Source organism: Thermobia domestica, chromosome 9 (assembly GCF_964235325.1).
Source record: "Thermobia domestica chromosome 9, izTheDome1.hap1.1, whole genome shotgun sequence".
Classification (NCBI taxonomy): domain Eukaryota; kingdom Metazoa; phylum Arthropoda; class Insecta; order Zygentoma; family Lepismatidae; genus Thermobia; species Thermobia domestica.
Window position 1 is genome coordinate 74,734,538 of NC_137462.1, and position 53,786 is coordinate 74,788,323.

Below are 53,786 nucleotides of genomic sequence, written 5' to 3' on the forward strand. Positions count from 1 at the left end.
AGGGTTGACTTCTGACCCGACAGCGATATCTTTCCACGTTTATGAGATATTCGGCATTAAATCAGCGCGTCTGCTGAAGTATTTACAATGGTTCTGCTTTCCACCCATAATAATTAGACACATTTCTGCTTACTTTCATGTATATTATCACCTCCTTCAGTTTGTTGGTGTGATGTGTAGGACACACAGCTGCGGTAGGACGAGTGAATACGCTGGCCGACTGTGTTAACTGACTGAATTCTATGGGAAAATTTCGCGGGTGTATTTGAAGCAGTACTTATATCCAGCTGATTAGCCATTACGTGCTCAGATGCGAATTCGATATAATGACACATTACTATACGTCTACAGTGCTTTCGATGGTGGTTATACATTCAGAACTTGTGAGGCGTCCAAAAATAATCTATGAATGGTAATTTCTTAAGAAGGTTTCGTTGTGTTATGAATTTCACAAAGGAGATAGCAGGACAACTTCCGCCTTTCAGAAACGATCTGTGGAATTATATATTTTGAGAATTAATGAGTTCAACAAAATTCAATTCACATCATGTGAAGAACGAATATATATATATATATATATATATATATATATATATAATATACATATACGAAATAATTATGATACGGTATCTTGTATCTCGCACCTAAGAAGACATAAAATAGTATTAAAATTAAATTCATTATTCCCCAATCAGATTTCACCTTGTTTGCAGTGAATTTTAAGTATACTTTAGTTTTCAATATTCAACTTTGTAACCTTTGTTGTACTTCTATATCTCCACAAACAATTCGGCCAAAATAATCACTCGTAACAACTGTTTTTTTTTTCTTTTATTGTATAATCTAAATTAAATAATCTCTAGAAACAGATTACTGTTTTCCTAGCTTCGTACACAGTACTCACTTCCTACCTCTTTCTGTCTCATTTGTATATGTTCCTTGTTATTTTAAGGCAAACTGTTCTACTTATATTTACTTTATCTTCCTTTGTACACTGTTTATCCCAATAATATTTCATTTTTATATTACCTGCCTGTCCTGCTACATTCTTATCTATTCAGTCCAAAATTGCTCACTATTTAAATACTTTTTTATTTATTTATTTATTTTTTTTTAATACTAATACTCTACCTTCTGAGCTGTTCGATATTCTAATCAATTTAAGCAGTTTTCTCGAAGGAAGGTGGGTATTTTCAAATTGTTAGTGAAAATAGATATGAGTCTGAATAAGACCGACATAACGAAATATAAATCTGCAATATGACAAACAAACAATTATTCACAGTAAACCGGTATTTATGAGAAATAATGAAACAAATTTATCTTATAGAGTGGCAACAGAAATTGTTCTCTTTTTTAAATATATATATGCTTTCCCAGAATAATACTGACATTTTACTACCAAAATCTAAGATCAGATGAGCACAATCTTTTTCGAAAATGTATGCAATAGTATTGGAAATTAGTTTGACCTTTAGGTTAGGGTCAATGTACCATCAAGCATCAAACATATCCCTATTTTTTAAGTAATTTAAACTATTAAAAAAGAAAAATAACTTCAAAAAGTATATGAGTGTTTGTCCATCTAGTTGATTTTAAACGGATAGAAATGAATGTTTTTCTTATGCCAACTGTAGTAAATGTGACTGTTACAACTGTAGTAAATGAGACATCTAACAATACACTCAACCTTCTATCTACCGGTGTTTCGAACTGATGTATCAAAAAACTACACTCTTAATTCCTCGTTACACACGCCAGTTGAAAATTAAGGTCTAAAAAAAAAATATCAATTTTCCTATTTTTCCTACTGAACATTACATTACGAAACGAACTTATTCAACACAAAAAGAAATGTGTAATTAACAATTTCTTTTAATTAACTAGTAACTTGGACTAGGAAAAAATTACTACTACAGAGCTGAAGCTACAATTTTCAACATGCGTCAACAATTTGCATCTGTAAAAATCTATAAAAATGTTTTAAAGAACTTTCTTTTAGCATTTATTATTTTTTCTCTTTTTTATAAATTTAACTACGAAACAGCGCATTGCATGGGCATGTGTTAAATATAACTTGTTATGCGTTCATTTGAAATAACATAGGTACAAACGCACTTAATTGTCTGAACAATTCATACAAATATATTAAATTCGTTATATTTATTTGGGGCAAGATTTTCTTTTGATCAAAACTAAACATATCAATTTGTGGGAAACCAAAGGAAGGTGATCTGTCTACCTTCAAACCTTTGGGCTTTTCAAGTGGTGTTACTGAATCACTAAATCGGTAAAGAATGCACACATGTAGTTGAAGCACAGCCGGAAAACAACGGTAAATTCTTATACAGACTACAGGAACTTACAAAAAAAAAGTTCGTTCGAAAACATCATCTCATAAAAATTTGATATGGGAAAAATTCATCTATAGTTTCATTTTATCATTTACAAAGCATATTTCAAGTAATCTCTACAACTAGCAATGATTAACAATAGATAAACTACTTGCATCCAGCTATAGTTTTTGTTTTCTTTTATCTACACACCAGGCTAATTATTTTGGAAGCAATATAAATAACTACAGGACAGAGTATATAAAATTCTTATATTCCCCATTTATATTTATTTATTATCATGTTTTTCTTTAACTTAGCACCGTCAACATTGGTAGGCCACTCGGACTTCTTACTTATGTATTACATTCGTTACCCATGAAACGAACACTTCAAAACGGAGATACACACACACACAATCTTCAACCAACTTGTCATTCTATTTAAAACCTAAGGAAGCAAAGGCCTGAAAAGTAAAAAGCATTGTTATTACGAATAAGGAAACAATATTAGAATTTAATGAATATGACATGACCATAATATATCTATATATATCTGGGCAAAAAACACTGAAATTATCCACCATGCAAATCTTGTCAGGGGGAGATTGTCTGGTACACTCTGTGATACCACGAGGTTAATAGTGTTGCCAACCCAACATAAAGTTGCACTTCTTGTTGTAGTTGTACTTATACAGATATCGTAAATGTCAATGTCCCGCACGTTAAGCAGTGACCTGGGACTTCATTCTTACAAACAACGCAAAGGACATCTTCTGACAAAGGAACTGAAGCGCAAGTGACTCCTAAAAGCAAAGCACTTGCTTAAGCATTACGCAGCATATGGGCACTGTCGAATCCTTTTCCTGAGGGAGACTTTCAATGCCAAAAAAATGACAGGATATATGCCACATCCTCTACAGAAGCTCCAAGGAGCCAGAGGGAGTCATCATCCCGCCACAGTCATGGTGTGGTGGACTGTGAGCTACGAGGGCTCAACGGAGCTCCATTTCTGTGAAAAGGGGGTCAAAACGTCAGCCAAAGTGTGCTAGGAGACAGTGTTTGAGAGAGGTCAAGAATCTCATCAACACCCTCTTCCATGGACAAAAGTGGAGCTTCCAGCAAAACTCAGCCCCATCAAGCAAGGCACGGACAACCCAGCAGTGGCTGGAGGCAAATGTTCCGGACTTCATTTTCACTTCCGATTGACCTTCCGGAAGTCCGGATTTAAACCCTTTGGACTACAAATTGTGATCCTAACTTTAGGAGAAAGGCTTGCAAGAAAGGACATCCTAATACTGAAAGCTCAAAGAGGTTTCTTCGGAAGGCAGCCGCAGATTTTCCACTTGATGTGTTGTCTAATCTAAATCCACTTGATGTGTTGTGTTCTTGATGAGTGGCCACAAAGGCTTAAGAACTGTGTACACCCTAATGATGGCATTTTGAATAATTATTTGTGATTTTGGTTCATAATGCATCCATGTAACTCATGTTATGAGGATATTAAAATATATCTAACTATTTTGGGTTAATGTATTGAAAACTTTGGGACAGTATTTATGGCAAGTCTCGGTAATCATGATATGACGGATTTTGAATGAATACGAACAGTTACAACGGACTGAAAATTTGACTATTTTTGTAAACCTTTATTTAAACTAAAGCCTTTATTTCTATGAACTGCCTATATAAGTACCTCATCTAATTACAAAGACAGCTATGACGTGAAAATCACAATGTCCTTTACGGCAATTTGATATTTATATCTCAAACTATTCTGGAGAAATGGTAAAAACTGTTAGTCTGCAACACTGCTTACAATTATATAATTCCGGAAACTTATTGTAATTACACCTACAAAAAAGTTTTAGAAGGAAAGTAAATCAAAAATTGTATTAAAGATTTCCCACAAATACATCATTTTAAGCAATATATCAAATTTCACAATTTTTTCGTATCTCCCGAATGGTTTGAGATATCAAATTGCTGTAAGCGGCGTTATGATTGTTGCGTCTATTAGAAACCATGTATATGCAATTCGATGTCACACTTGTCTAAGCACTTCTTTGAAATAAAGTCATTTGGAAAAGACCAAATTTCCAATTGCTCGTTTCTACTTGTTAAAAACATGTCGTATGATGAGTGATGACCGTAGTATTCGACTTAAGGTACTTCGCACGTGCACTGCCCGCCCGGTTCACTTGCATTATTACTGTTGCAGAACCCTTATTCAAATTAGGTTGTTTTTCGATGTGTGTGGTACTATAGTGTCCTTAGTTTGCAACACTGTATGGTAAATATGGTATTGTCTCATATGCGAATTTAAAACATGTAATAATCTGATGTAGTCCTATTTGAAAACATAACTATGTTGGGCTAGCAAGACTGTTAACCTTGTCGTATCACAGAATATGCCAAACAGTGTCCCCTGCCGATATTTGTACGGTAAAAATTTCAGCGTCTTTTAACTATTATTTTAAAAGTTACAAGAGCGTATCAATATACATGCCCCCATCCTGTATATATAGGCTGCAGAAAAGTAACACCAAACTGCAGGAGGTGATCCCTTATATGAAACGAAAGAAAAAGTTCTAGTAAACATGCTTCAAAAAACGCATTCTTTAAAGAGTTAAACCGCCGAAAATTAGAAAAATTGAAGTTTTAAACCGCCCAGACTAGGAAACTATTAGACCTGTGGCAAGCGGTTCAAGGAATTACACAGAAATTAGTATGCGCTCTAAATATCCATGTTTTACAATCCTCCGGTACAAGCGAAACGAACAGGAAGTTGAGGAATGAGATGCACTTTTAATTACTGACTAAGTATTCCTTTCGCCGGTACCGGAGGATTCTGAAATATAGATACTTTGACAGAGTGCATTAGTAGTGACTGTGTAATTCCTTGAACCGCGATTATTCGTATTTTCGGCGATTTATAACTCTGAAAGGAGGCATTTTTCGACTCGTGTTTACTAGATTTTTTTAATTTCATACTAAGTGGTGTTACTTTTCTGTAAACTGTATATACAGGGTAAACCATGTCCTGATACGCCCTTGTAACTTCTAACTAATCGATACAAAACCCCGGAATTTCGTACCGTACAAATATCAGTAAGGAGACATTATTTGACACATTCTGAAATACAATCAAATTAACAATGCCGCCAAATCAAAGTTGAATTTTTCAAATGGTGCTACGTCAGGTTAATATGTCAAATTATTAACGTATAAAACAAACGCTTACAATTAAGGATGGACAAAACCGGTTTCTACAAAAACTGAAATCTGAAACACCGACATTTTGGTTTTCTCCAAAACAGGTTTGGTTTCTCCACTGAAACCGCATTATGTTTTCTCCAAAACAGGTTTGGTTTCTCCACTGAAACCGCATTATGTTTTCTCCAAAAACGGTTCGGTTTTCCACAGTAACCAGTTTCGGTTTTCTTCAAAACCGGTTCGGTTTTCACCGAAACTGGTTTCGGTGAAAACTTTTGAAAACAAAACTATTCCTGTGGAAATGGAATCGGTTCCAGAGAAGAACGAAACTCTATTCTGGTCAGAAATAGAAATTTTGAAATAAATCGGAACCGGTTAGAAGGAAACTGAAACCGGATCCGGTGAAAACCGAACAGGTATTGGAGAAAACCAATAGCTGGTTTCGGTGAAAACCGAAACCTGTTTTTGAAAATTTTCAAAAACCGGTTCCAATTTTCCTAAAACCGAAAAACCGGTTTGTGTGCCCACCGCTACTTACAATACCACACTTATTAAGCAGTGTTGCACAATAAGGACTCAATAATATTAAAAACCGAAAAACAACCAAATTGTGGACAGTTCTACAATAGTAATGCAAGTGACACGGAAGGAATAAATTTGATATATTGCTTAAAATGGCGTACTTGTAGAAACTTTTTAAAACTATTAGTTTACTACTACAGGGTGCTCAATATACAATACAACCCGGAGTTTGGGATAGTAGAAATTTTGAACCTGAAGTGATACACAAATAATGGTTATACCAAAATGAAGTCTTGTTCACACATATATTTTTAAACTGGGAAGCAACGATTGAAGTACACTAGGAACCACATAGTGTTGCCAGATATAACCGAAGGTGTAAATAAATTTTTTTTTGCAAAACATGTAAATTGACTCATAACTCATACGTATGGATGATTTGTCGTTAATTTTCAGTTTGTTTAGTTGGAGTAGCTTGGAAACTATAAAGCAGAAAAAATAATTTTTCATTTCCACCGATAACTAATCGGATGAGGCCTCTGTAAGGGGGAACTAGGGAAATCGTAGTTTTCATAAATTAACACTGAATTGGCAATCCTGCTGATGTTTCAATGCATCAAAAGGTGTGTTAAGGATGTCTACATTATGCAATTTCTGAAAACAATGAAAAACAAATTTTGAAATTATAATGATAAAATTTTTACTTACATGCACCCGGCAACACTGGTATTCATTTCTATGGGACTATTTAAAGCAAGAGGTATACAAGAACAATTCTCGAACTATTCAAGACCTGGAAACGAACATTCGCAATGCCATTGAGAACATTAACACTTATCTTCGTAAAGTTACTGCCAACCTGGTGAAACGTGTAAACCAGTGTTTGAATCAAAAAAGGGGCACTCGCAGCATCCGGTGTAAAGCTGGTAACTCATTTCTGATAGTAGCAGTGTTGCCGGGTGCATGTAAGTAAACGTTTTATCATGATAATTTCAAAGTTTGGTTTTCATTGTTTTCAGGAATTGCATAATGTAGACAGATCCTTAACACACCTTTTGATGCATTGAAACATCAGCAAAGTTGCCAGTTCAGAGTGTTAATTTATGAAAACTACGATTTCCCTAGTTCCCCCTTACAGAGGCCTCATCCGATTAGTTATCGGTGGAAATGAAAAATTCTTTTTTCTGCTCCATAGTTTCCAAGCTACTCCAACTAACAAACTGAAAATTAACGACAGAACATTCATACGTATGAGTTATGAGTCAATTTACATGTTTTGTAAAAAAATTGATTTACTCCTTCGGTTACATCTGGCAACACTGTATGGTTCCTAGTGTACTTCAATCGTTGCTTCCTAGTTTAAAAATATATGCATGAACAAGGCTTCACTTTGGTATAACCATTATTCGCGTATCACTTCAGGTTCAAAAGTTCTAGTATCCCAAACTCCGGGTTGCATTGTATATTGGACACCCTGTATAACATTACAACAATACTTTTTGGTCGGTGTAATTACAACAAACTATCGAAACTACATAATTTTAACTAGTAATGCAAACTTTACCAATATTCACCATATTTCCAGAACGGTTTAAGATATCAAATTGCTGTAACCAGTATTATGACCTTCACATCTACTGAAAGCCCTCTACCATTGGATGAGATACTTAGCAGTTTTTCGAAATAATAATAAAAGAAAAAGTTTTAAGTCAACTTTTCAATCCCTTGTATCTTTCTTCCTATTTATTTGAAATCCGTCATATCATGATAATATATTTGACATTAAAGTATGTACATTACCTCGTCCGCCTTACTTGCAATTATCGCTATAGATGTCACTAAAATTTGGATATTATGATACTGTAGCGTCTTTACTTTGCAACACTGCATGACAAGCGAGGTATTACTGTATATGTTTTCGTTTAAGATATAGACTTGAAATATGTAGTAACTTTACGTACTGCCATTTAAAAAAATAAGGCTTTATATTGGGTTGGTAATTACCGAGTATGTCATACAATGTACCCCTGGTGATATTTGCATGGTACAAAATTTCAGTGTTTTTTGTCTATTAGTTTAGAAGTTACAAGGGTGTATTAAGATAAATGGTCCATTCTGTACATGATTATGCATTGTCATGAAGACCGCTTGAAGAGAAATCTTATCAATAAACTCAAACACAATTACATTTTTAATACTACAAATTATTACACAGTACACTTAATTTAAAACCAGCTCCAAGGTATACGTACATATGATATATCGGGACAGGTATTAAATGGAACGCTCTGATGATTGTTTATACAAAACGTCCAATTTTCGCTAACAGCTGTATGCATTGTCAAAACTCATATACGGAAAGATATTTGGTAGGGATAGGTATATAGAAATGAAATGTTTACACTGAAAAATAAAAAATGTATTCGCGTTATTTCGTATTACAGAAATAAAAAGTTTATATATATATATATATATATATATATATATATATATATATATATATATATATATATATATATATATATATATATATATAGCGAGAGAGAGAGAGAGAGATCACGCAATCATTTTAACTGCCATCATCATTATGCAGATGCGTACGCGGTCCCCTAAGAGATAAAACCTAGTTTATGAATTGTAGACTAAGGAAATGATGGTGAAAGCAAATTACTGAGTGCTGGAATAAAAGAGTTTGGGAAAATGCGGGAATGCTGAGAACTTTCTTTGCAATGCGACAAGGGTTCAAAAGGCAAACATATAATCCAAGAAATACTACCACTGAACCACCACTGGATTTCAACAGAAGTTAGTATCACTATATTGCTTGAACAATATATATATATATATATATATATATATATATATATATATATATATATATATATATATATATATATATATTCTGCTACCTATTTTCCGGGAAATGTATGAACAAATAGTACATGAAACATTATAAATATTGTAACTGGTTTTCCATACTGAGAAGTTTACTCTATAAAAATCCCAAAGCAGAACAACAGGCGACAGTGCGACAATGTCGCAGAAAGAAAATGCGGACTGCTGAAAAATTGGCTAACCTCTGGACGAAAATTACTGCTTCAGAAAGATTGATTAAGAGGCCTCATCCCGGCGAAATTAAAATACCGCTAATTTTACAGTAATTATGTAATATCTTCAAATAGATAAAAGATAATCGATATGTGGAACAAGAGCGCCCTAGACAATATCATTTAAGATGAGATACCGTTATCATGACTCACTTATCTGCTTTCGATTTCGAGCCATTTTGAAAATGGCATTTATTTTCGCGTTTCTAAACGGCTGAAAACGGAAAGCCACTAGGTGACTTGTGATGACGGTACCTCACGCAAAATAATATTGTCTAGGGCGCTCTTGTTCCACATTTTTTATTATATTTTATATATTTGAAGATATCACATAATTACTGTAAAATTAGCGGTATTTTAATTTCGTCGGGCTGAGGCCTCTTAAGAACAATTCAACGTCTGACACTCATGATAATGTACCAATAAACTTAAGAGGCGCGAAAGGGAAGAGTAGGCGATATGGCACAGTGTTATAATACATTCAGTTAAGCCGAGACTCTAGCAAACAGCTGTTCGGTGGCGGAATACTCGCTGAGCTGTTTCGAATTGCATGGTAACGCTGCCGTTGTGGTTATACCATGATTTGCTGCCGTGGTTATACCGTGAGTTATACCGTATATACTTACAAAATGGCTACAATGGATTTGAAGAAACTAGCGCAACTGATATGTTGGCTTGCATTCAGATAAATGGACCTTCTGCTAGTTACAATGGAAACAGGAAGGTTTTGAACTGTCTTTATGTCAGAAATCTGGTACTCAATATTACAACCATTTTAAATCTGTTTCTGGAGGCAAATTAATGTCTAAAGAGGTGACATGTAAAGTTGAAAAAAGGGTACAATGAGACTTAAATGATTTACTGGCATGTTTTAAGATGTAAAAAGAATAAACACCCCTCAATACTTTTTGAGTAAATTTATGAGGATTTCTTGATTGGCTACGTATTCAGTTATTATATAGCCCTACAGACGTCCCATACATATTTATCCATAAATAAAAAGCCTGTAAGGTAAAAAAACACCTTACTTTTATGCGCTTGAAAATTTTAGGTTATAATTTTATTACGCTATTACTAAAATGGATGCAGAAAGTTTTCGAATTTTTCGTAAGCCGTCGCAGAAAGTTTAAAAATTGTTCTGCTTTGGGGTATAAAGATATGTATACGGTTGAAAATTATACAAATTTGAAATTTTTCCCTGATAGCTATCACTAAAAATGAATCGAAAACATGGTAAACTTTCTCTTACCTGAATATTTTTTTGACTATCAGAACAATACTCAAATTACAATACCACGGTATACTTCCTTTTTTAGAAGTAATACTTGCAGAAACAAATTCATCGCCAAGAACTATTTAGATAACCAATAAATGGATAATATGTACTCACTATACTTGTGGAAGACCCATGTCCATCATCTCCTCTTGCGTGGAGTCATTGGTGTTCATAGAAACATCCCTATTATTTTGTTCAAACCCGAATGCTGGCGACACGTGATGACGAGGGCTAAACGGATTCCTAAGATAGGCCCCCTTCCTTGGTGACCTTGCCTTCACAACTCTAGGTTTATACATTTCCTCTAGTACTGACGGTGCTACATAAGTGAAACCCTGAAATTATATACGTAACATTAACATTAGAACTTTTTAGATGTGGCTGCGTGAAACTATATCGGCATATAAACTTAGCACATTAAAACAGTGAAATACCTAATTATAGGTCTATCACAACACAGGTGAAACAATTCTATTACAATAGATATATAACGTACGTCCATTTTCTTCACAATGATGCACAGCACAAGTAATCAACTTTTCTGATTTAGTTTAATCAATCAACTTTTCTAATTTAGTCTCCAGAGAGCATAAATAAAAGTTTATTAAAAATCTTATATATATATATATATATATATATATATATATATATATATATATATAAGACAATTTCTTCTCAACAGCGATTGATGATCAACCACCATGAATGATCAACGTTACACCCTACTACGCCAATGTGTAAAGATCACGTTCTTCTACAAATCCGGGGATAACTCAGCACCATCCATTCACGGTTCACTGTAGCCAGTCTATAGGGATAACACAATGAATCGAAGTAACATGCGTCAATGGTTTCTGAGGTTTGGGTATGGTAATTGTGGCATCCAGAACCAGCCGTCATTTAAACCGTCAACAGAACGGCCCCTAAATCGAGTTTTCGTGTTTTCTACGGAATAAGCACATCATACTGAGTTAAGTGATAGTTTGGGTTTTGCTACACTGTATGAAGTTTTCCAGATATAAGGCGTAAAAGAAAAATTTTGATTGAAATACATTGGATCTTTTGATTCAAAAAAAGACAGATGCATACCAGAGAGACGTATTATCATGAGAAATCAATAAGAACACAAGTACGGCGGAACGATCTTTATTAATGCTAATCCAACGATTCGATACAACAAAATTTGTGCTCCCTGAGTTTCACGGCCCTTGACATGAGAAATGATGCAAATCAGGAAGAATGTGTATGATAATCTTCTACACAGTTTCTCTGGGGCCTGTCCAGAAGGCTTTCATGTGTACTGAAACATGGTTGTTTCATTTCGATCCTGACAGTCAAAGGTAGTCGATTCAATTGAGTTATTTCATATCATCTCGACCAAAGAAACAGCGACTTGTCAGATCACACCGCAAATTGATGGCGACATACTTTTGAGATAACATAGGACTGATTTTCATAGACTTGCTCGAACATAGAACGACAATTACCAAAGGACAATATTGTTCAGCCTTGGACAAGCTGCAGCACACACACACACTAGTTGACAAAAACCAAAGACACATACATACATCTCTGCTTAAAATAATATTCATACAGATTGAATATATGTCTGATTTCAATTAATTCGTACGCTTTAATTCTTTAATCACATTTACATTATTCGTTTCCTCATTAAATAACGATTTCTTATACATATAATGAAAGCGGTACTCAATATCTACGTACCTGAAAAACCAAATTGGCACTCTCGCTCAGAGTAGATTCATCAGGTGAATCCACTGGGGTCTGTTTGGTAAATTTCGTGTCAAACTGGGATACGTCATCCTCACTTGACTGTAACACATAATAAATAATAACAGAAATAACACAATAACAACATAAATAATAATAATAATAATGAATACAAAGGACTTGCATTTAGAAAGTGTTACATAACCAATACATTCATATGTATATAACTAGGGCTTAAGAAATCTGGATGTTCAACGTCGCAGAATACAAAATAACCATCATAAAATTCTGCCCTGTCATAATCCAATTCAGTCTGCACTGTTGTTATCTCTCTCTCATACAGATTATATCTTATATTATATTCCATTCGGCCTACCCAAAGGAATTTCTCTTACCGGTTTTCCAAGAAGTATCTAATGTGTATATTATATATATATATATATATATATATATATATATATATATATATATATATATATATATATATATATATACCATGCAGATCTTAAATTTTGTCTATCTTAGACTTCTCGATCTCATTACTAGCAACATATCGTAACCTTCACATGCTGTAACCTCTTCCATTATTACTTTGTTCTCAATAGACCAACTATTTGCACTCGTTCATATAACAACAGAAGCAATTATATTTCTACAGATTTTCACTTTCAGTTCGACAACAGTCGCGTCTATAGAAGATTTTTAATGAAGTATACTCATTTATCGTAATTCAGTAAATCAAGTCCGAATTCATGTTTTCATTTTCTTATCGTGAAGATATGATGACTAATTCCAGCCACGGAACACAGCAGTATAACATCGTATTTTCAAACATTGACTCTGAATTAGATTCTTAACTCTAAAGTAAAAATTAACTGATTATACTTTTATATCCTTTTTGAGTACCACGGCTATATGAGACGGCATTTATGAATATTTGTATACGAACCAGTACTTCACATTGGGAAATGAACCACAGATTACGCGTAACAGGATTCTTGATTACAAAGTAGAAAGATACTCTTTCGTCCTTTTTTTGCTATTTGCTTCCAAACTTCTGGAAATCGTTAATATGACTGAGTTAATACGAGTCTTCTGTAACATTTCATGTTACTTCATTGTATTCGAATTGCGGTCACTAAAATTGAGATTACACTAATATTTAATGTATGCGAGACTATTACAACCAACTACTAAATTGGAAATGTTTGTCTATATTTGTTATCTGTGCTGCTTCGCACTTAATTCATTACAGTATTAAAATAAAGAATGTAAGAGACACATCTTCATATTTTTTACACTTACTTGTTTGTTATACACACATTTCGAATTAGGGAACAAAGAGATGAGTACCGAAAACATTACAATATTACTGACAATGAGTATAACAGAAAAAAAAAAAAAAAAAATCCTTAACGAATATGATTATACACCGCATGTTCACCTATTATATGTTTTGATACATACGACTGGAAGATTTCAAAGCATTAACAATATATCTAAAATCTATGACTGCTGAATTCCTACGTAAAAAAGACGGTATAGATTTTTTGTTATTACACACACACACGACCATAGACATTGACAACTGCAACTGCCACGTCAATGTTCTCTCAGCTTTTCAGGCCCATTCCAATATTTGGCTAGATTGTATCCTATTCCCAGATGCGAAGTGGCGAATAAATTAAAATGCGTGAATGTAGATGAAACAACATACCACAAATTTCCACTAAGGCTTTTAGAACGTGTTGAGATAAGAGTTGTAACTACACCAGAAAAGTGTTAATTGTTCAGAAATGTATTTCTCAAAAATTTCATCTCATCAAACTATCAAATATTACTAGAAGCTAAAAATGTTCTTACGCTGTGATCAGGGTGCGCTAGGAATATGAAATTTTACATGACAGTAGGTTGATATTTCAGTAATGAATTATGCAAATTTACTTCATTACTTACACCGTTAGACTGACGTTGGAGCCCAAAAGCAAAAGATGTCATCATGGTGGATAAAACTGAGTATCAATCTGTGATCATATCCCAGCACCTTCAAGAATAAGAGATGTCAGTTATATATGGTGAGGGAAATTAATCATATGATAATGCCAAACGATAGATGATGTGGAAGCAAAGGTTCACACAATGTCTAAAGAGAAGGATGTCAATCCACAATAATATGACCAAGTGTACTGGCAAAAGCAGAAAATATAGTATTTGAAGACAGACGCGTAACAATGATAATTTCTTAGCAAAAGGTTAAATATTGCCAGAGCTCTGTGTACTGCATATGGCATGACATCTTGCATATAAGCAGAGTGGGTTCCCAAGTTGTTGACACATCTCTCAAAGATGAGAATGATTTTTTAATTAAGTCCATGGATGAAACTTGGGTACCGATACATCTAGACAAGACAGAAAGACAAGAAGAAAGAAAAAAAAAAAAAGAAAAAAAAGAGGAAGCCACGAAAACACCTCATCACCTATATCTTAAAAAGACTCAAGTGCAAGGTCATGCTGACTGTTTCCTGCGACCACAAAGGAGTGACATAGACTAATTTCACATAAAAAGGATCTACAATGGAAGCATAGTTTAGGAACTTGCTGGAAAACTTAATGATGATATGAACGAGGGAATGGAAAAAAAAAGTTGAGTTTCGCTACTAAAAGATTTATTTTATTACATGGTAATGGATCTGCACACTATAGTGCAGAAACAAGTTACTTGCTCGCTGTTATTGTATGAATCTTCGTGCCCATCCACCGGATCTACTCGACCTGGCACATTCCGATTTTCTTTACCAAACTTGAAAAAAATTATGGGACAGACTTTCCTAGGATGATAAGATCATTACTAAGTAGAAATCCGACTTGTCTCCAAAATTGCGACTTCCATGACAAACAATGTTTCATAGATTTGGAAAGTATGTGACCACAGAAGTTGGCTATCTAGAGAACTAAGAGGTAACAGAGCTTCAAAATCCTAGCACATCCGGATCAAAGTCAAGGTAAAGCTTCTTCGACATTCCTCGTAACGAACGGACACACAACCAGAGTTCCAAATAATTATTGCTTGTGTCAATACTCAATTCCACACATTTTCTTCCACGGCACTCTTACTTTATTTTCTTGGTGATACTCTTCTCGTGTAATTTATTTTCATTTATAATTTAATTATTATTTTATAATTAATATCTAACTCTGCTGTGTACGTTTAAGTGTAACTCAAAATTTTGTTATGTATTTGACGTGTTTAATACTAATAAATTCCCATAACTTCTCATGTACACTCATGTCCAAAATTATTGTCGTATGTCTATAAATATGTTGTTGTAGGAATATAATTTGGTGACGAATTCGACCGGAATTTCTTATAAGGTTAGTATATGTACAATCGGCAAAGATATGTATGTGGAAAATTTCATCAGAAGAGCAGTATATAAGAACAATAAAGCGAAAATAAAATTTTCTTGTCCATTTAGCAACATTTTGTTTTACTTACTCTAATTTTTGTATTTATAGCTCTTTTCCTATGAAATTTACCAAATATCCATTTCCCAATTATACACATAGTATCAGTATTAAAAGTACTATGCAAAATCATTATCAAATTATATTCTTACAAGAAGACAGTTATAGATATACGACAATAATTTTGGACATGAGTGTCTCCCCTGTTTGTTTTAAATGTTATATATTTAAATTTTCAATCATACTGAATTTACTATTGTCAAACTGTTTGCTGTGATTAAAACTTCCCACAATTTTGCAACTTACCAAAGCTGGTTTAAATGGAGGTTCTAATTTTCTAGCTAAAACATCTGCCCAGCTTATATGCTTGAAGAACGGATGCGTTTTAATGGATTCCGCATCCGACGGCCCTGCACCTAGTCTTTGGTTTACTTGTCGCTGAAAGAGAGAAAAGACTTATATTTAGATGCACTAAAGGAAGTGTGCAGCACATTTTCCTGAAACTTAACACAAGAACTACCGTGCAATACAATACAACATTTAAAAAGATTAAGTTTTCGCACGGTTCTTATAAAATAATTCAAAACGTAACGTTAACTAACCAAAGAATTACTATTTGAACCACTGAATACATTTTATAAGGTATCTTTAAGTTAATATACATCAATGGAATACTTTGGGAAATTCTCCACATTCTGCCAGGTCTACGAAAACAGTCACAGCTATCACCAAACTTGGCTGGGGGACCCTAGACTACCCCCGTACAGCGTGATCTGTCGCCTTGCGACTTATAGCTTTCTGGTTCCCTCAAGGAGCACTTCGGAGGATAAAAATTCGACATCGACGACGGAGTCAGAACATGTGTGCTGAAATGGCTGAAAAAAAATCGTCCCAAAGAACTCTATGCAGTAGGGATAAGGGCACTCCAACACCGATGGAACAAGTGATCTTGGAGAAAAAAAAAAAACTGATTCCCATGTTTTCTTCAATATGTAACAGAAAAAAAGAAATTTCGGTTATAACTTGAACGTCCTTTGTACATAAACTGTGGACTACAACTGATCGCACTTTTCTGACAATCTGTAACACTGCAGACCTTTGAAACAAAACTGAAATTACTTTTTCCATATTCTTTCATAGTTACGCTTTCTTTAGCAGTAGTTAGCAGTTACACTTTTTTTTTTTTTTTTTTTTTTTTTTTTTTTTTTTAATCTAAGAAAGTATTGATGATAATCAATACATATTAGTATGTGATTTCGTGAAAATTACTCCTTTCCACTTCAGGATGCAGTCCAAAGATATTACTGGCATAATCTCCTATATCTATCACATAACCTTTTGTCATATACTACAAAATTTCAAACACATGTCAGCTGGATCATGTTTCTTTTGTTGTCATCTTCGAATGTCTCAAGCATGACTGTCAGTTGTAATCTCTTCCAGAGCCAATTAATGTAGTTTTTATCGTCACATTTTGGTAAGAAAATGAAGCACATGTATTACTTTTCAGATGATGCAGTTTCACAATATAAGAACAGGACGAATTTTGTCAATTTGTCACCACGGTGTAGATTTTGGCATCACAGCCGAGTGGGAATTCTTCGTCCCTTTACATGGCAAAGAGTCATGTGATAGTGTGGTAGGCACAATTATGAGATTAACTGCACGTGCAGTCTTCAGTGTTTATTCAATTGACCAAATTATGACACTGCGACAGCTTTATGATTAAACTTCCATAAACATCCCTTGTCATTTCAAAATACAACACACGCAACGAGTACGAGAATCACAGGAGTTCGTTGTGAAACATCACAGGAGTGCTCGACCAATGCCTGGATACTTAAAAACTTCAGTGTATAGTACCAGTAAGCCGCACTGTTGTGAAAACCAAAATGTATTCAAACAAAGCTGAATACAAAGCTGAGTCACTGTTGCTCACTCGATTAGAACAGGATTGGAAGATATTCATGGCTATGTCTCATTGTTGTGTATGAAAAATAGCGGTGATTTGCGGCTGTTTCGAATGTGAATATTGCAATACCCTCCATATGCACATCGCTAACACGTACATAGTGTAAACATCAACCAAGGCAGAAGATAACTCCTTATTACCATGGTACCAGCACGTAACCCAAAGGGGAGCACTAGTCCCACCACCTACGAAGATGGACGAGGGTAGCCAAACAACATAAAAGGAGCTGAAAAACACCTCTTCGTATCAGTCTAAGGTGGGACTGGTCACCTTCATCTACCTTCTCCCGCTGCTGTGGGCTAAAGAACTACTTCACCCTCTCCAGCTACTGTGGGTTAGAAAGGTTCTTATATCTTCTCCGGCTGCTATGGGCTACAGGGTCTCCCGGACATTTATTTAATAACCCCACAACAATTACTAAGGGACATTCAAAAAAAATCTTATTGATCTCGTTTTGTAAGACACTGTAAAATAGATGTATAAATTTTTGATATATTTTGTAACAAACACGGTGAGGGAATCTAAACCCGTGTACCGTTGATTCTACCAACACCCACACAGAAAACATTACAATATTCTTACAGAGCAAATTAAGTTAAGTCTTCTGTACCCACATGGACCATTACAGTCATTATACTACACAAAAATAACAGTCATTACAAAGCTTGACCTATGAACTGCATCAGATAGACTATATCTTGAATAATTTTCAAAATAAAACTCTGCTAATTGGCAGAATTACGTAAATTGTCATACGTGTCCTTCATATCAGATCTGATAAAATCCTACTTTTCTTTTTCGATTGATCTGGCATGGAATGTATGTAATTTACGTAAATTAACACTATTTTTCCAAAAACCGAAAGTCAAAAGTATATAACTTTATGGACATTATCACAACCACTGGCTCCAGTTGCAAGAGCCACCATCTCTTTCAAGCAGCAAAATAAAGGTTTAAAACAATGAGTTTTGAGAAATAAAAGCGCACTTTAAGTTCCCTGACTTCACTCGGATTTTTCTGCTTTTCATGAAATTCCCTTATATTTCCAGGGCTTATTACAAATAAGCTAAATTCCCTGACTTTTCCAGGTTTTCCTGATCGATGGAAACCCTAACCAAACCAATTATCTATGAAGTGCCTTTCTGTGTAAACAGGAAAAAAAAAGTGTAATGTGGAACTGACGTCAATGGAACCCAAATTTTTGAACGAAAACATTAACACCATCTGAATACTTGTCAAGGTTGCCATCGTTCGAATTTAATTACCATGTTTGATTCTGATAAAATAAAATTCAAAATAGTTTTTATTTTAACATCACGATCAAATATCTGAAGTTAAATCTGAACAATAGCAACCTTGACTAGAATTTGGATGGTGTGCCACCTAGCATTTCTCTTTCACGTTTATGCTCAAGGCACTTATATATTAAATATTCATATATGCACAGGGTGTCCAGCGAGAAAGTAAAGATATTTTGGGAAGTGTTAGGGGAGGTCATACTAAGCCAAAAATTTTATATGAACATACGGTCTATTCCCCCTTGGTTTTCGAGATTTGGGCGGGGGATACCTTCCTGCCCCTAAAAGCACAATCCGTAGTTGGTATAAAGACAAAAACTATCTCATTTAAAACCATACTTTCGACGGTGTACAGATTATTACAATATGCCTAAAAGAGGGAAATAACAGAGAAAATTTTAAAAATTCTCTACATTTCTTTTTAAACCAATTATCTTCTGTTGTTGAACGAAACACTGTCCCTAGGGCAACAGAATAAATTGGGTGGATACTACACTCTGTGACAAGGATGATGTTAAAGACTCACGTTGTTTGCTTGAACAGTAGTTGAAAAAACTTCATAACGTAACTATACGCTAGTAAAAACAACTGCTTGGGCCTCGCGATTAATTATTTCAATATATGTTTAATAATAATTTACTTAATTGCAGTAATAATTAATTTACAATAACAGCGTATCTAAATATCATTACAGATACATATGAACATTAAAATACAGAAAATAATGTAAAATAGTTGTCCTAAGAAATCTCGACAGGTGAATACAATCAATCAGTTGCGTTTGTGAATAACAGACGGCAGTAAAACCACGCAGTCAGGTACACTACAGAACAGACTACACCAACTCTCACTGACTTACCCAATTGAATAATACTGCGTTAATACATCCAATTCTGTTTACTTTACAAACCTCCGTTTCCTTTGATACACTACACAGTACACTTTCAAATAATGCAATGGTTCGAAGTCTGGTATTTCATTCATTTATTTTTATGCCGTACATCCAACGATACTAGTCGTATCACAAGATTTTTTTTTATTATTATTATTTACATGATATGTATTATAGCGTACATTGAATGATAAAACTGGTCATTTTTCCTCATTACATTGTAAAATATTAGGGTTCGATACCCAGATTTGAGGATCAAAATATGGAAATTTTTGGATTCCAGGATTTTGTCTGGAATACTGGGATCTATGCGTGTAACAAATGTGATACGTATCTAATGCCTATTACGTGTGCTACCCAGTTTTTGAATCACTCCAATATCTTCCTCAGTTCACCGTCTTACAAGGATTTCGCAGTTTTTTATGGAAGACAATAAACGACAGTACATGCGGCTAATATCTGCATGTTAAGTGTGCACGTGTAGTTGGCTGAGGTGAACCGTGTACATGTGATATTTTACGATGAGACCTCAAGAAATGACCTTTCAGAAGATGAGTGAAGAAAATAATGACAATTTGTAAGATTCGAAAGAAGGGGATGGAAACTGAAGTGATTCTAAACCTGAATCATAAACCTGTATTTGTCCTATATATATCCTGTCCTATATCTTAATCTTGTTCTTTATTTCCTATATATTTCAGTGATTGAATTATTAACAATACAGGCCAAGGGCTAAATTGCTACATATTAGCAATATGCTAAATGTATCTTAGCATTTTTTTTCTGAGAGACTAGTCACTAATACTCACTATTCTCAAATGTAAGCGGACAAAAATGTCCGTATGTTGAGCTCCATGTAAGTCAGTGACAATTTCCGCGACACCAAAGAGAAAACTCCCAAAAATAACTTATTATAATAAGACGAAGTTTGGTATAGATATCATAAATCAAATGGTGAAGAAACACACAGTGAGATATGCATGTAGACGGTGGCCAATGTTTTCTTTTTTTTTTTTTTTTTTTTTAACATGCTTGATATGTCATGTTTGAATTCCTGGATAGTATGAAACGAAGATATGGAAAGAAAATCAGTAGGTGACAATATCCCCAACGTTTGGCCGGCCAATGAGTTGATGGTCAATGTAACTGACAAGTGACAGTGTATCTGAAGACGAAAAAATTCCTTCCACAGCAAATTAAAACAATGTCAAGTACGATTGTGTAAAAACGACAAACCACCTGACATGTTTCAAAAATCGAAACTGTGTGGAAAGTGTCCGCAGAGATCCGAAAGCAAGTTTTCTGCGCCAAGTGTAACTGACTTTTGCTATGATATCTTTCGAAAATTCATCTTAGGAGGAGATCATTACAATGTTATTTTACAGTAAACCTTTAATACCTAAAAATTCACAGAAAACTAGATGATGCCTGGTTATTTTCATTATTTTAAAAATATCGACATTAAACTTATTTTATTCATAAATATTTTTAATATTTATTATTGATGTGTTTAATGTTTATAAATAAAATTAATAAAATCAATAATATGCTTTCTAGGTTTACATGTAGATGTGTCTAATGTAGAATGTCAATAAAAATTGGCACCCTGTGCCACCATTATTTTCCATTTTAGTCATAAACGGAAAGCAATCAATTTGACTGCTTCGTGCTTCTAGGGGGTTCAAAATTCTACTGTTAATATATTAGGTCTTAGCATTTCCCTGAAGTAAATGAGGAAAACCTACTTTAAGATGGCTCGCCTGAAAAGGCTTTCACACTTTTCCCACCGATCGCACCAAAACAATTTGTTCGTGGAGTATGATTTGGCTAATAAATTACAAGACATTACAAAACTTAGAAATAAATATAAAGGTAACCAAGAGCGTTCTGTTACTTTTTCACTCACCACCTTCGAACATCGATATATCACCTGAGACGTACCTGGAAGATCAAAAATAGTCCCCATCAGCATCGAAGACCTTCTGCCAACGTTTCAGAAGGCCATGGATTCCATCGCGGTAGAAAGTGGTGGACCGTGAAGAGAAGGAATCAAGTTCATTTTGCACCTCTACTATGGATCTGAACTCGCGTTCTCTAAGGTGATTGTCCAAGGAATGGAACAGGTGATAATCGGGCGGTGCAATGTCCAAGTACGGTGGATGCAATAGTGTTTCCCATCCAAGGTGCAGAATGGTGTCCCGGGTCATCGTTGCCACGTGGGGCTTAGCGTTGTCCTATAGCAGAAGGACCCCTTTGCGATCCAGAAGTGCTGGCTTCAGAGTTTTGAATTTTTCTTGAACACGGCTCAACTGCTGACAGTACACAGTTGCATTGATGCTCTGATCAGCTGGTTGCAGTTCCCGATGCACGATGCCGCAAGCAATACACCAAACATACAGAAGGACATTCTTCTGGTGCAGTGCTGGTTTCGGCTGTTTTGAACCGGTTAATGGGATGCTAACCAATGATGATGGCGCCGTGGAGCTTCGTACAGGACCCCTTTTTCTCATCAAATGTCAATACCCTGTTCAGAAATGGTTCATTCCTCGGACGAGACAGCAAAGAAACACAGGTATCTGCTTGCGTTGACCTCTGGCCTGGAGTGAAATTACGTGGGACCTATCGACCCAACTTGTAGTCCCTCCCAAGTTGATGGAGGTGCTGCCGAATGGTTTCTCCATTCACACTAAATTGTAGTCCCAATTCCTCACATGTCTGGCCACTGTTCGCCTCAATTGCTGCCTGAATATCTTCATTTTGTATATGTTGGTCTTCCCGCACGTGGTGCGTCTTCGGTTATTTCGTCCTTAAACTTGTTAAACCACCGCTGCACCGTCCGCATAGTCACGACACTCTCATCAAAGGCCTGGCATATCTTCCGCCCCACTGCAGCGGCGTTTGACCCTAGTTTGAACTCGTACAGCATACACGCCCTTACGACTCGTTTACTCTGTCCTTACGCAACCTCACAGTGTAACTGAACTGCCACAACCAGGTAGTATGTTTGATATACCCACACAAACAACTGACCTTTGCCTTATCTCTATTCGGATTCAACTTACGGTGTGAGGGCCAATGAAACACAGACCTCCACAAAAAGCAACAAAACTTTCTTGGTTACCTTTATAATGAATTTACAAATAGTGGTAAGAAGTATCTAAATTAAAACAAAATAGAAGTTAGTATACTTACTTTGAGCAACTTCCTAATTAAGTCCCTAGCATCAGGTGTTAGATACGGCGGTAGATTAAGTTTCCCTTTTAATATTTTCTCTATTGTTTTTTTCCTATTTTCTGCGGTAAATGGGGGCTGAAAGTAAAATAAATATTTACTATAAAATTTACAATTTAATTCGGAATAAATACAGTGACTAAATAAATCTTTCAAAACAACAAACCTCGAAACATGGAAATAACACATGTTAGACAAACTGTCTGCTATGGAAATGGCTTTTTTGCAATCTTATTTTCACAAGATGAGGCCAGTCCTTACCCTCGCCATAGAGATGTGTTAGTAATGTAAAAATTTGCACAATTGTAAGTTAGCATCTCATTAATGTCTCCTAATTTGTATTTTTACAGGTCTTGTTGAATTGATGTTACAGCCAGAAAAGCAGAAGATTGTAGTATGTTGGACAAAGTGGAATACCGAACTGTGACTAGGTACCTCCATCATCAAGGGAAATCGGCACGAACGATACATGAAGAGATAACAGCTGTGTATAGTAAGAAATGCCCACCTTATGATACAATGAAACGCTGGTAGGGATAATTTAAATATGGTTGCATAAGTCTATATGACCCAAGAGAAGGTCGTCCGACTGGTAGCAAAAGCTGAACAGCTTAAAGATAAACGCGTGACAATTGTTTAGCTAGGGAGTCTGTCTCACTGCACATGACATTCTGCATATAATAGAAGTGACAGCATAGTAGGTTCCCCAATTGTTGATACCTTCTCGAAAAGAGCAACGTTTACAATGTTCACAAGCATTATGAACGTATAACACAAGGATAAGAATGTTTCTGTAAACAGACTGGTGACTACGGATGAATGCTGGGTGTATCTATTTAATCATAAAATAAAAGAAATGCATTCATCCAGCATGGTCATGCTATCCGTGTCTCGGTACTATAAAGATGTGGTATGACTGGTTACACCAAATGGGGCTAGAATCACATAAATATATTTAAGAAACCTACTAAACTTTTTATAGAATTCCATCAAAGCACACAGACGAGGTTTGCTCTCGAGAGATCTCTTACTGTACGCCGAGCAACAGAAACAGTCACTTTTGTGCGCCAATGCGGATACAAGCGTTTTCTCACTCATCATACTCAACTGATATGGTTCCGTTCCATTTCTTTTCTTTTTAATATGAAGTAACATTTGGGTGGGGGGCGTTTTGCGGATGGGGAGATCACTAAGGCGATGGAAACTTGGTTTGCCACGAACTCCGCACCTTTATGTAGATTGTATTAATGGGCTTATCTAAAGAAGTGAGAAATGTAAGACAATAGAGGTGAATGTAGAGATGGACGCGTCTGTGGACCAAATTTAAAATTCTTAGCTCATCTCTATTTGGTGAGCGGCCTCCCCTTTAGTTTACTACAACATTCAGAAAACACAATACTCAATGCCATAGCTTTCGGAATGCAAATTCCCGAGTTCGATTTGAGGTTTGCCAAGTGAACCTGGGCATGAACGAACACTCTATGAAAAATTCCCTTCCTATAATTCGGATTCTTTCTACGTTATAATTCAATTATTAACATCACTGCCACTTGTTATCTTCTTGTTTAATTCAACCGGTCAGTATTCACTGTAATTATTGCATTTTACTTTCCGAAGTTTTGTTAGTCCGTTTCGATTTTCACTTTCAGTTAGATAAAACCCCTTGAAAATGAATACAAATATCCTAAATTCACGTGTAATTCGAACATGTGACTTCATGATCTGTGGATCAAATCCTGATACCTTACTCAAGTAACGGTGAAAAGAATCTCACACTTTTGTCTTCAGGGCAAAGAATGTATATAATTAGAACTAGGCTGAAAGTTTAAATGGTAAATGAGAATGTTCAATACAAGGTTATTTCGATTTGATTTGATATGAGTTTATAGTCTCTTTCAGCAGCGAGGCTATATACAGCGTGGAACTGGCTATCAAGGCTATATAGAACATAAAAAATGAAAATCCTTTTAGTTTAGTTTTACAAAGCTTCAATAAGAATTCTCCATTAGGCTAAGTTTGAGTTTTCATGGAAGCATTCACGTCATCTACTTGCTATTCGACACTGACGCTTCTATTTCGTCATATAGACGACAAAGCTACTCAGATTCACACACAGCTAAAGACACACTGCTTTGTGTTATTGTTACTGAAGGATAGTTATATACACATACTTACCGCTCCTGTTAACATGTCGTACATCAAGGCACCTAGTGACCACCAATCTACCGCCTTCCCGTGACCGCTTCTAGTCAAAATTTCTGGTGCCCTGCAGGAAATTCAACTTGTAAATTATTCATTGTAGCTTCGGAAAATAAAATCGCTAATAAAACTCCAACTGTCCAAAGCAGTATATATATGTATTACAGTTTCGGCTACGTAACTTAGTCAGCTGAAGTTTTATTACTGATCAGGAAATTCAAATACTAGAGTTTATTTCATGTTCAAATTATACACAAGAACGAGAAATGTCTGGTAGTGAAACATTTTACTGGTAATATTTGAATACCGGTAAAACTTTTTTTTAACTTCATTATTATAATTGAGTATAGTTGAAAATTTCTCAAGATTTTACTAAAACGTTTCAGCATTCTTAAAGTTGAGGTAATTACAATAATCATGCACCAAATGATCTCGTTAACCGAGTATTTAGGAATTATTATTGTACTATCTATAACAAAAAATACGTCTTCAAAATAAATCATGCCGTTAAAGGCTTAATTACGTTTACTGAGTAGTATCCAGTCCTTACTAGAAAATTCTGTATTCACAAATAAAAGAAAGAAAAAAAAAAGAAAGAAAATGAGATTATTGATAATTATAAAACAGTGACGTATTTAGGGGGAGGGTTATCAGGCTCAAGCCCCCCTTCCTCCGCTGAAATAAATCTGTTACATGCACAATTTCATGAAAATTTGTCGACTCCCAAAAGGAAAAATATATGTGCTTATCACGTGTTGTACATAGCTCCCCCCTCCTGAAACAAAATCCTAAAAACGCCACTGATTATAAACCTTATTTTAGCTTTTCACAGAAAATAAATTATACTTACATATATTCTATTGTCCCGCAAAATGTATGTGTTACAATTCCTTCCTGAATATGTTCTTTACACAACCCGAAGTCCGTCAATTTTACATGGCCATGAGCATCTAATAGGATATTTTCTGGCTTTAAGTCCCTGTAGAAGAAAATAATTAGAGGCTGTAATTTCTTTCATATTATTATTGTTTTACCGTAAAAGATCAAATTCTTATTTGTAATAAAGTAGTTGAACAATATAACGTATAAGCTGAAAAAGCAGAACAGTTTTCCTAATAATTTGTATTATGGAAGCTATGTCAATATATCCATCTAATAAATGAACAATTTATTCATTTATTTCGGAGAGAGGATGGAAATTAACAATTTTGTATTACTAATAAACAATAATTACAATGAAGTTAAATTTTCTTTCCATTTATAAGTTTGTACTAGCCGTTATACCTAATTTATTTCATACAATTTTAGTTTTGTTGTTCTATAGAGAGGAAAAAAAAAAAAAAAACGAACTTGCTTCTGACGCATTCAACACAATCACTCATACTGACCTGAAACTGGCGCCACAAGAATGCATAAAGGTGTATGCACATTAATATTTTTCTGTGCTTAGTTAATTCAATCGTAACAAATAAATATGTTTGTTTTCTCACGCCTTATCATTTTCTTCTTCCAAATAATCGTAGTTATATACATGTATATATTAATCTATGATCTTCATTAAAACAAAGTTTATTAACTCACAGGAATGACACAGGAATGAACAGCTAAGAACCTTAAATTTAAAATGATTGCAACTAGAATACTAGTAATGGGAGTGAATACGCGTTAAGCTACAGTCATTTAAGTATTTACTTTGCAATAAATGTTTGTATGGTCTCTCCTTCGCAGAAGAAGAAAAAAACTACCTCTGATAAAACAACCAGAACAGTTGAGGTTTTATTGTAAGTAGATTCTGTCTCGCATAACTTGGACGCTGACAAGGGAAGTCTAACCAATGAACACTTTGCAATATCAAACACTTCGTAATTTGTTCGCTCTCCACTACAAACGTTCCTGATCTAAACTACCATTCAGTGAGGTGCATTGAAATCTACAGAATGAGTGAAACAACTGAGAACAGACGCCGATCACTGCATACATAAGTTGAAAATGTACACGGACCTTATTTTCCTAAAGCTCAACGCCCTTTGTTAATACCTATTCACTTATTCTATCAATACACATAATGATCTTGAATTTATTGACCTCCAGAAACCTACTAATGAGTTTCTAAGACATGAAAAAATGATCATGTACATACGTAGTCGAATAATCAGTTTAAGTGATTAATATATAGGGGTGAATTTTACATTTGCAGCATAAGAACATATTTTCATTCGGACAAATTTCAACATACACATGTATCCAATTTACAGAATATGCGTAATACTAAATGTCTTACGGGAAATGTCAGGTTGCATAAAATCAGGCTAAGTAGATGTTTTACTGCACCTAATCTCTATGAAGCACAAATTCTGATACTGTTTTCTGTTATCCACTATTTTGTGGATTGTAGAAGAGAGCAAATACATAGAGACCTATCACCTTATTTATGATTTCTATAAAACTTACCTATAAATTATTCCTTGTATATGTAAGTGTTCAAGCGCTAGTATAATTTCTGATAAATAGAAACTGCAAAAAAGAGAAACAACAAAAATCTTAAATCAATCTAGCATTAAATATTAGATATATATTTACACACTGATTAAAGAAAAATGCATAGTTGCCATTAAAAATTGTAGTCGCTAACAAAAACATAATTAAATAATTCTTTTGGCCTGGACGCTCAGTATCTTTATGCTTAACGCATGTAAAATTACTGGCAGTTTCGATTCTTAATAGGGACTCTGAATTTTCTACCGACTCAGCAATCCGGAGGGCTATTCAAATTAAAATCTACCAAACTCCGCAAAAGAAGAAGTAAGTATTGGAAACAAATGTGCGGAGTGCACATTACTCGATTGAACACGAGCGATTTATCCGGCCACAGTCCTTCATGGGCTGTACCGCTAGGAAGATATATAAATTATAAAATATAAAACAAATTATGCAGGAAAGACAAATAAATATATTCCATTGTTGTCGGAAAAAGAAATTACCACCCACAAAACTTTCCATTAGCAATTACCAAAGAACTTTTGTATATGATGCTTTTAATGAAAATCTAGAAATAACCACAGTCGCCAGAAAAAAAAAATATATATAGATATATATAGAAACTTATCAGTTACGATCAAAAGTAGGTTCGTGTGACTTATTGCTATTGCCAATTAATTCTCAGTCAACTGACTTTTTAAGCCATTTTAGAATATATCAAGCTATTAAAAACTTAAACTAACGAGTTAAAATTTAGTTATTGTGTTAATAGGATGCACATTTAATGTAAACCTCACGTAAAGACCGCGAAGTGAACAGTGGCACGGCAGTTGACCGTAGACGGAGGGCGGTTTTGTCATCTTTAGCATTACAAACTCATTAAGGGAGCTTTGCTAGAACAATTACATTGATGTTAATTTCTTACGCTTAACGCTTCTAGAGTATTCAGTTCAGACTGGATTTCGGTCACTTCTGCTACGCGTTGAGTAGCTGAGCTAAGATATATAATATGTAGACATTTTCAGCATGCTTTAACACACACAAAGAGGGAAGGAGCACAAATGTAGGATGAAGGATACCTAGAACTACGCTATAAACCCGTTACGATTTCATTACCTTAGTTAAGAAGCACGTACATAATTTAATCAGGATATTTTACCTTTAATTTGTAGGGTGGAAATGCACTGACAAAGTGATCCTTCAAAGCAATGCTATTTTCCCTAATAGCCTAAATATGTATTGATGAAGATGACAAACCATCACTGAAACGAATACGGCCAAGAGTGCCATTGATTTATCCGTGGGTGTTTAGGTGCATAAAATATGAAACTTGTCTTTTTAATATGAAAGTTAATGAGAAAAAAAATTAAAAGAACACAACTTTTGAAAATAACCGCACAAAACCATAAAGTTGTATTAAAAATGTATTCGTAATCTGTAAGCAGGCATTTTATCGTAAAAAGAACGCTAAATTATTCTAACAACTTGCATTCCTTTATATATATATATATAAAAGAAATAGATTTCCGTAAATGTAAATAAGAATCTTATTTATTAGTACAACTTTTGAAGATAGTACGCTGCAGTCCATGAATGTAAAGTAAAGCTCCTTTTTCCAGGTTAAAGTTCCTGTTTGTCGATGTAACGTGAATTCATTACGAAAATAAATAAAATTAAGTACATAATTAAACAATAGATACACATTGAGAATATTTTACGTATACTTGCCATGCTGTGTCTTCTAGAAAAATTCCTTCCCTTTCTAGATGCATAAATAATTCTCCACCACTTAGGTATTCTAAAATAAGATACAACTTTCCTCCTGTTTGAAATGCATAAATAAGGTCCACTATGAAAGGATGCTGTGAAAACAAAACAAAAAAAAGTAATGTAAATTAATAACTAGGTACAATACAATGGATAAATTAAACTGCGGGTAATTCTCATAGTAACATTACAAGGTGGTTTTAAATATCTTTTAATCAGTGATCAGCCCACAAAGAAAATAATGATTTCTTCCTTATGTCATTAAAGAGTTTTCGTAACACAAAAGAGTATTGCCGCGTTTACAACTTCAAAAATTTTACCTTTTCCTTACAATTTATTACTTCTTGTCACTAACGAAGGTTTTCTGTAATTATGAAAGGTAAAGAGCCACACATTAAAAAGCTTCCACATACTACAATCCTTCGTCATAGCATGAAGATCACGAATGTTTTATATCATCCGAAAATTGAAATCTCATTTCTCTTCTTCTATTTCGCTCTACCATACCCCTTACTCATCTACAATAAATATTTCTTTTCAAATAACGTCTCGACCAACTTGTTTTCTTCGTATTAACCATCTCCAGTACTGTTCTTGGTTTCTACTACTGAAGTGCTTCGACTACGGAATACAACAGTTTCGTAAGAGTCGTGCTATATGACAGTCTAACCCTTATATTATTATTATTATTATTATTATTATTATTAATAATAATAATAATAATAATAATAATAATAATAATAATAATAATAATAATAATAATAAAAAAACAGGACTATCCTATCTGTACGTACCATGTTCCCGCAACCGTCCGCATGCAAATTAGTAATTTACTCATGCAGCTTTCATGAATATTACACCTTGAACACCACGAACACAAAGACAGGTGAAAATTACACGCCTGTCTTCACTCATTACACGCAAAAATTAAATTCTGTATCCTTCGCGTAGGTGTCCAGAACTCTTAATAATAATAATAAGTGAAATAAAACATTCTTGTAATTATTATGTAATAATTTGAAAGAAAATAAATTCAATTCAATCACACTCAATCTGACCCGATTTTGGCGTTTACACTATTTATACACTTCATTTTATATTGAAAAATCAAGGTGTACTCTGTTCAAATCATCCTACGTCTCTTGTCAAACACTTTATAACTTCAGCATTTTTTTTTAAATAGGTGGAAGCACAGGTCAAGCAACCCTTCCACATGTGCTTCATTGTGCGACTGTCTGCACAAGTCAGCACTGGTGTAGTTGCGATAATGACGAGACACAGTCCACGGCCTGAACTCTCTATGGATGAAATTCAAAAAATTATATTTGAAGAGTGCCGACTCTACACATACATACTCTAAAATACCTTTAATTCGAACAAGTACTTCGTTCGTTACGAGACATACACATGGGTCAAAACTGACCCAATCTTGGCGTTGTTGGAGATAAATTTATCTTGCCGTTCCCCGAGGGTTAAATGTATTTACCGGTAGATACATATAAATCTGAAGCGTATTGAATATGTTGAGTATTTATTATTATTATTTGTTTTGTTATTAAAATCATCTCACCAACTTGGAGTCGTATTGCTTTCCAAGTTGTACAATACTCGGGCTAATACGGCTACCTACAACATAAACAGACTGGAAATTTTAGAATTTGCACGGACCATTCCAATATCGTTACACCTACTGCTATTTTGAAGTTTAATATCCAAGCATTAAGTAAATGAATCTCAACAATGTGAGTAAGTAAAAGGGGTGGTAGCGTGTACGCGGGACCGAAGGCATCATCGCAGCAATTCACGACATTGACAATGACTCACAAGACGATTTAAGGAAATTTTGGGAAGATAAAAACCTGCATCGGGTTCACTACCACAATTTCATTGTACAATACAAATTAATATCAGATCTTATTAAAACAGATAAAATCCGTATATTATCTATATTTTACATGTATGACTATATATAAGTGATTTTTTAAAATATTATTGAAGTCTTTGAGTAAGCATTGAAGTTTATATTTTTATGTTGGTCTGTATACATTAATAAAAAATATTACATATATACAATATCGCAATCGTATCCGTTAATGAAGAAATTAAAAATAAAAGTTGATTACTGACAATCAGTAATCTTTATGAAAACGTATGAGTCATAATTATCTCTTTTCATAAGTTTAGCGTCACAAATCAGAGATACGAAGATAACTGTACTTACATATCTCCTTATCAACTTCAAGAGCAGCAGATCAAGAACATACGTGATAACGAAGATCGTTTACTGATTTGAAAATACGTTATGTATCAACTATAGCAGCATATGTCAAAGGTTAAAAATCGTAATAGTAGTTAGCTTCTTACATTACAATTGTTTGGTTTCGAATCCGGTGGCTGCCTATTGTTTTCCTTAGCTTATTGAAGTTTCCCTTAGCTCTAGCAAAGCTAATGTTGGAAAGACACCTCCAATACAGAGTAGCAAAACCGTTGTCACATTCTTTACAACTATGACTATACGCTGACAAGTACTTTAATTGTATGTAATACATACAATTACAATTACATAGCGGCGTGAATAGAAAACACAAATCGCTATTCAAGATGGCCATCGTTGGCTCAAACACAGAATCGAAGTCTCCGTGGCCAATTGTCAATACCTAGTCGTACCATAAATACTGACAACATTGGAAGTGAATTACTATGAAAGCATTAAAGATACTTTAATAACCTTATTGTATAGGTTACTTACAAGACTAATGAACAAATAGCAACAATTACTTTTAAATTGTTCGCCTTTGGCCTTCATACAGTCCTTAAGTCTTGCGTTTACTCATCTACGGAATTACGCACTGTTTCTATTGGGAAACCCGCCACTTCCTTCACCAGAGAAAGTTTCAGACTGTCAATATTGGCATGCCTCTTCTTACAGACCATGCTCTCAAGCAATGACCACAACTTATAGTCTAACGGGTTGAGGTCAGGGCTGCTAACAGGCCAATCATCTGGAGCAATGAAGACCGGGACATTTCTCGTGAGCCACTTCTGGGTAGAGTGTGCCTTGTGGGCTGCTCTGGAATCCTGTTGGATGGTCCAATGTTGGTTCCTGAACATTTCGTACACTCTGGCTGACGTTTACATCCCTTTATCACAAAAATGAAACTTGGTGGTTCCATCATACGCAACTTACCACCAAACCTTAACTGAGGCCGGATGGTGACCCCTATGGATCTTTAGGGTCTTCTACCGAGCTTCCTGGGAAGTTCAAGCAAACACTTGGTCATTTTGTCAATTGAAAGCTTCCTCAATGTTGAATATCTTTTCATCTGTGAAAAGACTTCTGTGTCCATTGTTTGAGTAATGCTGCAGCAGGCGTTTTGCTTTTATCACCCTCTGCTCTTTCAGACGTGCAATGACGAAGTGACATGTACTTTGCCGGAAGCTTTCAACCCTAAGTCACTTCTTAACACATGAGACATTGGCATTCTGGAAATGTTCAGATCACGAGAAAGCACTGACTGCTTTCGTACAGGATTCCTCTTAATACGGACCGCCATTGGTTGCACTAACTTTTTGGTTCTTACACTGCGTGGGCGGCCTTGCCTTGGTCAATCGTCAACTGCCCCAGTCTCCGTGAATCACGTGATGACTCGATACACGAAAGATTTGCTAATATTCAACTTTTAAGTGTTGTGAATATCACGGGGCTGATTGACAATTTATGAGGAGCCACAGATTTTTGTAATCGCACCACTCCATAACTATACTTTTACGAACACACCTTCTCTATGACAGCTCAACTCACAATGGCCCACTGCACCCTTTTGCACACGCGGGTTGACTGCGACCTTAAAAACTGGATGTACACCCTGCCTCAGAACTTATGTCCGTATTTATGATATGACTAGGTAGTATCAAGAACTTCGCCAATCAAAGGAAGAAATCCAGTCTAGAACAGGCCGCTCAAGCCACTATTAATTGCTTCGAGCCTTATTAGGTAGGTGTGTGGTCCAATTGAAAACTCCAGTGCAAGCCGCGGTAAGCTCAGTGGTAAAGCGCTTACCTTTGGTGCGTTAGGTACCTGGTTCGATCCCAGCTCCCGCCAAGTGGACTTTGTAGTGGACAAAAACCGTGTGTGTGGATTTTCTTTTTTTTTTCTTTTTTTTTGTTTCCTTCCACTTTCATTTCACCGTTTCGTTTATTTCAATCATCACCGTCTCCCTTAGCTCTGAAGCAATATCGGGGGATGCGAGATGTTAAACTCGGAAGAACACAAAAAGATCCGATCTTTACCACGAAAGAGAGACTTACTGAAATTATTTACCACTGTCTTTTGACACACACTAAGCAACGTTTTCGCCTTTTTCGCAAAAACAAGAGTTATGTACTACCTTCGTACCAAACACTCAACCATACTATGAGGGAAGCAGGTTGATGATCCTTTAGAACTCTGGGAGCTTTATCAGTTGTCTTTCTGTAACTTGCAACGTACACGTCGACTTTCTATGGAGTAAAAGTCTTCTCTCAGTTAAAATATATTCTTTCAGAATATACCTTGCCATGATGTGTTTATCTCTTCACACGTAAAATATTTTCTTTCAGAAAAGGCATTTTCCTATTTACTGACCTCTGAGGCTTTACCTCTGATGTAAGGAACTGTCCTTTACGTTTATATCCTTGTAGTCTCAGAAGACGACATATGACGCTTTAACATTTGCTTATCCCGAACCAGCACAGTTTCCGTAATAGCTTTTTGCAAGTAAATGCGAAACAGCGCTCACTATTTCCAGTATCTTTCGGGTACAATTATAAGTACATGCTGTATTTTGAGGTGAGCCAAACAGAATAGAACGTCGGGTAAAATTTGGTAGCGGAGATTGATTTAGTAATTTTATAAAAATTGTTGTAACTTATGTTACATCAAAGTAATTAAGTTTTCAGAGAAGTCTGTACAAGGGATCTGACTCTTAGAGCCATAACCAAAGTTCTGACTCTTAGAGCCATAACCAAAGTTAAACATCTAATTATATATATGAATTTTTTAACAGGTGGGCCGTGGTGGCTCAGTGGTAGAGCGTTCACCTCTGGTGCATGGGGTCCCTGGTTCGATCCCAGCTCGCGTCATGTGAACTTTGTGGTGGACAAACACAGTATGCGTGGGTTCTCCCGTTTCCTCCCACTTTCTTCATTCATTTCTCATCATCACACAAAACACACGATGCCCGTATTAGCAAAAAATGTTCCAAGTTTGCACTCTGGGCAAGGGAATTATAACAATATACAGTTTCCGGACTTCTCTGGTCCCTTTTTCCAATATATCTTCCGCCACTACACTGCCACTAAAACACAGTTATAGTCTCCCCTGCTCCTCTAGTGGCTATGCGCGCCTTTGGTGCACGTAGTCCCGGATTTGATTCCGAGTGGAAAAGCACTGAAACTTGAATGCATTACGATGGTTCGTACTCCACCTTAAATTGTAGGTCCATATCTCATATGGTCTTGGTGTAGAAAAGGGACACTACACTTCAAAAAACTACGACAAAACGATGAAAGGTTCTGTCCATCCGAATAAAGTCATACTCAATATATAAATCTTTGTACAGAGAAAAGAGGTAAATTATTTCGGTTAATGATGTAAATATTGGATCACATGTAAAGTAGTTATGAACCAGAAATGTTTCACATCTGGAAGTAGATATTCCCTTCTGAAGCTGCACTAAGTACGGAACGTCAAAAAGTTGAACCTATTTGTCACTAATAATCCGAGAAATCATGATTCTTACGTCCGGGATGCAAACTAGGAGTAATATTTTCTAATGCATGCAATAGCTTCCCTAAGTAAGTAGAATGTTTGTTTCTAAATTAAGGAATGATCAACAAAACTGCTTACTTTTACCGCCTCCAATATATTTCGCTCTGCTTTGGTGTGAGCAGTATCCTTCTGATTTCTTACAATCGATGCCTTCCTTAAAACTTTCATAGCGAAAATTGTTCCGGCATCCTTTCCAGTCACTTTACGCACTTGAAACACTTTTCCATATCCCCCTTTGCCCAAAACCTTTCGCAGCTCAAAGTCTTGAGGCCCGGTCTTATCTTTCCCTGGATTCACATTTTGCTCTGACAAATGTACCGTCTCAAGATCTGGAGACCTACAAATAGATGTGAAAAGGTTAGTATCGAACAATTTTATAAACATTCATTCAACAAACTGCATTATTACGCAAACGCAACATCATTTCTCATGGGACAAGTCATCACGTAAGACAGATTATCATTTTCTTTTGGTGGAAATGCAAGCCGTAAGGCAATGGGGAGGTGTCTTTTTATTTACTTTTATCATATATTTTAAGAACTGGACATAAATGAACGAAATTAGTAAATAAAAATTTTTGATACAGTGAATATGATAGAAATGGACGATAAGACTGTTCTAGCGTCAGATGGGATTAAAGCTGAAATTATAAATTTCTGGTCACTGAATCTTGCAAAATTTTATAATGTCTACAAGAACGAAAGTTTCCCAAGTATGGGAACATTCAAATATGACGAAAGTTTTAAAGAAAAGTGAAGAGAAATCAAACAAAAGCATTAAATCTTATCATCTGATCTGTTTAATTAACATTTTTGGAGAAAATTTCATGTACTAACTAAAATTATTGGAAATATAAGGTTACATGCAAAATTGCAAGTTACAATAAGGCTTACTTTTAAAAAACACCTAACGACGCAATAACTATGCTTTTAAAGATTGTAAGCACAGAAAAAGTAAGGCTACCAAAGATCAAATAGTAACTTTTAGTGATATTTCAGAAACCTTAAACCATCTCTGATGTCCTGTCATGTTTAGCTGCGAGAGAAACTCCACAAGAATTTTTTATCTGCGGCTCAGTTTTACTGGTTCTTATAATCAAGCCACGTTTCCAGACGCTACAAGATTTAGGCGACACAGCAGGAACGGTCTGATATTCAGATTATTATTGCTACGATAATAAGGGAAAATTGTAGAAGACAATTAGAAAAAAACGTAACTACACAGACTGAATTTACAAAACTAATGAAGCAGAAATAAATTTGCGGTACACAAAATAAACATTATAATATTTTGTTTATTTGGCACAAGAAAGAGGCACGGTTACCAAAACAGACAATCAAACAATAAAATGGGTTAAAAGATTCAAGTATGTTTGCGTCTGCCTGCACAAAAAGAATTTTCAGTCGGATTTATCGAAAGCTCGTAACTCACAAATAAATTAAACCCTACTGCAAGTAGAAACTTCTGCATAGCCTTATGAACACTACATGATTACAATGAGAAACAGTTTTGATGTCAACATTACGGCATTAATAAAAGATTACTGAAAAACGTAAAGTAAGAGAAGAAAAAGAGTACAACGACATATGCTAATCCGTATGACTGATGTAATATCAATGACATTAGCGGAATCCCTGCAGGTGCCTCCAGACAAAAAAATTCATTGTTAAGAAGGTCACAGAATTACTGGTGATAAAGAAAGAAAATAACATGAGAACACCAGAAATAAATTATGAAAAAATTGGACGAAAGAAAACAGGATTTTAAGACTTGATTGGATTTGAATTTAGTCTTCTTCAGCAGCCAGGCTATATGAGACACGGACTTACAGCTTAACGTGGGATCTAAAGTACACGAGCCAGCAAAGTATCTGGAAGATTTAACTGATATAGTTATACATATATAACGGAAGCAACTTACGGCAGAATTTGTGAAAAACAGATAACATGAACGCGCTGATAACTTTAGTATACTACAGGATGTTGTTTCGCGATGGGTATGCGTTTCGTTTTAAAATACAGAATTAAACTTACTGGAAAAGACATATGATGAGAAAAGAGAATAAAATTAAAATAAGGAAGTCGAATTCAAAAATTGAAAAGCATATAAATACAAGAAAAATAAATTTACACATGTTTTAAATATAGGTTTATGTTTTATTATGTATTTATTTCTCATGTTCTATGCGTGTCCAAAAACGGCTTTATACAATAAGAAGAAGAAAGACAGAACGTCCAAAGGCATAGTTTCAAATAAATCAGGTATCACGTCACAAATTTTGCCCTACCTCACCTTATTAAGGAAAGAAGAGTGATAAATGCAGAAAACTGGAGGCAAATAGGACAGTTAAGCCTGCTGGTAAGACGATCAAAATGTGCAAAGGCACGCAAAAGGTGCGGATGAAACCTGAAACAACTGCTTTCCCAATGAACAAGATGGTTCAAATAAAAGAATCCTTCCTACTTATGCTATCGTTTTACCTGGTAATGCAACTCTTTAAAAGTCTTATCTATGAGCTTTTAAAACCCATTTAATCTTAAATAAATAAAATAATAAAAATGAAACACCACAGCTACATAATAAACAATGTGTTAACGCTGATAGGATATAAAATTCAACTTACTCAATAATGGCATTCACATTTGGATCCTGATCATAGTCACCCTGAAATAGAAAAGCATAATCAAACTACGAGAATAAAACATATTTCGTCTTACTAAATATAACACTATAATAACCTAAGAAGAAACATCAAATTAAAAACGTACTTATCATATTATAAGTTTATTAATATTGTAATTATATAACGTAATGACAGTTAAGCAAAGTTAATGCTTGTCCAGTGATCGTGAAAATCAATATCACTATTATATATGATCATGGTCCTGTTCTTTTCAAGTCCGATAGAAATTATTCTGATGACACTACGAGAAATAACAGTCGGAAGACCTACCAAATAAAATGAAAACAAAAAATTAGAGAGAAGATAAGCATCAAAGAAAAATTTTGTTTTATTATAATAAATTTTTAAAAAATGTTACATATACGCTCTCTCGATATTTCGACTGTATTCGTCGACAGCCTTGTTAGCGATTTAAAAAAAAAAAAAAAGTGTAAACAGTGGAGCGTAACAAGAAATCAAGGATTTTAACTTAGCGGTATTAAATAAATATTTAAAAAAAAAAAAGTCATTTCGCAGTGCGAACCTACAGTAGACTTCCAAACTATGAGAATTCGATACTCAGACTTCAAGTACTACATCTGTAACTACTAGATCCAGTAGATTAATAAGATCAAAGACAGAACCTGTTCCCGGGACGCTTAATCCATATCTGAAAACTAATAATCGCTAATGCCTTATTGTTTTTGTTTTATGGCGATACGACTGGAACCTGAAATCGTCAATTTGAACTGCTCCCGATTTCAATAGATGGTTAAAGAAGGAGAAAGAATGTACTCTTGGGAAGCTTAATTGACTGCGAGAAACTGCACCTCGATTTCTTTTACCATTTTTGTTCTGTGGAAATCAGTATTGAAACCGGAATATTAAATTTGAACCGCTTCCGGTTTTGGAAGTGTTCAGGATTGTCATGGTACAGTCCGCAGCAAAAAACCTGCAACATGAGCATGTAAGTTTACTGTGACATGACGAAGTCTTTTGCTTCAAAATACATTTGCAGGGGAGGACGGCGAGGTTTCTCCTGGCGTGACTCGTGCCACTTTAGACGTTATGTTGATTCCTGCGCTGTTAGGCGTAGTTTCACAAAGAACTTACGTGCTCATGTTGCAGGTTTTTTGCTGCGAACTGTACCTTCCCTTAAGAACATTAAATAGTTTGCGAAAAACAGCTTCTCACGATCGGTTACTGTCTTCATTAACATGAACTTCGACGTTTCATACCCATCATTTCGCTAAGAAATTAAGTTTCTATCCTTCTGGCCTTCAAAGTTTGCAAACTTATAAAAATAAATTTCATCCATTCACGTTCTCTTTTTCCGTAAAACAAACTTGTTCTGTTCCTAGTAATTTAAAAAGAAATAAAGGTTTCGTAACCATTCCTATGACAAACTTGGGAATGTATGTATATATTTATTAATGCCTAAATTTTTAACGGGGACCCCACTTTCACCAGCGGCTTATTTACAACACATACTGTTGTTTTAATCAAATCTTATTGTTTCCATACATAATGAAAAATACTTTCAGACATGACTAAGATTAACCTTTAACAAACACCCTGAAAACAAAATAAACAAACCATACTATAATGAATAGTCTGTAGCAAATACAGCTTTAAACACTGTTTGTTGGAAAATGAAACGAAACGAAATCTTTCAATCTTAACGTTCCACGATTATGCCGGCTAGGCTAAAGACGTGATGAGAAATTAATGGAATGAAGAAAGTGGAAGGAAACGAGAGAATCCCCAAGAAAACTAACACACACGGTGCTTGTCCACCACAAAGTTCACTTGGCGCGAGCTGGGATCGAACCAGAGACCCCATGCACCAGAGTTGAACGCTCTACCACTGAGCCATCGCGATGTTTCTGTAGCAACGAGGTTCTACTGTATTTGAAACCCTTTCGATATGAAACGAACTTTTTTCTTAGTTTCATTAGAAAAGAAAGAATATGTTCCTTTTTTAAAATGTTCTTTCTTCCTTCCTTTCTTTATTATTATTATTAACTTATTTTAATGAATGACAATAGAAGTCAAATTTGATTAGTTAAGAGTTCTGATAAGGTAGATTTAAGAATTCAAGAAGTTGTTCCGAATATGCAGAATCGATATAAAGTAGCAGATCACAATTATGATTAACAGAAAAATAAGTATTATAATTATATAACTTTTATCTTAAGTGCATATTGATTTTTCCTGTTCCAACACTAGAAACGAGATAATGAAACATCAGTGTCAAGATTTCAAAATACCTTATGGAAACTAAGTACTCCATAAGCAACATAATTATTTTACACGGGGCTTCTTCACACTTTTTTTTTTTTTTTTTTTTTTTTTTTTTTTTTAATTATGAACCTAAACTGATACAAGTCAATATTAGCCAAAACATATTAATGTGATACTGCGAATATCTTCAAATGCCCATCTATATTTCTGGTACTTTTTGAATGCCCTTGGTCGGGATGGCTAACTTTATAGAAATCTGTATTATTTACAACCACAGAAAATCCCTATAAAGAGATTTCTACCTGCTCTTCTGTTGAGTTCCAAATTATTCTATTAAAAGAAAAATACTGCACTACTTCAAACATAATTAATTAATATGTACACTCATGTCCAAAATTATTGCAGCATATCTACAACTGTCTTCTTCTAAGAATATAATTTGATAACGATTTTGCAGCCTACTTTTAATATTGATATTATGTATATAATCGGGAAATGTATATTTGCGGTAAATATCATAGAAAAAGAATTATAAATACGAAAATTAGAATGAGTAAAACAAAATGTTGCTAAATGGTCAAGAAAATTTTTATTTTTGTTTTATTGTTCTTATTTACTGCTCTCTTGACATGAAATTTGCCACATACACGTCTTCGCCGATTATACACATACTAATATTATAAGAAATACCGAGCGGATCCGTTATCAAATTATATTCCTAGAACAACATATTTATAGACATGCGACAATAATTTTACACATGAGTGTATATTCTATTTATAGAACTTAATAAGCTTAAGTCTTCTACGGACAATCTTTAAAAATCATTTCCCACAAAACAATTATTTCAAGAATTGTAGGTCGCGTTCCAAGATAACTGCTGGAAGTCACTGTTGCCAAACCATTTTTGTGTCCAACTGTAAGCTTTGACCATTCCCACGAAGAGCACTCGAGATTTATCCTTGAAATATTGATTAGATTGAAGATACTTTCAGTCTTACGGAAATCAGGAACACTTCCAAGTCAGTAATGACTTATATTAATATGTGTTCCTTACGTTCAATCAGCAGTCTAAATTCAGCTACTCTCGAAACAATGGTATATTATGAACCATTGGACACACTAAATAAATGACCTCAAGATTTAAAATAAAGAATTCTCATGCCATCAAACAGTACCTAGACAGATTTGGGAACACTGACATAAAAACGGTCGACTTACGTTACGGGTGGTATAGTAAGATATAAGCTAAATACTCTTCAGTTAATTTACCATCTTTCACGTACGACAAATTTAGGACTACAAGGAAAAGTAAAAATTCTTCAATACGTTGCTACAGATTCAAGATAACTGATTCCACAGAAGAACTTTAAAATATACGGTATTAAAACAGTACAGAATAGTTTGAATTTTCTTTTAAAACAATCAGTCGTGATCACAACAACTATGTCAAGTCGAAACTGATCGGAAGTAGGATAATAAATATGAACTTTAAAATTTATTTTATTTTTTAAATTATTATTATTATATAGTTACATGTGTATGAAGTTGAGTTGAATATTAGTTAGTGTCTCTTTCAGCAGCAAGTTATATGCAACGTGGACCTACTGATTAACGTAGAATCCGAACCACATGAGTTCCCACCGGGAATCGAAGCCAGGTCTCCATGTCAAACCGGCGTACACTAACCACTTAGCCACGAAGAAGCTCTTATATATCGTTGCATGAGAACCAGAGGAACGTAACTCCAAACATGCGGTTTACGTTTTCTTCATGTTTGGACATAATTTTGAAAGCTCCACTTGGTGTAAATGGAATGTAACGCCATCTGTTCTTGTCGATCATCTGTTGTAATGTAGCTCAATTTACCATTTTATTAAAAACACATCTTTCTAAAATAATATCTTTGTCCTCTCGTCTGTAAACCTACAAAAATGGAGTTACGTTCCTCTGGTTCTCATGCGACGATATGTATGGAAAGGTTTGTCTGGTGTTTGAATGTCTTCTATTTGGTGGGAAATTCCTCTACGAAACATTGCCCAGAAGCTGTAGAGGATGGAGCACGACACGCATTCAGATGTTACTGGTAGCTTAACTGATAAAGCATTCGCTCGGCAAGTGACACATCGGATCTCGAGTCCAAACAATCCTCCAGCTATCTGATTTTCTATACGAAGATTTTTACTTTAAAACGAAAGATCATTCAATTTCTTTCCGATGTACTTGACAGGTCAAATTCACACAAAGAATCACCAGGGTGTCTATTAAAATTCCAAAATGAAATTTCGTGACTTTTCGTGACCTTTTCTTTACCAAATCATAAAATTTCCTAACATTTTAAAGAGCGAAATTGCGTGTGAAATAGGCCGAATTTTCATCCATGCGATAGAAACGTACTTTGCTTGCGATTTGGTAGCGTCTAAAGCCGACCATAGACATTTTTGGTGGTGAATTTTGACGTTTTATACAGCAAAATTTTCCAATCTATACTTACATTTGCACAGTTTAAAAAAATTGTGACCCAAAAGCTAAATTTCGTGACTTTCATGACCGTTTTCTGATTTCGTTACATTTGTGACCGATAGATACTCTGATCACATTTGTTCTATCAACTGCTATCAAGAAGAACACGTTAAAAAATGAAATGCCCCAAGCCATCAATGTATTTCTTTACAATGAAGAAAGATACAGTTACACCGCACTAACCATACTCGATCAACTAAAATTTGTCAACCCTTCTTCCTGTAATGTGACCTCCGATTCCCCATGCAAAACAAATATAGAACTAAATTAAACAAACTGGCAATTTTTACTTTTTTGCATAAATGAAATTAAATCAAAAGTAAATACTGTTTGTTCAACTTATTTACAGCTAACGTATTAAATTTTGAAGTACGAATGCGAAAATACGACCTTTAATAGAGGCACTAAAAAAATGCACACAGCAATCACTGAATGACGAAAATAATATCAACTTAAACAGAAAAAGAAACCACGAGCATTTGGTTGATTATTGTCGACGTATTTTCTGCCCTGAAGTTATGTAAGACTCGATCTACATTTGAACATGTCATCCGAACTACAGGTGAGAAACATTATGAGCGAGATCTGTGTTGAATCAAGAACGCTCAGACCACGCAAGCTTTCACTGTATCTACGCACTTGTATCTTTCAATAATGTAAATTTAAATTATTAAACTAACTGCTATACTATTACTCAAGTTTACATTGGTTTACTAGTAATATTTAATCTCGAACGAAAAGGAAAACTTACAGGTAAAATTTATTAGCTGTCAACGGAAGTAACATGTAGGCGTTAAGTGCAAACTATGTCTTTACTAGCACAAATTAGAACAATACAGAATGTAACTATTTTGTTAAGCAAGAAAATACTTATTACATCATTTCGGAGTCTTACGTTTCATTATCTGGCTTTTAGGCAAAGAAAGATGATGAGAAATTATAGGTGATAATCAAATGAAGGGCAACACACTATCCGCTTGCCTTCAATGAGAAACTGAATTAGCAGCAAACGTCAAGACCTAAAATCTCACCTGGCACACCTAAATCCCGTTCCTATTTATAGAACATCTTTCTACACGATATTTCAGTTCTCTCTGGAATTACTTTTAAGCGCTACATATATCACTCCAAAAATATGTAAAAGAGAACTGAAATATCGAGTAGAATAATGTCCTTAACAGGAATAGGGATGCAAAGTGAGATTTTGGGTTTTGTGCTATGTACCCACAAGCATTCAGCAGTACACGTGTTTAATATTTTACACCACTCGACATACCGTTCGAACGTCAAAGGGGAACTCAAATAGCTTTAACTTAATATTATAAAAAATAAATGTGGAATGTGACGATATAACAAAGTAACACCTCTGGAGATTTTAGTCTGCGGGAAAACACAACAATAAATCTTTCACGATAATCGTCATAGTAAATTCTATTTAACAACAAACTAGCGAAAAATATCGTGTTACCGTTACTTGGTTAATCAATTTTAGAATGACTCATAATTAGAAAGAATCCAATGAAGTAGTTCATAAATGGCTTTTGAAAATAATAATAATAATATGATCTTCAACTAAACGATTTTATCACATCAATTCGGGCTATGTTTAGTTCAGGGGTCCAGACGTACGTAAAAATAGAAGATTTACAGGAAAAATGAAGTAACGGAACTGAAATTGATTACCGTGTCATTTAAGAATGGAATTGTGCTACATACAAAATACTGTACAGATTATATGTATTTACCGGAAGCGCACAAGGAAATATGAACACAAATATGCAAGTAGTTAAACCTAACGTAACCTTAACGAAATCAATCCAATCTAAACTTACTTAATACCACCAAAATAAGCGAAATTTTACCTATTTTTTTTCGAAAATAAGGCTGGACTCCTGCAATTAAACATAGGCCATCAATTCTTCTATAGGTACGAATTCAATGAAGAGAAAAATGCACATTTGGAACGCTAGCCTCCGGCTTTCACGCCCCGGCAACTCATTAATCACTACGCTACTCAGTTATCCTACGTTTGTTTGGAATTTAACGCCACTCTCCAGCACTGCCACTACACAAGATGAGGACATGTAGCTTAACGTTGAATCCAAACCCCTATTCCCAACGACAATCAAGCCAAGGGCCAAAAACAAGGACAGGAATTTTCACTATCTCTTGTCAGGAGAAAGACCGAAATAAGCTTACGTAACACCAGCTATGTTAACTTCTTGAGTGAACATGTTGGACTGGTCCTCATTACGAACAGAAAGATAAATAAATGGTTAGAGAATGTCTGAAAAAACAATTCCCTACATTAAATTTTGGTAAGTTTAAATTGGGTTTATTTACCTTAGAACACTCAGACAAGATATTACTCACTTCAACTGTTCCAGCAACCAATAATTACAATTCAATAATTGGCATTACTCGAGCAGACATTTCTATCAAATTTCGACAGATTTCATTTTCAGATCTGGTTAGAGGTTGGGTTAGGTTTTCCTTTCTATCTTTATGGCAGAAAAAATGTATATATTGCCTCTGTTCCGAAATTTTACTTCGTTTCCACATTTTGCACAGTTGATTTTAGGCTTGATCATACCATGGCGCTCCAGAAACATTATAATACTATCCTCTTCATCACATAATAGGTTGTATTTAAAAAACGGGGTTACGTTCCAAAGTTGGTCGGCCATTTCTAGCAAAATCGCGAAAATTTACCGGAAAGAAAAGGGTAATTTACTCGTTTGTGTGCTGGAAGCTGTGTATATATTGTTATAATCGGTTATTAGCATGGAACCATTTGGCAAGCGGAAGAAACGATTTTGCGCAAAGGTTACCGGAACCACATGGTTGAAATGTGGGAAAGTACCGAACATTTGTAGCATTTGGTATTACAGAGTACAGGTCTGTACATTACTGCAGGTGTACAGAGACGCTGCATTTGGTATCCTTAGACAAAGACGAGAAAATCTCTATTAATTTTAACAAAATGGGTCAAAACTTTCGTAACCCTAAGCTAACCTAACACTATCTTACCCTTCTTATCTCTACCTTACCCTACTCTACGCCATCCTACTCTATTACATCCTTTTAAAGTGGTCCTAAAATTGACGATTCTTAAATTTCCGTAGCTGTTATTACGTTTTTGTCGAAAACTGGTTGGACGACCAACTTCGGTATAAATGAATGAAAAAAAAAAAAAAAACTATTACACACATCGCAAACGTCCATTACTAACGTACAAATGGAACATTCCCGCAATCTATTTCTATGGAATTTGCATTCTTCTGCTCCAGTAGTTACACATACAATGTTTCACTACCATTCAAAATTCATTCCAATATGCTGTGCACTGACAGAAATTACTTATGTTTACATCCTTATTTCAAGAAAAATGTTTCACGTCATATTTTACCTATACATTTTCTATTTGTCAGATCCGTCTGCTCGAGTGAAACCCAATAATCAATCATAAGCCCCATACATAGCAGAGATACAACCGAGAAATAAATTCCAAGTAGCTACAACGAAGGTTATGTTTGGTATCTTATTAGATATAATTTCTTTTCCACAATTTTATTGGGTATAACGTAATTTCGCGCTTCCATTATGAATATATTCATTTATAGCCTAGATTTTGACACTCTAATTAACGTTTATTGCTGTACATAGTAATAAAAATGATATATTACGAAACGCTTATCAGACGATTGTGTAACAAATTAGAAAAAAAAGTTTCAAATTCCATTTATGATATCAAATGCATATCCCTTCACGATATAAAAACTTCTCACATCCAACGAAAATATACTTTGCATGATTTCAAGAGAATCTCCTACCCTATTCTCAGAAAACAGATGGATTATATTCACGAACTCAGCTTATGTAAACAGTATTGCGAAACATTCACCTCTAACCCGCAAAACACATATACATATTCTAAGTAAGAAAAATACGAGTAGAAACACATGCAAGTTAATTTATAGTATACATATATTTTTAAAAAGCCAATTTTTGTATTCCTAATTGAAAAATTGTTACTTAAAAGCCCACCTCCTCAATTTCAATGGCATCATCATCAGAGTCGTCGTGCTCTACGTTCTCTGCATCATGCAGCTCTATATCAAAAACTCCAGCCATTCCCTGTTGATATATAACTCACATTTGGGAACACTTTCTGTTACTATAATGTAAAACTACACTGAAATCCTTCTTTTCCACATAAATGTCTCTTATCGCATGTGTATTCCCTCCACCTGCTTGTGAGTGAATTCACAGACTACTTACTACACTACGTTGTCGCACTCTGACGGATGTTTCGAAGAAGTTATCACGGTATATATTACGTGAGTATTCCAGCATGAAAAAGAATGCCGTCAAGGACCCATTTCGTAACGATTTGCGTCAACAAAAAGCGAACACCAGAGAAGTTTTGTTATTAAATAATCCGATCACATAATTTTCAAGCGGGAAATCACCCTTCCTCGTTCAACAAAGTCATTTTTATAAACAAGCTAAAACAAAATTTTATTTTGTACTATTATTATTATTTGAAAGATATATTTAAAATAAATTTATTTACTTTTATTTATTTATTTATTGTTTTCTTTTATTAAAAATTTGTCGATTTTTTGTTTTTCGAGACTCATTGATAGTGGTTGTTTGAAAAAGAGTTATAATTGACTTTTGCACGTTTTGCGTCGGGTTACGCTAAACAATTATTGTGCAGGCTGGTACCGTAGGCAAGCTTTATTTTTTTTTAACACAGTGGAAATCATGCATTTAGTATCCGATGTTTCAATATAAGATAGGTGAAACAATTTTGTGATTTGCAATCATCTATTCACCACAAGGAGCATATCCAGGACGGACTTCTAGAGGATAGTGGGTTGTAATACTGCTCCTTAGAGCTACTTTTAAGAGCTCCAAACTCTGGGATGGGTTTTATTTATACATAAAAAAGTAAGTTTCCTCTTCTAGAGGGGCGATCGTCCCCTGAATCCGCCCCTGTTCACTACAATATTATTCACAGACTCTTCATCAAAAGCTTTTAAAACATATCTTGCATTGCGTTAGGTCTCCAACTACATAAATATTGAGAATACTTCTATGGAAGGAGGCACTTTGACAATCTTCCAAATGAAGTGAAAATTGAGCCCTACAGTACGAAGTGCACACTTGGAGCATGCACACTACATAATATATACTTCGTCAAATTAATTTAGTATCAGCACTTTGTTCCAGCACCTCATCAGGGTAGATGATGAAACATTTATAACAAAAGAAAGATGAAATACGTATGTTGAAAAAGTTAAAATTACTGCTATTTTTTAATGTATGATTTTCTGGTTATATTAAAGGAAAAGTGTTGTACAGACTGACAATATGGAAAAATCTAAATGTCTTATAAAAATGTTACTTTTTAATGGCGAATAAACAGTCTCAGAAGTTGTACTCGGTCGCAGCACTCGCCCTGCAAATGTTTATTGTTTCGCAATCTCACACGTAGATAAACAAGAGCAGTGCGCAAAGGCAAAGGCAATGGCCAAGGCATTTATTGTATAGAAACTGATATCAAATTCTCTTTCAAATGGTATATAAATTATTTCCAGTAAAATTACTGGATACTGCATGTAATAGGATATAATGCTAGTGGAATGGAGACACCTTGGTGCGTTTTTGTAAACAAATATTCGTTTTTTTTTAAACCAGATTAAGTAACTTTTTGTTCTTTTGTGCCTTTTTTCTACCCTAATGGAACATAGTAGGGCTTACACATGAAAGGCTGTGAATACTTTTTTCAAACCCCTTGCATGCAACCGTATTTAACATAGTAGGAATTAAAAGACTAGAACGGTTCACTTTAAATTATTAGGCCATTAAAAAGCCAACTCCGTTGTATAAATCCATTTTATTTATATCTATCTGTTGTCCTAACAACGACATTCCAAAATCCTACTATTTAAAAAATATAAAACATATGAATATCCTTTTTATATCGATATTATAATTAACATATTTCCTGGTCTCTTTTTCTTCTTCGAATTACACAATCAGCCTAGTACATATTTTAGAATATCTTACGCCCCAAAATTACATTTGCAAGTAGTAAAAATATACAACGTACTGTTGTACATTATGGCGCTAGACGGACTTTTCTTTTTATTTATTTATTCAATAAAAAGAAAAAGAATTCTGGACCGTTTACCTTTACATGTTAATTCTTTGCTTTTTCGAATGCACCTCGTATACTTGAAAATTACAATTCATACAAATATACATATATATCATATTTAATTTTATAACAATATTATTATCATATTTATTTTAAATTTTATCATTACCTTCATTTATTTATAAGTTTCAACGACGATAAGGCACATTCGAAATTTGATTTACAAGTTATTTAATTCTAAGTCCTTTTCGGGTCCCTTAAATGCTTGTTACAATTTAATAATTATTTACTTAGGCATCATGAAGAAGGTTTTGAAAAAGATGTATGTGATGTTCATATAGTTGTTCTTTGAACATAAGATGGTCGGATATAAGATATAGTTAAGAATGATATAGATTAAGATTGAAATATAATAATAATCAGAACATAACATAATGGTCATTACTTCCATATGTCACATTAAAAATATAATCTTTTATTTATTTTTTTAAACATTTATATTATTTACATAAATTCGAATATAAGAAGAACACAAAAGTAAGAATTGCTTGAATATGAATTTCTTAGGAAAATCATAAATTATTAATTTCAATATATATTCTCGCATTACAAAGATGCTTTTAAATATACTTCAATAACATGGAACACGAATAATGTGATTGATATTGCGTTCTGCTATCATAGGAAAACGCATGAATAGTATGAAATACAAATATCGAATAAAACACATAACATTATAAGAATCAATTGAATATATCCTTTCGGACGCCCCTACATTAGGTTCAGTTACATGACCAATGAATTCATTCAAGTTGCTCTGAAAGTCATAAATCGGAATACATTGTTTCGCGTTATTTATCTCTACAGTTCTTAGTTTCTTACTTTGAGAATTTTCGCCATCTATGAGATTTCTACGAAGTCCCCATCGAACGAAATTAGATCTAACGCTTACATGCTTCTTAAGTGTCCGTAATCGTACTACACTAGGATTAGGTTGATTTACACAATCAGTATTACTGTTACTACTAAGGTTAGGTTCAGTTATTTTATCGGTAAAATTAGATTCGGTTCTCACTCGTTTTACTGGTGGCAAGATGTCGTGTCTGTACATATTCTTTCTACAATATTCACGGTAATCTGTCCTACCACAGTTTCTATTCCTATTGTAATTAGGTTCGGTTACATTACCGTTATTCGTTAATTTAACATCGTCTTGTACATTGGGATCACACTTTAATCTCATATGAATTTATCGAATTTGGTTTCGATTAAGGTTCGTTTGGTTCAGGTTATTACTGTATTGCACGATCAATGGATTTTCAAAATTTTGCAATATCAGAATTGGATGATGGAAACCAACGCACTGCATCACGTTCTGTGAAAGTATCATCGAATTGTCTACTAACATCATTTTGGTCTTTTCGTTGAATGTACAATTTGACAGATTCAACTCCATCGGCCAATCACTACAAACATTGGTGGGAACACAGTTTTCTTTCTGAATTTCACAGATACTGGAATCAACTTTCTTCTTGCTACATGAACCAAAGTCGTGTACATATTATTAAATGATTCTATTACCATTATTTCATCTTCAGGATTAGTATCAAGACATGGTATATACTCAACATGATACTGTAAATTCAAGTAGTCAATAGCATTCACTAAACGAAAACGATCGTAACTTTTCGCACATTGATACATACCAAAATCATCATTACACGCAGCATCCATAAGACAATCAAAAACATTCGACTGAAAAGAAAAGTTAGGAGAGTCTGCTCCAACGAATAAGCAGTATGCTTTTGTGAAAACTCAGTGAATTTCACTAATGTAAATTCAAAATTTGCTTTCTCCGTTGTTTCTGTGGAAGGTCCAGATTCATTTAAAGATGACATTTCTTCAACCTGTTTCATTTGCTGATCCTTTCGTTCCATTATATTATGGTATTGCTCAAACTTTGCATCCACTTGATGATTCATCAGGATCAACTGTTGCGTACTTGATCCCATTTGTCATCGTTACATTGCTGCAATTGCTCTAATTTTTTGTCAAAATGTTGAGCTTGATCCCGAGCTTGATCCTTAATCTGTTGATTCATCTTTTGCTGGAATTGCTCTAACTTTTCATCAAAAGGTTGAGCTTGATCCCGAGCTTGATCTTTACTTCGTCGAGCTTGTTCCTTAATTTGTTCCGATATTCCCTTTAAAACATCCATTATGTTTTCTGGAAAATTCATATCACTATTGCTATCCGTAGCACTCATGATATTTCGAGATATTTCGATCTTGCCACTTCTTAATATGGTACAATTACTATCAGGCTCAATGTTGCTCGTTTTTACTTTTCTTCTAAACGATGCAACCTATTCTCGGTGTTCGGCACCCATTTAGAACGGTTTACTTTAAATTATTGAGTCATTAAAAAGCCAACCCCGTTGTATAAATCCATTTTATTTATATCTATCTGTTGTCCAAACAACGACATTCCAAAATCCTATTATTTAAAAAATATAAAGCATATGAATATCCTTTTTTATATCGATATTATAATTAACATATTTCCTGGTCTCTTTTTCTTCTTCGAATTACACAATCAGCCTAGTACATATTTTAGAATATCTTACGCCCCAAAATTACATTTACAAGTAGTAAAAATATACAACGTACTGTTGTAAGACTACGAACACATATTCCAACAGAGTTTACACAACAAAGGCTATAACTAATTTTTCAACACCGTACACGCAACTCCTACTTAACATAGCAAAGATTACACACAGTCTAGACTAAAAAAACTATGATCATGTGGTAAAGCTGACATGCGAAAGGTTATGACTAGCTGAAATTACACAGAATCTAGGGTATGAACACATATTCCAACCCCTATTTAACACAGCAGAGATTTCACAAGAAAGGTTAAGATTCGTTCTCTTATACAGTACTGGTACTTTAAGGTTATGACGGATATAATACCTCGTTGTTTTTATAACCTCCAATTTTACACAGGGCTTGGAGGAAACATGCTGAACATGAATATCAAATTAGTTTATGTGGAATACGCCCTTTTATAAAATATTTGAGAGTATGATTTTTTTAAATCGTATTTAACATAGCAAAACTTACATGAAAAAGGATTTCTTAACCATTATGACATCAGTTTCTAACCTCTATGTAACATAGCACAGAGAATTGAACTCGCTCTCTTTTACAATCCTAAAAAGATACACTATTTAACATAGTAGAAATGAGGTATTTACCGTACCATGTTCTCTTTTCTAATTCTTATGTAATATACCAGAAATTACAAAGGAATTCCGTAATAGCAGAGAAGGCTATGACCCTTACTTCTATTAGCAGACGAGTTTGAAACAACATCGAAAAAATACATTTTAATAGTTATTTTATTATACTAAACTTCTCATTATTGAATACATTATAACATCCATACTACAACTATTAGTAGTCGAAATGTTGATAGAGACATAGGCAATGAAGCAAGATTGAAAGATTGGGTGCATAACGAAGATCCATGGGTAGAGCACGCGAGATGGTTTTGCAAGTGTGCATTTCTCAAATTGAAGAAGGAATATAATTTTATCGAACAAGTACATTAAATTTAGTCGGGCGTCCGAACAACTTATAAGAAGTCGGGCGTCCGAACGTATATCCAGAATAGCTATTTACCAAATGGCGATATATTTCATAGTAAAGAGAGCTCCAGTGATGAAACTGGTAATTCTGCAGCCTCAACTGAACCGCTGCATCCAAATAGAAGACAGTTTTAGACTTGTCTTTTTACCTTCGGGATAAATCTCAGCACATGCTATTTACACAAAAATGATATACCTTAGGAAATGTAGCACCAGCAAACGTATCTTTTTATGGATGACATTTTTATATTCACGAATGAACAACATTAAATGGTAGATATTTTAGGTACTGTACTTCTACAAGTACTTACACTTGGGCACATAGTTCTTTTGGTTGTCAAGTCCGTGGCAACTCAAGCTTTTCCTCGGATTTACAAATTAAATGCTTAGTCCCTGCAAGGAATACCTCGTTTTTATCCAGTCCCTACAATCGATGGTACGAATGAGAATCGTCATAATTACAAGGTAGACCTATAAGGTATTATGCAGATATGCTTGTACCAAATCGATTGGGAGCACACTCTTATAAATACAGGAAAATGGTGAATGATCACCATGGGGTTATTACAATCATTTGTTAATACCTTTGAAAAACGACATCGTATGTCTGAATGGTCTCTGTTGTCGATATGTAAAGCATTCAATTTCTATTTATATTGAAATGAATTTGAATGGTACGCGAACTGTAAATGATTTACATATTTGAAGACAGCACCAAAATTGTCACCTGAATTAATTAGATAGGCATTTGAATTGCAAGAGTATAGATACATTCCAATCCATGGAAAAGGAGAATATAATCCCAGTGACATTTTGAGTAGGGGCTCGGATATTCAATCAATGAAGGAAAATTACAGCATGAAAGACCTAAATGCGCTTCTTTCATATGAAGAAATAGATGTTGCCAAATTACAAGGACTGGATACTCATTTCGACCAATTTTCAATGCATTAGGGCATCCAGAAGAATGAATGCGAAAATGGAAAGACAACTTTCAAATTTGAAATAAGAGAATGTAGATTATGTTGTAAACACCGTTCTTCGAATAAGACCAAATATTTAATATTATCGTATATACCCTTCATGAGTACGTTTTTCAACAATTACATGTTGAGTAGTACGGCAGTGGTCAGTTATCTTTCGCTAAGTGTTATAACAATGTCCTAAAGAAAATTTACATGCTGAACATAAAGGAATTTTTACATGAGGAATGTGAAAAGGGTTTAACTTGCTAATTCAAT

The 53,786-nt window shown here is 34.6% G+C and overlaps 1 protein-coding gene across 1 annotated transcript; it reads right to left on the reverse strand.

The window, feature by feature from the left end:
* Positions 1-1,859: 1,859 nt before the first annotated feature.
* LOC145694753 (ribosomal protein S6 kinase beta-1-like) lies at positions 1,860-47,033 on the reverse strand. Its single transcript, XM_081771365.1, has 12 exons — positions 46,772-47,033; positions 37,919-37,959; positions 35,374-35,632; positions 29,448-29,581; positions 27,693-27,755; positions 26,092-26,220; positions 25,218-25,308; positions 23,004-23,120; positions 15,956-16,087; positions 12,179-12,286; positions 10,568-10,788; positions 1,860-2,799 (listed from the first exon to the last, which is right to left on the reverse strand). Coding segments are annotated over exons 1-12 (1,383 nt in total). The 5' UTR covers positions 46,859-47,033; the 3' UTR covers positions 1,860-2,798.
* Positions 47,034-53,786: the final 6,753 nt, after the last annotated feature.

Coding starts and splice junctions, on each gene's coding strand:
- LOC145694753 (XM_081771365.1), bottom strand. CDS start 46,858: ATGGCTGGAGTTTTTGATATAGAGCTGCATGATGCAGAGAACGTAGAG. Junction 16,088..23,003: donor TAATTAGGAAGTTGCTCAAA/GTAAGTATACTA, acceptor TCTCTCTTTCAG/CGACAAGTAAACCAAAGACT. Junction 10,789..12,178: donor GTGCCAATTTGGTTTTTCAG/GTACGTAGATAT, acceptor ATATAATTTCAG/GGTTTCACTTATGTAGCACC.